A 60,359-nucleotide genomic window follows, 5' to 3' on the forward strand; every position below is an offset into this window, starting at 1 on the left:
TAGCGACCCCATGGACTGCAGCCCACCAGCCTCCTCCGTCCATGGGATTTTCCAGGCAAGAGTACTGGAGTGGGGTGCCATCGCCTTCTCCTCCTTGAAACTACCACAGTATTAGATGCTTGTTTTGTGTGTTTGTTCACTCCTTCATGTTCATGTTTATATGATCACAGTGTACTGGATGCTCTTCCAGCCTGAGGGTAAAACAGGGAACAGAGTATTCTCCTGCCCTGCGCTTTGTGGGACTGATGCTCCCTTGGGTCACAGATGCTGCTTTGCCCAAAATAAATATACAACGGCAAACAAAATGAGCTAATGAAAAGACACATGTTGATGAGGGCTTGTACCAGAACCACATAATCTGAGCTTTCACAAAAGAGAAAAGTTGGGGATACTGGATGGAGAGGGATCCAGCCTAAGTGGAGTCCAGGCTCCTGAGCCAGACATGCAAGTTGGTTGCTGCTATAGATTGGGCTGTATTCTCCCTCAAAAGATATGATGGAGTCCTAAATCCTAGGACTTCAGAATATGACCTTTTGGAATTAGACATTTTACGGAGGTAAAGTGAAGCCATTAGAGTGGGTCCTTATACAGCATAACTGGTGTTGTGATGAAAAGGGGGACCTTTGGATACAGAGACATGCACACAGGCCATGTAAACAGAAATGGAGAGATCTGGGTGATGCTCTATAGGAAACAGTGAGGATGGCCAGCAACCACCACAAGGAGAGAGACACAGACAGGGTCTCCACAGGGTCTCCTTCACAGATGCCTGAAGGACCCAGCCCTGTAATGCCTTGGCCCTGGACTTTCCAGCCTCCAGAATTGTGAGATCATAATTTTCTGCTGTTTGTGCTGTGCTTAGCCGCTCAGTCGTGTCCAACTCTTTGCAATCCCGTGGACTATAGCCCGCCAGACTCCTCTGTCCATGGGATTCTCCGGGCAAGAATACTGGAGTTGGTTGCCATGCCCTCCTCCAGATCTTCCCAACCCAGGGATTTAACCCAGATCTCCTGCTTTGCGAGCGGATTCTTTACCATCTGAGCCACCAGGAAAGCTCGCCTGCAGTTTAAGCCACCTCACCTGTGGGCCTTTGTTGTGGCAGCTCTGCTTGTGTGGAAGGACGCACAGTCCTGAAGATGAACCTGTCCTTCTCTTCTGAGCTTTTGCACCCGTGGGTCCCCATGCCAGGGATGTCAGCTGTATCTACCCACTGAGGAACCTCTGACCCCTGTCCCCACCCCAAGGCTCATTCCTCCCCTATCCACCCTTCTCCTCCCTGGCCACATCTGTGCCTTCATTTCTGGTCTTAGAGCTGACTCTCTGCTCTCACAGCCTGTGACACTGGGCGTATCTTCCACATTCTCAGTCCCAGACTATATTCGCCAAGGTTACTCAGACCTGAGTAAAGACAGGGACACCATCCTCACAAAAAATTCTCATAGCACCCCCACTCCCCTGGTCCTGGGATGTTCCCCTTAGCTTTCATTTTATTTATTCATCTGTCTACTTATTTACATATTTATTTATTCCTGCTGCGCCACTCAGCAGGTCAGACCTTAGGTCCCTGGTCCAGGTTTGAAACTTTGTCCCCTGCAATGGGAGTGCGGAGTCTTAACCACTGGACTGCCAAGAAAGTTCCCCATTGGCCTTATTTTATAGTGCAATTTAGGAAACAAAACTCTCACTCCAAATTACCACAACAAAGAGAAAACTTTATAACTGGCTAAAAAAAAAAAAAGATTATCATCAAAATGAAAACACAATAAATTCCCAGATAAGAGCGCACCTGGACCTTGGATGAGAAGACTCACATTTAGAGGAGTCGGGAAACACTGAATCCTGGGACAGCGTCACCCAGCTGCACAGGAGAAGCACCTGAGGGGCTTATAAAGAGGCCTCCGTTACCTGGGCTTGTTCTTGAATTGGTCAGGGTGGGGCTTGGGATCCTCCCTCCCACCCCAGTTTTTTCAAGCTCCCAGATGATCTGGTTTGTGGGCTGCATGGGGCCCTCCTGGAGCTTCCTCAACCAGTCCTGGGCCCTCAGATGCCCAGTTTCCCACAACTTGGGGTGAGCACACAAGGCCTGAGTTGGGTGAGCTAGAAGCCCCCTAACAGGCACTGCTCTGTGTCTGTGGTGGTTGGTGGTTTAGCTCAGTCGTGTCCTACTCTTTGCAGCCCCAGGAACTGCAGCCTGCCAGGCTCCTCTGTCCACGGGATTTTCCAGGCAAGACTACCAGAGTGGATTGCCATTTCTCCAGGGGATCTTCCAGACCCAGGGATCAAACCTCTGTTTCCTGCGTTGCAGGCAGATTCTTTACCCCTGAGCCATTAAGGAAGCCCATTCCTGCTCCCTTCTGGTAGCTTTGAATCTGGGGTCAGACTGTGGCCACACTCCATAGGGTACCTCCCTCATCTTACAGCTCGCTGACTTAAGGATGGAGTCTTCTGTTCCATTTTATAGTTGAGAAAGCTGAGACCCAGAGAGGTGGAAAGTCCTGGCCTAGGGTCACCAAGTTGGACTAGAACCCTGACTGCTGACTCAGTGTCTTTTCTTGCTGCTTCCAACCAGACTGACTGTCCCTCTGAGCACACTGTATTAACACACTGACTATGAATGTGACGCATTTCCATTGTTCCAAAGGCCATGTTCATATGCATTCTGAAAACGCACCACCTCTGTTAGTTAAAAAACAAAAGGGAACGAAGTCTAATCAAGCTGGTCCCATGCTGCCCCCGAAATCTGGATTTCACGTCTGCTAGGGACACATGGGAGGCTTCCCTTGTGGCTCAGACAGTAAAGAATCTGCCTGCAATGCAGGAGACCCGGGTTCCATCCCTAAGTAGGAAGATCCCCTGGAGAAGGAAATGGCAACCCACTCCAGTATTCTTGCCTGGAGAATTCCATGGACAGAGAAGCCTGGAGGGCTACAATCCATGGGGTAGCAAAGAGTCAAACATGACTGAAGTGACTTACACACACAGGGCCACATAGACACTGCAAGTGTCTCCCAGAATAACCATGGAGAGCCCTAAACACCCTTCTCCCAGACTGTGTTAGGATCAAGGATGTGTGATGCAGAACTTGGACTCCTCAGAGATGACGGGAAATGGGGTCTCATAGCTACACTAGTGAGTAGCCAAGGTGTTATAATGTGGCTTTTCTTCTGGGCTATAATTCCTACTTACTTTAGGTGAAACTTTACAGGATTTAAGCCATGTTAAACAGTTCAAAATGGAGTCACAGTGGCCAACGAGAACTTCTGTATTAGATGTCTTGAAGCATTCGCTGCGGGATTGTGAGTGTCTTAGAGTGATAAAGTGAGCAGTACTTTAGATAAGAAATTTGATGGAGATAAGAAATGTGATGGGCAACATATGTTGGAACAGAAGGAGCAATCAATACAGAAAAGATATCTTGCGTGCAACAGTTACACCTACTGACACACTCCTTGAAGAGAAACGCTGAGCCCAGCAACTAGAAAAACAAACACCGTATATTGATGCATATATGTGGAATCTGAAAAAATTGGTATAGATGATCTTCTTTACAAAGCAGAAATAGAGACACAGATGTAGAGAACAAAGGTATGAATACCAAGCGGGGAAAGGCGGGAATGGCATGAATTGAGAGACGGGGCTTGACATATATACACTATTTGGAAGGAACGATGCTAAAGCTGAACTCCAGTACTTTGGCCACCTCATGCGAAGAGTTGACTCATTGGAAAAGACTCTGATGCTGGGAGGGATTGGGGGCAGGAGGAGAAGGGGACGACCGAGGATGAGATGGCTGGATGGCATCTCTGACTCGATGGACGCGAGTCTGAGTGAACTCCGGGAGTTGGTGATGGACAGGGAGGCCTGGCGTGCTGCGATTCATGGGGTCGCAGAGAGTCGGACACAACTGAGTGACTGAACTGAACTGAACTGATGCTCTGTATAAAACAGATACTAAATGAGAACCTACTATATAGCACAGGGAACTCTACTCAGTGCTCTGTGGTGACCTGAATTGGAAGGAAATTTAAAAAAGAAGATATATGTATATAACTCATGTACTTTGCTGTACAGTAGAAACTAATACAACATTTTAAAGCAACTATGCTCCAATAGAAGTTAATTTAAAAAAAGAAGGCTCTTTGCTGGAAGACTTGATCCCACAGTGCTGACCTGTTGCAGATAAGACACTGTCTGAGGCCCTGTCAGAGCAGGGGGCGACTTCCGGTTCATGGTTGTCTCAAGACCCGTGGCCAGCCCAAGACCTCTGCTCTCACTGGCGTGCTTCCTTCCCGCCTTCTTCTTAGAGTGTTTCATTTACTCCCTGGCCTCATTTCCTGCTCTGACTAAGCTGTGCTGTGTGCTGTTTGTGTTCAGTTAACGAAGGCCCTCCAGGTTTCGTGTGTCTCCAGGTCTGTGATTCTTACCAGGCCTTATCACTGGGCTCTGTGACGCACACGGCATCCAAGGCATTAATTGTGGGGCCTTCTGTTCTCTGCCTTCCTGGGAGTTTTCTCAGGAAGTATCTCTGATAACAGGACCTACGCTTAGTCTAGGAGAGGAACTTGGGTGGAGAGACCTGGAGGCCCCACTCCAGCTTGGGGCCCCAAGAGCTGCCCTCCATGTCCCTGGGGTGTATGGCTATCACTGCACCTGTTGTCAAATCCAAGGTCGCTCAGGTCACCTGAGGCTCAGGGCAGAGCCTCCACTGTGTGCTTATGGTGCAGCCAACAACCTAAGGGATCCTCAGCAGCTTGCTTTCCCTGTCCTCAGTCTCTTCTTAGCTTTCCTGCTGTTTTAAAATCACTTCCTCCAAGTTATTGCCTGTATCTGTTAGTCTGGGGAGCAGGTGAGGCAGGCTGTCCTTGAGCAGGGGGGCCCTCTCACCATCCCCTCCATCATACCTACTTCCATGCACCACCCTCCAAGTGTCTCATTGTTGTTGTTGTTCAGTTGCTAACTTGTGTCTGACTCTTTGCGACCCCATGGACTACAGCATGCCAGGCTTCTCTGTCCTTCAATATTTCTTGGAGTTTACTTAAACTCATGTCCATTGAGTCGATGATGCCATCCAACTATCTCATCCTCTGTCCCCAATCCTTCTCCTCCTGCCTTCAATCTTTCCCAGCATCAGGGTCTTTCCCATCAAGGAGGGTCTCCTTACTGCTCCCCTGGAAGTCTGCAGGGGCCTCCTCCTCCTTGCTGGCCTCCCAGCCTGCAGTCTTAGTAGGCCGTCTTCCTGCAAGCCTGGGCCTAGAACTCCCGGCTCTATGGAGCCTTCCCCGTCTTGCTCCTGCCTCTTCTGGGTCCTATCCTGGGATGCGCCTTGCTTTTGGCAGGCAGAGGGCAGCAGGGCTGTGTTTGTTTGCATGCTGGCACGCCGAGAGCACTGCCTCATGGTAGGCCGCTTCCCCTCAGTCCAATGCCTGGCACAGAGCTGGCACTGGGAGTGTCTGCAGAGTCTATATCCTGTTGACTGAATTTGCCACCTCGTCCAGAGTGGGTTCCTGGCCAGGGCCAGGTCTCTCCTGCTCGGTGCTCCCTCCTCCTCATTACACTGTTTATTGAGCACCACCCCCCACCTCCTACCCTTTACTATGAAGCCTCTCCTACAGTTGCTCGGTAAATCCTCATCATACTCTCTGCTTGTAAGGACTGTTCTGGAGCCCACTCGACCTCAAGTTTTCTGTTTCTTTAAAAATAATTTTATTTCTTTATTTTTGGCTGTGTTGGGTCTTTGTTGCTGAGCGGGCTTTCCTCTAGTTGCAACGAGCTGGGGCTGCTTTCTAGTTGCAGTCCGTGGGCTTCTCGTTGCGGTGGCTCCTCTTGTTGTGGGGCGTGGGCTGTAGGGTGTGGGGGCTGCAGTAGCTGCGGCACCTGGGCTCAGTAGCTGTGGTTCCCAGGCTCTAGAGCATAGGATCAATCGTGGTGGTGCACGAGCTTAGTTGCTCTGTGGCACGTGGGATCCTCCCAGACCAGCGATGGAACTCACGTCTCATGCCTTGGCAGGTGGATTCTTTACCACTAAGCCATTCAGGGAAGCCCTGCCCTCAAGTTTGAAGCTCAGTAATACCTGACGTGCCACCAGGGTTAGAAACTGCTGTGGTGGTTGGGTGACCAAGAGGGGAGATACTCAGCGGAGGCAATGACCTTCCTGGTCCCTCAGAGCCCCCCCAGGATTGATCATGGAACAGGCTGGACCACCTTGAAGACCCCTCCCTGCACCAGGTACAGAATACATTTGTGGGTTAGGACTCATGGTGAGGTCTGGTTGGCTGAGTCATACCCACCCTCCCATGTCAGAAAAGTCCCTCTCTACAGAGTCTGCATTGGACACTCCCCTCAGAAGCCGTTCCCTGGACCCCTTCTCAGCACTTGATCCTGCCTAGGATGGCGCCACCCTGCAGGCAGAGAGAAGGCTCTGAGGCAACTTCGGTCCAGGGACCGCAGCGGGCAGGGTGGGGTGGGGTGGGGGCTGGGAGACTGTCTATGCTCAGCAAACGTTCCCACCACAGCCTCTGGAAGCTGGAGCCCTTTTAACCTCACCAAGAGCCAAAGCTTCTGGGTGGGCCCATCACCACCCAATTTACCACCACAAAGAGGCCACGTCCTAGCATGGCCTTCCAGAATCTCAAGGCAGCCAAGGTCTGAGGCCTGACCCTCAGTCCCAATGACAGGACAGTGACCCACTCTGTATGCTCGAACAGCGAACACCCCCCTGCCACCCTCCCCAAACCCGCTCTGGGACTCTTGCCTCACTTGTAGATGAAGGGGCAGGGCTAAAGCTCTGCTGAGGCCCCTCAACGCCCACCCTCTAGTTCCGCTGCTTGTTGCCTCCCTCTCAGGTGAGGAGAAGACAGTGGGCACAAGGACCAAGGAAACTGGGCGGTTGGGGCGGGGAGAAGGTGTGGTAACTGCAGGTCAAGGGCAGGAAATCCAAATATATAGAAAATGCGCAGGACATTTAAAAATATTCAGTTTCCAAATGTCCCAGAGGGGGTAGCTGACATCAGCAACAGAGGTGAGCAGATAGATGCATGAACAGATTGGTGTCACAGCCAGCGGCACCAGCCTGGCATTTAACAGGGCATGAGAGTGAGCAGGACATCTTCTCTCACGGTGTCATGACATGGGACAGTTTCGCTGCAGAAACTGTGTCTGGAGAGAAAAGGAACGCTTTTTCTAAGTGCCGGGGCATCCTTACGTGGCAACCGGCCTCATTCAATGGAGGTAATTGCTGATTTACAATTCAAAAGGCTGCCCTAGGCTGGTAGCTTCGAACAGTTACTGGAGGGCTGATTGCCTGGGGGCTTCCAGTGGGAATGGCTGGCTGGTCTCAGGACGCGATGCGGGTGGATGGTCTCTGGACACTCTGACAGCCAGTACTGTGAGCTCCTCGGAGCAGGGACTGGGCCTCTCACAGCTCTCCTTCTCCACAACCCAGGCAAACACCCCCAAAACCCTGGCATATGGATTTACAGATGGACTGAGTCTTGCCTAGTCACTCGGAGGACCCGATTCAACCTTACAGTAGCTCCAGAAAATACAGTTGCTACAGTAGACCGAGGTCCTACTAGCTGCAAAGGCACTAGCTGTTCACTGTGCATGTGATGTGAACTTCCTTCTCACAGCACATGTATGCGGAGGTGTTGTCACGAGTCCTACATCACAGGAGAGGAAACTGAGGCACAGAAGGCTCTCAGTTAATACGTGGAAGAACCAAGATGCAAATACAGGTCTAGCTGACGTCATGGCCCACATTTTCTACAGTTACCGTGACCTTGCCTTTCAAGCCTGGAGTTGGGGGCCTGGCTCTCTGCTGGGGCTCCCCGCTCCTGCCTTCCCAACATGACAGGGAGCTGGTTACTTGAGTCTCATCACTGGTGTCATTTGTAGAAGAGGGCATAGCTCTCTCCTGTGACTAGTGAGAATTCCATGTTGATAATACATCTCATGACAATACATGTAAACAAGCTTTATAATTAATTAAAAAACATGGCAGATGTAAGCAGTGATGGTTAGAGCTCTTCTAAGAAACACGGGCTTCTCTCAGGTCTCACCACCTATGAGCTCTGAAGCTTCATCCTCTTTCCTCACCTTCACTGGCCCCTCCCCATTTTCCCTCTGTATTTCATTTGTCTTTCCGGGAAGCCCTAACCCTAACCTAATCATCTTCTGGTCCTCTGCACAGGAGGCCCACCCTCAGCAGCCTGGCCTCCCCCTGCCCCTCCTCTCCTCCAGGACCCTCTGCCTGCCTTCCCAGCCACTCTCTTTGGGCCCCTCATGTGGAGTTCTTATTGTGCTTTTGACCTTTTGCATGAATTATAAGTCTAATTTTCCAACAGCTACATTGTTAAGCCCTCCAGAGCATCCTCCCCTCGGTCTTTGCATTCCCCTCCTGTACTCCTGGCAGACCTGGCACTTAACCAAGTCAGAGAAGAAGGAAGGGAGGAGGCCAGTGTTGGGGGGAGAGAGAAATAAAGGGGAGAAAGCTACATTTTTTTCTTTTGACACCATGTCACTGGAGGGAATTCCTGTCAGCAGATTCTTTGGTAGGACTTGAAACCACAATAACTTCCACATATTAACTAAAAAAACCTGAGGGATATCTGAGAGGAAGTTGGACCAAAGTCTTACTTTTCTTTGGTCTCCCAATTATTATTATTTTTTAAAATGTTACTTATTGGCTGTTTTCCCAACAGCAAAATATTTGAATAAGTTAATGAATTCAGCATTTTTATTCCCTAGACTAGTTGGTGAGGTTCGATCTTCCTATATTTAAAATATCTGATGTCCACCATCCAGCTTTTTTTGGATAGATCCCCTCTGGAGCTGGCGGGTGGGGAACCTGCACATAGGCCTCTGGAGAGCTGAGGTGGCAGCTGAAGGACTCAGGGCCTCAGGCACAGCCTCAACCACATTCTGTTCCGTTTCTAGAAAGTGCAGAAAGACACTGCAGGGTGCATCGCCCTGGTTGGTTCGGTCTTGTTTTTTTTTCCTTTCTCAGATCTACCTGTGAGCAAGTCATCTCCTGGGAACGCCTCACCCTCGTGTTGTAAAGATTCCCATGAGACCACATTCTTCTGACCTGATTTTAATCACATGGTCCCAGGATGCAGGCAATGGTTCTGCTTCCTCACAGGGCCTGGGGAACTGGCCTTCAAGCCCCAGTGTTCCCTGGTGGGGCCAGCAAGGGAGGCTTCGGCTGCACCCCTGGCCTGCGAGCGCTCCCCACCCACCTCCTCGGTGCTGTGGTCTCTCTGAGAGGACCTTCTCGTTCTGCTGACCACCTGCCTGGGCCAGCCTCTCCATCCTCCCTTCAGAGAGACAAGGAGAACCTCACAGAGGTCATCCAGCCTCTGGACGGCTGTGAGTTCTGCCAACCCTGCTGTCCCTCTGCCCAGGGGAGGGACATTCTCTGGGGCCTGAGGTTAGTGACCCCACCAGACCTCCAAAACCTCAGTCAGTGACCAAGAGTCCAGGAACCCCTTTCCACCAAGCCACAAAGAGGTGTCCTCCTGGCTGGACTTGGGGTCCGAGCTTTGCTCATTACCCCCATATCCCCCACAGCTGGGACAGTTGGGGACATCATGGGTCAGGATGAATATTCTGCAAATATGGACACCTCAGCTCTCTCTTGTCTCATCTCAAATTTTATATCTTTTGCTAAAACTGATTTCTTCCTCTATTGCTCTGAGCCTTCATGGATCGTCCCCTCTTTAGCACGTAGCCATCTCCCAACCCATATTTATAACCTTATATCCCTCAGAAACTATTTATTTCTCTGTCTTATTTTTCCTCCTCGGGTTTTCACTGAAAGTGGAGCTGTATCATCTGTGCTTCCCAAAGAGAGTGCTGAGGACACTGGCTGAACCTTAACTGGCCTTCTGGGGTGAGTTTCCATGACAAATGCAACTTTCTACGAACATCCTCAGGAACAAGCCAGCAAAGACGCTTCCTCTGTCTTCTCCTCTCCCTTCTGCACGGCGATCTTGGCTGCACCCACTTTCGGGAGGGTTGGGTTTGCCACGTTGTTATTCCAAAGAAACTTGACTTTCTCAATTGTTCCAACATCAATATCTCCATCAAGTTCACTGGAAAGGGTGGAGCCTGGTTTGATAATCCCACTTGAAATAGAGAAATAAAAACATTCCCATTCACTGTTCATTCCCATTCACTGAAATATTCCCATTCATAAGTTCTAATGAACATATAAGTTCCTGCCACTTTTCTCTGCTCAAGATTAACTAAATAATTTTTCCAAGTTAATTCTCAGATAAAGGTCTAACCTTTATCTGAATGAAATGAAATGAAAAACTCAGTTACAATGCCATCAGTCTCAAGCTACTATTTATTTTACTTTTGGCCATGCCACATGGCATGTGGGATCTTAGTTTCCCAACTGGGGATTGAACCTTTGCCCCCTGCAGTGGAGGCTAGGCATCTTCCCACTGGGCCATTAGGGAAGTTCCTCAAACTACTATTGAAATATTATTTCTTCAAATGTAAGTTCATTTATCTTCAAAACTTTGTTATAGAAAATCATGTAATTCTTTCATATTTTTCTGGTTGAATTATTTGTATAATAACAAGTTATCCACTTATTTTAACACAAAACACATGTGTGACTAGGCTAGTCAGAAAACATGATATCTGGGATAACATTAGATTTAATCTTAAAAAATCTTATCTATTGAAAGAGAAAGAATTAAATGCCTGGATTTATAATAAAGAATAGAACACTTGTTAGCAGAAATCTGAAATTAGCTTCTGTATATAAAGTAAATAACTTAAGAGCCATTCAGAAAAATATGCCAAGCATGTCAATGCATGCCTATGAACGGCCTGTGTATCACCAAGTGAGAGATGGTGTCAAAAAAGGAAATTTACTTGAAGACATTGTATTGACAAGTGTTTCCCTTATTTCCAAACAAAGCAACTTTGATTTGACCAGTGGCTGTTCTTCCAGACAGCGTTATAGAAAGGCCATATCTCCAGCCTGCACGGGGCATAGAAATGAGATTAGTCTATTCATGCTCAAGATAGTGAACCCACATCTCAGATCCCTGTTCCCCATTCCTTACACTGAGGCATTGAGATAGAAAGTTCTACATGTTAACCTACAACTGGAACTAGGCCCTAAGGAGAAGCACGCATCTGGCAGTGGCCCCACCCCAGTAAAGGGACCAGTAGTCACATGTGGCTGCTTAAATTTAAATCCAAATAATAAAAAAAAAAAAACCCTCACTTTGCTTAGCCACATGGAAAGCGCTGAATTGGTACACATGGTTGATGGCTGCTGTGCTGGGCCGCACAGAGCATCGCCACTGCGAGCTAGAGTTCTGTCGGGCAGCTCCCCTCTAGAAGGACAGCAGTGTGAGTGAAGGTGAGAAGAGAAGAAGCGAGCGCTTGTCCCCGCATTCGAAAGGCAACTCCGGGTGCCGTCCTCAGAGTCTCAAGGGCCAGGTCTGTCTTTCCTTTGCTTCTCTGTGGCTTGAGTAGTCTCCAGCACAGAGGTCATCAAGATTTATACCTGAAGAGTTGTCTTGGCCCCTAGGAGCACACACATGTGCACACAAACCTGCACACATATGACCACACACTCACACACATACCTAAGCACACACGTGCGTGCATGCTAAGTCGCTTCAGTCGTGTCCTAGTCTCTGAGACTCTATGGACTATAGCCTACCAGGCTCCTCTGTCCAAGGGATCCTCCAGGCAAGAACACTGGAGTGGGTTGCCTTGCCCTCCTCCAGGGCCTCTTCCTGACCCAGGGATTGAATCCACTTCTCTTATACCTCGTGCACTGGCAGGCAGGTTCTTTACCACTAGCACCATCTGGAAAATCCCATAAACACACACGGACACACATATTCACATGTACACATACACCCACATACTCATACACACTCACATTCCCACGCATGCACACGTAGGAATGTAAACACACCCCCCCCCACATACCCTTTGCCTAACTTCCACGTGTCCTTCAGATCTGGAGAGGTGTTTTCTCTCCTCCTTCCCCTGGTCAAGGCTGTGTGCTCTGTCCCCCCAATATCCCAGCAGCAATCTGCCAAGCCCAATGCACTTGGAGCTGCTTGCTCAGTTTCCATCTTCTCTGCTGTATTATAAATTTCATACCAGAGTATTTACATCCTCCCTGCACCCCCTATGTCTAGCACAGTCTGTGGTCCATAAATAAATGTTAGTTGAGGAATGAATATATGGCTTTTGAATGTTTAATTTGTTGTTTTAAAATATGGGCATGTATTTCATGCATCACCACATCAGAAGAAGGATTGATTCATCAACGTCTTTTTAAATAAATATGTATACAGTGATGGAAATATTCCCTATCTTGACTGTGGAGATGGCTACATGACTATTCATTTATCAAAACCCATAGAATCAGCTATACACCACAAAGACTGACTTTTGCTGTACATAAATTATATCTCAATAAACCTGACTTAAAGTACTATATAAGACTTGTATTATATTTATGTATTTGTATATACACAGTCTCTCTGTTTTTTTTTTTTTTTTTACAGTGCAACGTCTTAAGGAACTTTCATGGGCAGGTTGGCACAAAGTGGCTGAAACATGTTCATCTCTACCCTTTGTCTGAGCTCATTCAGCTGAATTTGGAGAGAAATTACCCCTTTCTGATTCCTATTCACCCTCCACTAGACAGTCACCCCTCCCCCACACCCATGATCAAGAGGGACACATGTACAGAAGGCTGGAAATGGAGAGACTGGAGTTGGGCTTCTAAGTGGGTTGGACAGGCAAAGAGTTAGTATCAAATAAATTTTGAATGAATAGAAAAACAGATGTGGATGAGACAATGTTTGAGAACAAAAGACTGTGGGGTGGCAAAAATTCAGAGAAGATGGCCACAGAAACATGTAAATCGCTGTTAGCCCATTAGCCATGCTATTTGCGTGAGCTCATTTTATGTCATAGAAATAAACTGGAAGTAAAGCAGACCCTTTCTAAATTCTCAGTTGAGTCTTAAATGGGGTAGTTTGAGTGGATGTGTCCTTTTACTAAGATAAAATGTACCCACAAATATTTCAGGTTATATATGTTTACGTAAAACAGAAACCAAACCTTCTTTACCAGGGCAGGAAAGTCACAGCACAACTAACGGCAAATTTGCTGGAATCTCCTGTGTTCAGGAAGAACTGCTGCTGCTCCTCACGTGTCTTGCCAGCAAATCTCAGCATAGCATCCCATCTGCGGGACACCCTTCACCAGGTCAGGGGAAGCACTTGTTCTAATGAGAAAGATGGACCTGGCTGTAAGGCATGTTTGTCTCTCTATGATATCTTGGGCAATTTTCTTACATTCTGAGTTTCCTCTTTTATAACTGGAAGGAGACTGGAATAGATGGTCTCTAAACTACCTTCATCTAGGGCGTGGTACCCAAGCACGAGGCACATCACGTTAGGACTTCTTCAGGAGGTTCACAAAACACTGATGCCTTTTCCCCAGGTTAGATCCAATGTGGGTTCCATCAAGTGGTATGCTGGTGAATGATTTATAGGCAACACTGGAACAAAAAGTCCTTTGTAATGCCTACCAATTTCCATGCTATAAATACTCTCTGACTGTGGCCAGTTTCAGGCTACCAACATGATGTCGCTGAATGGGGAGCTGGGGGGAGATGGTCACACCAGGCTCGAGTGTATCATATACTCTGTCTCTCTCGTTGCTGCACAAGACACAACCCCCCACCCCCAGCCCCCAGCCTGGCGCCCAGCCTTCCGTCCCTCTGGTGTGTGTATTCTTCTCTCGCACATTCTATTTTTGCTCTGCTTTAGTCAGAAATCTGCACTCCTTCTCCTCCTTCTAAAATCTATGATTTTCCAAGCAAGATTCAAACTTTGCCTCCAGCAGGAAGCCTTCCTAGATCACTGAACTGATTGCTCTACTCTCTGATTTCCCAGAATCATCCTCTGCCATGTGACTCTTCTAGAATTGTAGCTACCTCCTGCTTAAAGGTTTTTTCCCCTTCACTCCACAGAGGGGTTCACTCCACGTGAACTCTGACACGCAGTGCCAAAAAGAAAAAGGGATGATCAGAAACTGGTGATGGAGAAGGCCATGGCACCCCACTCCAGTACTCTTGCCTGGAAAATCCCATGGATGGAGGAGCCTGGTGGGCTGCAGTCCATGGGGTTGCTAAGAGTCAGACATGACTGAGCGACTTCACTTTCACTTTTCACCTTCATGCGTTAAGGAAATGGCAGCCCACTCCAGTGTTCTTGCCTGGAAAATCCCATGGACGGAGGAGCCTGGTGGGCTGCCATCTAAGGGGTCGCACAGAGTCGGACACGACTGAAGTGACTTAGCAGCAGCAGCAGACACTGGTGAAGAGTACTGCAGACCCCAACACAGCAGGACAACAGCACCACCGTGGGACTCAAGGTGGGATAACATCTTGCAGACTCAAAGTCCTGTAGCAAGCACAGGAGTATGCGGTGAATCCACTGGGATTGAGGATGCTCTCTGAGTAGTACTTATAGATAGCTTCTCAAGTGATTGCAAACCACGAAGTCCCGGGTTCCTGGGGAAGTAAAGGAGGAAGTCTGCATAGGTGGCCGGGGTCCTGTGACAACTTCTCAGCCTTTCCCTCCAAGCGGGATGGGACTACATATTCAGAAATTTAAGATAAGTCCAAAATCCAGACACAAAATGATAGGTAACATAGAAAGTCTGCTTTCTGATTGCTGGGAAATGTTTTGAACTCTTTACTTGTATTGTCCCTATAACCCTTGCCTTTCTTCAGGGGTTTCCCTAGTGGCCCAGATAGTAAAGAATCTGCCTGCAGTGCAGGAGACCCAGGTTCGATCCCAGGATGAGGAATATCCCCTAGAGAAGGGAATGGCAACCCACTCCAGTCTTCTTGCCTGTCCATGGGATTTCCATGGACTAGAGTGGTGACTCTCATGCAAACAGGATTTCCCATGGATAGAGGGGCCTGGTGGTCTACAGTCCATGGGGTTGCAAAGAGTCAGACATGACTGAGCAATTAACACTTTCACTTTTCTTCAAAGATGGGTAACACACCATACTTAATTACAGAAAGCCATATAGACTCCAGCCTCAGGTTTCAGATTTCAGCTAGGAGTGGCGGAGCTGGGATTTAAACCCAAGCCTCCCTGGGGCTGGAGCCCAGGCCTCTAACCTCTGTGCTGTCCTGTGTCCCAGGCACCAGGCTGGAGGTTCTTGAGGACACAATCAGATGCGACATGACCTCCCAGACATGACAAAAGCAAAGGCAAGGACATTCTCATGACAGACTTAGGCAAATAAAAAGGAATCCTGAATAGCCTTAGGTGGCTTTATGTGAGCACCCCTTTCACTCTCATGATGTCTTGCTCCTTCTTAGAACCTTCCTTGGCCCCTAAAAACTCTTGCCAAGTGGTCGCTATCATAGCACACCTTCCAGACCTGGCCTGAACTTGCTTGGCTGTTACTGATGGAGAGTCTAGGCTACTCTATTCTCTCAAAGCCTCATAAAGTCATGAAAGACGAGCACATTGGTCCTCAGCCTTAACATTTGCTTTGCTGTTGTTCATCCCTACAAAGTCATTATGCTCACATTCAATAAAAATATTGCATCATTTGTGGGGCCAAATGATGAGTCTGGCTGAAAATTTCAACTATTCATTGTCATTCTGACTTCATCTGATACAGAGAGCTATATCTGAATGATGCCCTTAATCCCAGTTGCTGACCATTGATAAAGAACAGCCACATTAAGTAGCAGGTCTCTGCTCTGACCTTCATTACCTGTGATTGCTTCTTATTGCTGTCCCACATAGAAGACTCTCGTGCAAACGGGTTTGCCATGGACACAATTGGGAATTGTGTGCCATGGACACAATTGGGAATTCCCTTCCCAAGTTTGAAGGGAAAAGGGGAGAAGTAGTAAGGTATCCTGATTCAAAACACAGATTCTGGGACTAGGATGCATACATGTGTGCGTATATGCTAAGTTGCTTCAGTCATGTCCAACTCTTAATGACCCTATGGACCATAGCCTGTCGGGCTCCTCTGTCCATGGGATCCTCCAGGCAAGAATAGTGGAGTGGGTTGCCATGCCCTCCTCCAGTGGAATCTTCCCGACGGGGGGATCGGACCCACGTATGTCTCCTGTATTGGCAGGTGAGTTCTTTACCACCAGCACCCTCTGAAAGGCCCTCTGGGACTAGGCTGCCTGGCTCCAAAGCTCTGCTTGGCTATGTCTTGAGTAAGTTGCATGACCTGGGGTGAATCACTTGGCTTTTTCTATGCCTCAGTTTCCCCATTTATAAAATAAGGGTAATAATTCAGCTATGATAAGACTAAATGAGATAGGATATGTAGCATTTAGCAAAGTGCCTGGCACATTGTTATGGGTGTGTAAGTAAATATTTAGTATTATTTTTCCCTGACTGTATGGTGACGCTTGTGGCAAAGCCTTCCAGGCTCTTTAGGGTCTCAAAGAGTTGGACACTACTGACTATATCTCCTTCTTGACAGGACTCCTGGATTTAACAGTTGTCTTTGAAGATTTTGTCAGAGAAGCTGTAAAGGCACGAACATAACTGTCTCTTGACGATAAATGGTAGAGTTCTTATAAAGGTAGAGGCTTGCTTAAGCCATAAGATAGGAGAAACAGTATTGAGTGTCAGTTCTATCACTGATTAGATGTGTGACCTTGGGCGAGTCATTTGCTTCCCTCAGCCTTTTTCTTTAGTTCTGAGGATTAAATGAGAAAAATGTAAAACACTTTGCAAAGTATTTGGGATAAGTGGGCACTTGATCTATGCTTACTGTAATAGTTATATTAGCTTTATAATGATTATATTACATTGATGTAATTTGTTGTCATAATTTAAAGGCTTTGCTTGGGTTAAAAGGATGCTTTTGGTGTGATGGTGACGGTATTTCTTCTGCCAATGAAGGCAGTGGGATTTCTGTGTTCTCTTCTGCCCTTGATTTCAGAGAAGGGGAAAAAGAATGACGACACGGATCCTTTTTAATTGTGTTTGCTCATGTTCATCTCAGTCTTGCTCTGCGTCTTCCTGGGAGCCCAGTCCTGCTAAGAGAACCACACAACAGAAAAAGATCTAGAAAGGATGAATGCGGACAGAGCGGAGGAAGCAAAGGGAATAAAGCCACTGCCTCCCCTGCCACAAAGACAGGCTTCTGAGGAGCTTCCCTGTGCAGACTAGCCAGCTCTGCCACAGCCAAGGGGACGGCATGTCCTGGGGCTACTGGGGACAAAACCTGGGGCCCTGGCCCTCGAGTCTCGCCTGTAATCCTGCCCAGGCCTGGAGTTTTTCTCCCTGCCTCTCCCGCCGCATGGGCCCCCAGGCTGTGGCCAATGAGGTGGACTTGGGAAGGTGAGTAGCTGTGGTTTGACTGGAAAGGGAAGATTGTACTGTCAGGATATTTCTCTGCTGTGGTTTTCACAAACCTAAAGCCATCACTTCTCTACTGAAAACCTTCCACTGCCATTAGGATGAAACCCAACTCATTACAAAAGCCTCAGAGCTTTCCTGACTCAACACCTATTTTTCTAGACTCTTTTTCTACCCAAACTTTTTGTGGAACTTTCAGTTCCTCAAATATGTTGTATTTGGGTCTGTATAAGTTGTCTGTTGCAAACAGACAACTTCCTGTTGTTATCTACAATTTAGCCATCAGCTCTCAACTTAGATGGCTCTTTTTGGGAGACATCCTTAATTACGGGCCCCCCCTCTCTAGACTAGATTCACTGACCCCCATGTGCTCCTATAAGGCCTTGTAGCTACCCCCTCCCCATCCCCACATCAGAACCCTGATCACACCCTATTGTCCCTGTAAACTCCCCCAGGGCCTGGGACCTCAGTTGTCCTCTTTACATCCTGGCAGAGCTCCTGACACTGTGCTCCTAAATACTGGATGGACAAACAGCACAAAGCTCAAAGTGTTCACACCCGCTGGTCTCAGAGATGTTCACCCAAATGTACTTGTTTACTACAGGTCTACAGATCACAGCGCCTCGATTCAAAGTGAGTTTTAGGGGTAAGACTCTGAGAGAGCTATCAATTATATTTCCTCTTTAAACATAGAGCCCTCAGTTGCATCTTTGCACAGAGACCAGTGGTGTCACGTACCTCCTCTGCAGCCCGGCCATCACTCACCTTGAGCATGGCCAGCATCTGGGCCGTCTGGGCGCCCACCATGCGCACATTGTTGGCGGCCTGAGTGTAAGTGTCTGGGAGCCTTTCTTCCAGTCCACGCAGATGCAGGTCACCTCCTCCACCTCAAACATGTTCTGGTGTTGGAGAGACTCCAGGGGGTTATCATGGGGCTTATGAATCCACATCCAACCAGGGCTCAGAAATAGTCCCTGAGAGTTATCACTGGCCATTTTTCTGTCCCTTCCTAGCAGGGGCACTGGGTGAATTTGACTTTGTTAGGAATCCTGTTGCCAACAGGAATTATCCCTCAGCGGGTATGTTATGAGAAAGGCAAATTAGTTTCCTCTCTAGCTTGTAGATTAATTAAAAGCTGACCACTCTGGTTTTCTTTGACCAGATTCAGTAAGGTGGATTCAGTAAGGTGGATAAAACCAGGGCATCATTTAAAGAGCCCTGTTGAGCAAAGAAAAGGTCTCAAGCGCATTCATTCTCTGGAAGCTGGGGTCTAACTGACTTTGCGGATTTGACCACTAGGGGTCCTTTTAGCCTCTTGACAAAGCCTGGGCTTGCTTCACCCCAGGCTACAGGGCACTAAGTAAGTTCTAAGGTGGGAGAGAAGGGTCACTATTTTTAGAGTTAGGGTAGCATAGTATTTCACAGAAGAAAGACACACTGCAGATATTTGAAAAATAGAACTGTACTGATTTAAAATATATTGGAGAATTCTGAAAGGGAAACTTCTTTCTGGATGTCACAGGAACTGATATATGCTTAGAAGTTCTGCCAGGGAAGACACAGGACCAGATTGAGTCTAAAATGGTGCTATAAATTAAAAATCCATCAAGAATCTTTTCACATATATGATACTAGCATGTGTGATCACACACACGAATACCAACAGTTGTTTTCTCAGGACCTTTATTTTTAAAGCAGCCCTGAGGAATCTCTTACAAACTTGGAGAATTTAGAGTATAAACTATATCTTACAGTCTACACATTAAGGTACTTATTAATGATGGGACAGAAGCGATAGTAAGAGTTAAATATATGGTTAAAACCGAGGTCAAATGCAGAATGATTTCGCTTTTCAGGGTTTGTAAGTTTTCCTGTTGACATTTTAGGTTGGAGTTATTAATGTGTGTGTGGCAGGCGGGCTGTTAGGATAACTTCTTAGGTGTCAGAGAAACATTGAATCAGTGAACACAAGAAAAGAAGGGGTGGATGGTATATTATGTGTGTGTTTGTGTGCCTTTGCACATGTACGCTTGTGTGTATGTGTACACATGTGTGTATGTGCACGTGTACACATGTGTGTTATTCCATTGTCTATCCTTCTGTCTATCCTAAAGACGCTCCATTACAGTGGGTTTTGGCACTTTCTATTCTGCAGTTTAGTGCAAAGGCTTCCCAGGTGATGAAGCAAGAGAGATGGGTTCAATCCCTGAGTAGGGAAGATCCCCTGGAGGAGGAAATGATAACCCACTGCAGTATTCTTGCTTGGGAAATCCCATGGACAGAGGAGCCTGGCCGGCTACAGTCCATAGGGTCAAAAAGAGTTGGACACGAGAATCTGTGAGCAACTAAGCATGCGCACGTTCTGCCATTTGGGGCACCTGGTCAGCCTTAGCTCCTCGTATCTCAAATAAACAGTCATAGCACATATCTCTGACTCTTAGGGAAGTGGGAAATAATTGAACAAAAAGAACATAATCCCTCATCTATGGAAATACAAAGCAGCCTCACTGAAATGAAGCAGACAACATTTAGGCATAATCTAATCAGAAATGAGCAAGTGGAAGTGATCACTCACATAGCAAATGGCATTGCTTCAGGCTGCTGATGCAGTCCAGAGACGTGGAAAGGGCTTTTTATTTCTGTGAAGAGGCATTTTAATTGCATAGTAAAACCTCAATATGTCAGGGTTTTCTGTTTCCAAGTTCACTAATTGAGATTGCATAAAGGGAGGTGGAGGCATTCATGGGAAAGAAGGGCAGATGCCTGGGGCACAGGCCACAGGGGTTGGAGCCGGGCCCTACCTTGCACATGTGCACCAGCCAGCTCTCATCTCCCTTGTCAATGAAGCCATGGATGATGAACCGGGTCTTCTTGGCTATTTGGAAACTGGACGCCTCAATCGTTGATGGATCAGAGGAAAGGAGAATCCGTGACACACACAGAAGGGTTCCATGTTTCTGTAGCCCAGCCACTTTGGCCTGTCTCCTTCTGCCCCATTTCTGCCCGTTCCAATGCCACAGCTTTTCAAAGTTTAGCAAAAAGCTACCTCTTCCAGGAAGCCCACCCTGACCTTTCCCTGCCCTACCTTCACAAGTCAGGAATCATTACCTCTACTAGGTCTGGACTGTGATTCATGGTCTTACCTTCCGTAGGTTTTTATGGTAAGCTCTTTGCCACAGGCCAGAATCACACAACCAGCTAGAGGTTCTGACAAAAGTGAACCGTTCATTCAAGCCTTTTTTTTTTTTTTAACCAGAGACCTACTCTGTCCAGGTTTGGCTAGGCCTGGGGGAGCAACTGGTAGGATAGGGTGGAGGAGGAGGACAGGAGGTACAGGAATAAGGAACTTCTGGTCCCCGGGTAGACACAGCCGCTCACTACTTTACAACAATGTAGAATAGCAGAGGTCTCACTTGAACGTTGTTTGGGTTTTTGTTGGTGTAGAGCAGGAAGTGGGTGCCAATCTTCTCCGGGCTCCAGGGGAGAATTTTCAAGGGCCTGATTGCAGTCCCAGCCCAGGGCTCAGAGTCAGAGACATACCTGATAGAATCATGGCAAACTTCATTTCCTGGAGAGAAAGGATGACTCTGCTCAGAGATTAGCTCGCAAGGCTGGGCTGGTCACTCCCCTGCTTGGGGACAGGCTGAAGACCAGGCAGAGTCTTGCCTCAGCTCCATCTACTGTCTCCTTGCCTGGCCTCCACGCCCATCTTCTGATTAGGGACCTGTCCCACTGAATCCCACAGAGACCTGTCTGCCTCAAACCACCAGCAGACTTAAAAGTTCTGTGTTCCTAGAGCCTCTTGTATAGAGTGATGTGAGTCAGAAAGAAAAAAAAAACTGGTATTGTACATTAACACATATACATGGAATTTAGAAAAATGGTACTGATGAACCTATTTGCAGGGCAGAAATAGAGAGGCAGATGTGGAGAACAGATGTGTGGGCACAGAGGGGAAGGAGAGGGGATGAATTTCGAGAGTAGCATTGAGATATGCACACTACCGTGTGTAAACTACATAGCTAGTGGAAGCAGCTATACCACACGGGGAGCTCAGCTTGGCGCTCTGTGATGACCCAGAGGCAAGAGAGAGGGGATATATGTATACTTAAAGCTAATTCACATTGTTGTACAATGGACACCAACACAACAGGGTAAAGCAATTCCCTTGAATTAAAAAAAAAATTATATCCCCAGAGTTTCAGATGTGTTTATTTGATTACTAATATGATAACAGACACTGGTCAGTCAATATGTTAACCCAGACAAGGATTTAACGCTTTATCTGGAAAAGTCTGGCCTCAGGCACCCAGGGCATAAAGGTGGGCTGATGAGAAATACTCTGAGGTGGGTCCCCCACAAACTGCCTCCTCTCCAAGGCGCTGGGGCAGCCCCATCCGCTTCTCTGTGGAAACTTGGAGCTGTCTGGAGCTGCTGGAAGCCCAGCCATGGCTGAGGTTTCTCTGGCCAGTGCTGAGATGATGAGTTTACGTCCTTCCCAAAAAGCAGGTGGGATGTTTCTTACCTTTGGCTGCTCCCAGCAGCAAAAGAGCAACTGTCCAGATGCTCACCATCTACAAGAAATTCAGACACTCATCTTCACCAAGCACAACCAGAGTAATGAGCAAAGACTCAGCAATTCAAGGCTCTATGCCCTGCCTCCCCGCTTCACAGCTATGGGAAGACTTACCCTGTTGGATGTTCCAGGTCTTTCTTCTCCCTGGATCAAGTGCCTGGGCCATTTTCTTATACTCGAGCCTTATCACTGGTACACTTCTTCAAAGAAAGAGCAGGTGATAATAGAGCATGCTGTGTGCACTTAATATTTCAGTCTGCACAAATACATAAAACAAGATTAATAACAGAGGTCAAATCTTCCCACAGGTCGAGGGAGATGAAGGATGCTTGATTAAAAGGAGATGAAAGGTCTAACTTTGCACCTATGTACCTGTGCATGTAATTATGAGCCAAGTGGACCCCACTTTCCAATTTTTTTTATCTGATCATCTAGTACTTTACGAGTCTCAAGATGGACACCGTAGCAAACTCTAACCGTGAATGAACCCATTCTCACTTAGAATGGATGGAAATGCCCTTGCAAGTAGCTGATAGCAAAGGGAAGGGTCTAAGGAAAACTTCTGTTCATCTCTCTCTGGCAGTCTAGTAATACTTGAGCATATGAGCGGTGAAGACAGAGTCAACAGCCCCATAATATCCTCTGGCTACAATTCCCCACTAACTAGTGTTCTAATTACCTATTGCTATGGGAGAGCCAACCCAAAACATAAGGGTTTAAAACAAGAGCAATCATATTCTCCTGCTATAATTTGGAATAGCTGGGTTCAGGGGCCCATAAAAGCCCATGTCACCAGACCACATAATGTCTGTTGAATGTCCTCGGACCCTCTGACGTTTGTACACCTGTTCTATGAGACTACCTTGTGAAGCTGTCATGAATTACCCACTTACCCAAGTGTCTGTGAGCAGCTTGGTTGGTTCACACAGCCGAGCCTTTGGTGTCCTAACCACCTCCAAGTTAAATGTATCTCATTGTCAAAGCCCACACTGCTCCTGAATAAACACGACACTAGGGCACAGGCTAGAGGGCCCCCTTCCTGTGAAGGGGACAGAGAGGACTTCCCTTAGACTAATAAGGAATAGCAGCCAGCAGTTACTGAGGCTTAGTACGTGTGGTCAGAGTACTTTTCATGTACTTTGAAAAGTACATGTATGGAGACTTTAAGTCTCACAACAACCTCATTAGGTAGGTAAACAGATGTGGAAACTGAGGCACCAGCCTTTAATATCATGCTTATAATATCATGCAGACAATGAGTGATAAATGGGCTTTGAATCCAGAACTATCCGGAATGAAATATGGAGTTGTTGAATATCAGTTATTTTGAGCAAGTTATCAACAAGATTTGTTGAGTGTCAGCTGCCAAGAATAGGGGAAATACTTACATAGAATAAACTGAAACAGAAAATAAATTTCTCCCTACTCCAGACTTGAACCATCTGGTTGACCTGACTGATGAGGTATTCAAGCTTTGGAAATCTGTTTATGTGATGTCGGAAGGTACTGGGGCACTTGATGAAGACTGTGGAGAAGACAAATGCTTTTCTTTGATGTTGCAGTGCTTTTTTTTTTTTTAATTTTTATTTTTACTTTATTTTACTTTACAATACTGTGTTGGTTTCACCATACATTGACATGAATCCACCACGGGTGTACATGCGATCCCAAACATGAACCCCCCTCCCACCTCCCTCCCCACAACATCCCTCTGTGTCATCCCCATGCACCAGCCCCAAGCATGCTGTATCCTGCATCAGACATAGACTGGTGATTCGATTCTTACATGATAGTATACATGTTACAATGCCATTCTCCCAAATCATCCCACCCTCTCCCTCTCCCTCTGAGTCCCAAAGTCCGCTATACACATCTGTGTCTTTTTTGCTGTCTTTCATACAGGGTCATCATTGCCATCTTTCTAAATTCCATATATATGTGTTAGTATACTGTATTGATGTTTTTCTTTCTGGCTTACTTCACTCTGTATAATCGGCTCCAGTTTCATCCATCTCAACAGAACTGATTCAAATGTATTCTTTTTAACAGCTGAGTAATATTCCATTGTGTATATGTACCACAGCTTTCTTATCCATTCATCTGCTGATGGACATCTAGGTTGTTTCCATGTCCTGGCTATTATAAACAGTGCTACGATGAACATTGGGGTACATGTGATGTTGCAGTACTAACGTGGGATGAGATTTATGATAAAACCTGGGTAAAACAGGTAAATTGGGTGGTTGTTGTTTTAGTTGTTCAGTCCCCAAGTTACGTCCAACTCTTTGTGACCCCATCGACTGCAGCATGCAAGGCTTCTTTGTCCTCCGCTATCTCCCAGAGTTTGCTCAAATTCATGTTCACTGAGTCGCTGATACTATCTAACTATATCATCCTCTGCTGACCCCTTCTCCTTTTGCCTTCAATCTTTCCCAGCATCAGGATCTTTTCCAATGAGTTGGCTCTTTGCATCAGGTAGGCAAAGTATTGAAGTTTCACCTTCAGCATCAGTCCTTCCAATGAATATTCAGGGTTGATTTCCTTGCGGATTGATTGGTTTGATCTCCCTGCAGTCCAAGGGACTCTCAAGAGTCTTCTCCAGCATGACAATTCAAACGCATCAATTCTTTTTGTGCTCAGCCTTCTCTATGGTCCAACTCTCATATCCGTACATGACTATTGGAAAAACCACATCTTTGGTTTTTGGAACTTTGTAGGCAAAATGATGTCTTGGCTTTTTTATATAGGAGATGTTGGATAACTCTATCTGTTCCCTGGACCTCTTCTCTTCCTACCATTCACTTGACTTTCCCCACATACCACAGTGGCCCCCATCATACATGACAAGTTCTTTCCCACCTCAAGGCCTTTGCATTGGCCTGAAACTTCCTCCCTTAGACCTCTGTGGGGTTGGCTCCTTCTTGTCATTCAACAATTAGTTTAAATGTCACCTCTTCAGTGAGGCCAACCCTGGCCACCTTTGGAACTCCTCCACTGCTCGCCTCTCACCCAGACCCTTGCTCCCTGGCACCGTATTTGCTTCCTTCTCATTATTCATCACAAGTTATAATTATCTTTCTTGTTTTTCTGTTTAGTTGTTTGCATTCTTGCTTTTCCCATCTAGAATGCAGTTCCACGGGGACACAGGCCTCTTTTGCTTTGGCCACTGCTGTGCTCCCAGCTTGTAGAACCATGACCAACACAGGTATTTATGAAATAATGAAAGAAGGAATGCACATATGAATAGAGTTCATAGACATTTTATCCTTATTCTGAGTGGATTTCATGGCTAGGAATGGTGAGAGGGCACAGTTTTAAAGTGGGGAAAAAAGATATTTTCTTCAGAAAAGCAAGAAGAATACAAACATCTGACTAGATTCAGGAGAAACAATCATTGCATGATCTGGCAGAGTTTGCCCAGAGGTTAGTTTCCCTTGCCTGCTTCTCTTTCAGCTCACCTCACTGTCAAGTTCATCTGTGGGTTCCATGCGCATCCCTGAGTCAGGGCTTCAGCGGTTGAAACCACCTTAAGGTGATCAGAGCTGATGTGATATCCTCTGGGCAGGAAAGGAAGGTTTAATCTCTAGCAGCCACTCAATTGAGCAGTGAGAGCATGTGTGGACTCCAGACACTCACATGTAGAACTATGGGCATTTAGGGCTTAATTTTTCTTTCCCGAAAATTTTTTCTCTTTCATGTTTGTAGATAGGTAATATATGCCTTTCTACATTTGATACAATACAGAGTTTAAAAAACGATGCCTCACCAGATCCTTGTGTGTCCTGCCAAAGGTAGTCTATGCATTATAAGTATATATATATATATATATATATATATATATATATATATATATATATAGTATTTTATTTAAAAATATAAATGATTAACACATTCTGTACATTATTTTGCAAACTGATTTTTAAAATTAACTGTATGTTTGAAAACAATTCCTTATCAGTGCATAAAAAGTCCAATATTTTTACCAGCTGCATAGCCTTCTGACATTTGAGTTTTTACTATTAGTTCTCTATTGATGCACATTTGGTTGTTTCCAATCTTATACTGTTAGAAATAGTGCCTTATGAATATGATACATTTGTTTTCTGGATGGATGGTGTATCTGTGGGGTAAATTCCTTTAAAAAATGGAATTTAAGGGACAAAAGACAGTACGTTTTACATTTGGTAGTGGTTATCACTCCACTTCTATGTTCTGATAACTCTACTAGAAATCTTTGTTGTGTATGTTGGCTATTCTCTCCACCCCAATCCTGAAACAAGAGTGAAGGAGAGACCATTCACTATTTAAATAGGTAACATTTTAGAGGTATGTGAGTTGTGAGACTTTGAGTTGTAGGCAACAGAAATCAATTCTGAGTAGCTATTTTTTTTAAAAAAAGAAGATATTTGTTGGAAGAATATTGGGGCATCTCATGGAATCCATGAAGCTGTTGAACGGTGACACTCAGGGACCAAAACCAAGAAATGGGACCACCCTGGAGACCTCTGCAAATCGTCCTCAGAGCCCCTCTGCCTTAAGCCTGATTCTGCTGCAAGGGCTCCCTGGCTTTGAACATCTCAGCCCAGAATTTTTAGTCTATCAGGTGATTGGTCTGGTGAGGTCAGGAGCTGTTCCTGAATTAATTAGTAATAGGATATGGGTCCTGTTGGGCAGGTCTGGTTTCATGCCCAAAGATGGAGGTGAATTTGTGAGCTGGGCAGCCACTGCAAGAGGTATGTGGTTCTGCAGATTCATATAACAATCCTATATCAACTGATCTACTCACTTTGTACCAAAGTGAACAGGTGGTGGGGCAGTGCCCGTGGGTAGGGGATTTCTTTAAGAGTATTGCTTGTGTTTATCAGAATTTGAAATAATAAAGGGATGATCTCTTCCTTTTGAGTTGTCAAGTCCTTGTCTTTGCATGCATGCTCAGTCATGTCTGACTCTTTGTAGTCCTAGCCCACCAGCCTCCTCTGTCTATGGGATTTTTTTTAGGCAAGAATATTGGAGTGAGTTGCCATTTCCTCCTCCAGGGGTTCTTCCTGACCCAGAGATTGAACCTGCATCTCCTATGTCTCCTGCATTGCAGACGGATCCTTTACCTACTGAGCCATCAAGAGTGACTGGCAACTCTGGCGATTGGACTTACTGATCAGGAAAGTTGATCAGTACTGTTGCATTGTGTTAAGAAGAAGCCATCAGTACTTATGGGCATTAGCTGTCTAAGAAGAAGTGTGCTATACTGGAGCATTTAGTATTCTACAAAAGACAAAAGCAAATGAACCTAAAAGGCACCCTCACTTCCAATAATCACATGAGGTAAAGAAGACCAGAGTCTGGAGCCTGGGTTGACCCATTGCTGGGAAAACTTTTCTGACACTTGCCCTGTTCCTTTCCTAGCCCCAGGCTTCCCTGGAGTGAGAAAATAGGTTAGAGATGATGATGGATGGGTTGTGAAAATGGTCATCGTTCTTTACTCCCTCCTCTTCCTGAAGCTGCCCTTTGTCAAGTGATCTTGCAGCTCCTTCCATCAATTACTGGAGTGTGTTTCTCCACCACTTGAATCTGGCTGGTTGTGTGACTTGGTTTGGTTTTTAAATGTGAAGGCAGCAACATCTTGGACCAGCTCAAAGCCAGCTGACTCCTAAGTATGTGAGAGACCCAGATAAGATTAGAGTCAGACACGACTTAGTGTCTGAACAACAAGATGGAAAGATTCCTGGTTGGGGCTTTTAACTGAGAAGAACAACTGAAATACGTTGAATGAACTTGTATCCTGGTCAGATTCAGAGATTTGAGGCATGTGAATCTGTGGATCTCTTTTGAAAATGTAAGTTCAGTTCCACCAGACAACTCTCCAGTCTTCAAGATATATGACTCCTAAGAAGTCACAAAGGTAGAAATTAAGGTTGTTAGCCATCATTTGTCATGTCCACATGTCCAGATGGAGCCAAATAGCTGCTTTCCTCCAGCCAATCAGCTCTATTTTTTTTCCTCCTTTAATTTCAAGTTCACTACGTATAGATATCTTGTCATCTCATAAGACAATGATCTTGCAAGTTCTAGGGGAAGAGACGGTTGGTTCAAGCTGGGTTCTAGGAGGCCTTTAATTTCAAAGAAGTTTTTGTCCTGAAAAATCTGTTTTCTAAGTCTTTTTCACAGCCTGGACCCTCACCTACATTTGTTTGAATTACAGTTTGAAACATCCCTTGATCTGGTTTAATTTTTCCCTGTGTTTGTTGTAAAGGAAAGTGGGGTGCAAGACTTTGCCTTATCATCTGTCAACTATTGTCCTCTTTCTATTTCTTTTATTAGAGATGTCCTGTCTATGGGAAGTGAATTCAGGTTCTGAGTGTATCTTAGACTTCCCAAAGCCCTTGATGGCCATTGGTAGATTTCCACCGGTTCTTGTGGACTGACTACTAAGTAAAAGTCTCAGATCGGTAGACCTGGTGCCAGTTGGGGAAAATCAGGCCCCAAAGTCTATAACTTTTATAGGGGGTGAGAGAATTTCCAAAACAGCCCCAACTTTCAGAATCCCAGAGTAGGAAAGATCTGGGCCAGGTGGAGCAGGATTTAGATTAGAAAATGATCAGAATTTGTACTCCATGCAAGTACCAAAGGGACTGACATAAACCCCATACGTGGGTCAAGTTATTGCCCTTCTCAAAGCCCTTTGGGGTCTCTGCTCATCATTACAGAAGTCTTCCATCATCTGATGGCTATGGACCAGGCACTGGGTCCATGCTTTGCTCATTGTGTATATTTAGTACGTAGCAGAGTGCCTTACACACAGCAAGTGCTCAACAAGTGCTCGCTGAGGGGGAATAAACGGTCAATCAAGACCCATATAGTCCCATCTCCTACAACTCCCTCTGTGTAAACATGGTCCACAAAACATAACATATCGTTTGATTAAGGATGATGGAAAAATTGGCAAAGGTGGGTACTGATCACATATGCCCACAACCAACAGAAGGCTCATTTGGGACCTGGAAGTCTCCCTTAAGTGATCAGAATGACATTGGCAACATCAATAAAGAGCATGATGCCAGTACCAAGTAAACAATATTCCCAAGTTCAAATGCCAAGTAACATGCAGTAAAATTTAACAGTTATTTGTAGTTCTTCAGACCAACTCCAAATTTTGGACCTTTAACCCTATTATCCAAAAATTTCACCGGAAATAATGGACACGATGGCAAAAAAAGGAATGTATTGCTTTACCACCAGATTTTATTAGCAGTAAGATTCAGTATTCGCATGGCGCCAGTTCCTAACACGGGTTGAGGGTGAGAAGAACCTCTTCCCTCACAGTGTCTTGGCTACAGAAGTCAAACCTGGGGAGAGAAAACAAGACGTCAGCTCTTCCTGGCACACAGCTGGTGTGTCACCTGTGATGACAGCCTCTTCTCTGCCGTCAGTCTGAGTGAGTGTGACACCTTGTGCCTGAGACTAGATACTGGCTGAGGGAATACCTCTTGGGTATAAAGGACTGCATTTTCCTTTCCAATTTTATGCCATGACTATGCAATAGCAGACAGAAAAGGTATTATTGGACTCTCAAAGGACAGGGAAGATCCACCAGTCACATCCCTGGAGCACCTACTAAACATGGCATGTTGTCAGTGAATGCAGTGACGGATAAGAGGGTTGGCAGCATGACAAGGAATCAGCCAGAGTTTTTAAGAAAAGGAAAAAGAAAGAAGCCATAGTAAAAATCCTGAGGTCCTGGTGTTACATTGGCCAGGTGTTCTTATTTTAATTCAATATTCAACTGAAATGATAATTTTACTCATAAGACTGAATGATACTTAGGAGGCACATTTTCTTACTGGGGTGGGTTGCCATGCCCTCCTCCAGAGGATTTTCCCATCCCAGGGATCGAACCCAGGTCTCCTGCATTGCAGGCAGATTCTTTACCATCTGAACCACCAGGGGAAGTCCAACAAAATACATAAGCATATGTAAATGCCTGAGGCATAAAAAATGCTCAGAAAAGACTCTTTTCTCTTCATCTTCATTCTCTTCCCTGTAATTTAATGGCTAGCAGATGTGCAAATAGCAAATTAAAGGTTAAAAACTAATCTCAAAAGGGTCACAAGAAACGAAGAGCGCACAATAAACATCAATAAAGTTGAATTGAATTTGTTTTGAGGTAGTGAAGAATTTGCTGAGGTCAGATTTCCTGCCCCTGAATTGTGGCTTTGAGACTTCACTGAAGTATCTGTAAAATGGGGATGTTAGTAGCACTTAGCTCCCATTACCACCATCAAGAGCGTAAACATAACCATTGTTTGGAAGTGTTTCTCCTGTCCTTTGCAGTCTCTCCTTCCCATCCTAGTCCACTCAAGGCTTTGGGTAGTTTGCTCACACATGTGAGCTGATCAGCAGTCTGCTGAGTATTTAAGGAGATTTTCCAGCTCTCTGAGATTCCCTCTCGGTAGCTTTCTCCTTGCTGGCCCTCAGGCCTATGAAATCTACTTGTCTTGGATTTTCTGGTTTCTCAGATCTGTTTCTTCAGGCCAGGTAGTGGGCTCTGCCTGAATTTTCCCTCTTTGTGGGACATCCTGGTTACTCTCTTAAGGCTGTAAGCCAGGACAATTTCAAGACTACATTATTTGTTTATCGTCTCTCAATATTCACTTTCCTTTGTTGCCTAATGTTCAGTATCTTAAAAACTGTGGTTTGATATATTTTGTCTGAATTTCTGTCTGTTTCAGTGGGAAGGTAAATCTGGTCTCTTGTGTCTCCACTTTGCCAGAAGCAAAAGCTCCTCATTGGACTTACAGGAGGACTGAAGGATGTGATGGAAGAAGCCGCATAGCTCTGTACCTTGGAATCGGGCTTTATACTCAATACACTGGGCTGATATTAGTACTTTTGTGAGTATCGTCATCCTCCACTCACTGTTTCTGGTGATTCACCATGGTAAATGTCCTTTGATTCACTCACACTTCAGCCTTGATTAGAACCAAGGGTTGATCTTTGTCTTCACTAAAAGGGCCAATGATACAGGACAACCTATTTGTGTCCTTTGATAAATTGCATGTTTTCCTGGTAATTGAAGTGGCGATTTGGTGAATCCAGGAAGTTTGGGGAAGATACACATATTAAGCACACCCATAGCACAAAGCACAACTGCCAGATGAAACCAATCTTTTCACATTAGGATCATGAAACAAGATTCTCAATCTAACGCTTAATTTGTATCGGATCACACAATGAAAGTGAAAGCCGCTCAGTAGCGTCTGACTCTTTGTGATCTGTATAGTCTATGGGATTCTCCCAGCCAGAATACTGGAGTTGGCAGCTGTTTCCTTCTCCACCAGGGATCAAACCCAGGTCTCCCGCACTGCAGGCAGATTCTTCTGAGCTACCAGAGAAGCCCAGACGGTCATCCACAAATCTATTAAAGTTGTTTTCCTAAAGTTCTACAGTTTCTCCCAAAGAAATAAAAGGGGTTGGGAAGCAGCTATTGCTGAGACAGAGGAGAACCACTGCAGATTATTTACCTTAAAGTTGTTTTTCAGTGGGAGTAGAATTACAAATGTGGCAATGCTTCCAATCTCTTTGGATTTATATTACTTACACTTGTCCGTCATATGCTTCCACAGTGATCTTGGATGCTCCCACTTTGGGTAGAGTTGGGTTGATCACATTGTTGTACCAAAGAAACTTAACCTTTTGCAAAACTCCAACATCCACATCTGAGTCAAATTCGTTGGATTCAGTACTGTCTGGTTTGAGAGTACCGCTTGGGAGTGAAGGTAAACACATAGATGAACATACGTAAATATACATATACATATATGTTTCTGAAACCAGCTTACAATGTATCTCTAGTAAGATGATTGATAGTACATTTGTCAGTCTAATGGTTAAATAAACACAGACATGCATGCTCAGTCAGTGGTAGTTCATTTGCCATCAATAACTCATGTTACTTTAAAGTCAGCCTTACTTTGATAAAACTTCAAACACAATCCTCCCACAATTTAATAAATGATGACATCATGATGTCATTCTTTTCCAGTTGTTTCATGGAATAGAATAATTATTTAGTGATTATAAATCAGATGCCATACATCAAAATAAATAACTGTGGTTTTCTCAGGAAATAGCAGGGAAAAAATTTAGGAACAGAATTCTAAAACATATTAAGGTACAAGGGTGAAATAATATCTTCCTTTTAATGACACATGGCAGTTCTATAATTCTGAAGGGATTCAGAGCAAGTCTCTCCAGAATGTGCCACTTTGGCAGCTGGACTATTTTGAGCTGAAGAAAACCAAGATTCGTCAGATTCAAGCATAACTTCTACTTTTCCCTTACCTGCCTAAAAGAATTTAGGTAGAAGGCGTGGCTCAGGAAGAGAAATATCGCCTGAGACAAGTACAAGGAATATGACCTGGGTGTGACAAGCTGGCACGGAGCTCCGTGGGCCTGGAGATCCAAATTCCTCTCCATGTCCCGTTGTCTCTGCCTGGCACAGCAAACCTTTGTTCCCCAAATATTTGGTCTTCCTGTCTTCCCCTTTCAAGCCCCAGACCCCTGCTCCCTTCTCCTTAGCTCAGAGTGGCATATAAGCCTCAATTGTTTGATTGTAGGTCTCATATTATAGGAGCCCCATATGTACATTATTAAATTAGCTTTTCTCCTGTTATCTGTCCTATATTAATTTTATTACGAGACTAGCCAAACAGCCAAGAAAGGTAAAGCAAAAAACTTTCTTGCCCTGCATTCCCATTTGGTAATGAATAAGCTCTTATGTCCATGACATACATTATATGTGTGAAGGATTCCAACATTTAAGGAGCTTAGAGTTTACTTACTTGAAAATTTCATACTGCTTAGAGTTTCCTTTATCTCCAAACAAAGAAACTAGTATGTGTCCTGTAACTCTCTTTCCAGACAGTGTGACGGTCACCTCATACCTCCAACCTACAAGGGGGAAATGTTTGCAAAATATCAACTTATAGAAAAATTACTCCGAAAACAGGATTCCATTACTGCTGAATTTTGAATAATTTTTGTCTGGTTTTGGTAGTTCTAATCACATAGAGATGGATGTTCCTTTAACTAAATGTTCAGAGGGCTGACAATAGGGGGTGGGGGAGGAACACAGACTCTTCCCAAGGTCAAAAGATTTCAAGCCAAGGGACTAAGTAATATATTTTGCTTTCAACTTTTTTAACCTAACAATGTATTCTGGATCTTATAAGAGCTTTATATTAAAAGATAATGTGATATTTTCATCAGTTTATTTCATTTTTATAGATCATAGAAGTTTAGAGTACTATCATCTTTTGGTCAAAATAACCTACATTTATCTCAAATATTCTATAAGTCAACTTTCCATCATCACTGGAATTGTATTGAATCACTGCAGATGGTGACTGCAGCCATGAAATTAAAAGACGCTTACTCCTTGGAAGAAAAGTTATGACCAACCTAGACAGCATATTCAAAAGCAGAGACATTACTTTGCTGACTAAGGTCCATCTAGTCAAGGCTATGGTTTTTCCAGTAGTCATGTATAGATGTGAGAGTTGGACTGTGAAGAAGGCTGAGTGCCGAAGAACTGATGCTTTGGAGAAGGCAATGGCACCCCACTCCAGTACTCTTGCCTGGAAAATCCCATGGGTGGAGGAACCTGGTAGGCTGCAGTCCATGGGGTAGTGAAGAGACGAACATGACTGAGTGACTTCACTTTCACTTTTCACTTTCCTGCATTGGAGAAGGAAATGGCAAGCCACTCCAGTGTTCTTGCCTGGAGAATCCCAGGGACAGGGGCGCCTGGTGGGCAGCCGTCTATGGGGTCGCACAGAGTTGGACACGACTGAAGCAACTTAGTAGTAGTAGTAGTAACTGTGGTGTTGGAGAAGACTCTTGCGAGTCCCTTGGACTGCAAGGAGATCCAACCAGTCCATTCTGAAGGAGATCAACCCTGGGATTTCTTTGGAAGGAATGATGCTAAAGCTGAAACTGCAGCACTTTGGTAATCATTTTATCAGTTCAGTTTAGTTCATTTCAGTCACTCAGTTGTGTCCGACTCTTTGCGACCCCATGAATCGCAGCATGCCAGGCCTCCCTGTCTATCACCAACTCCCAGAGTTCACTCAAACTCACATCCATCGAATCAGTGATGCCATCCAGCCATCTCATCCTCTGTCGTCCCCTTCTCCTCCTGCCCTCACTCCCTCCCAGCATCAGAGTCTTTTCCAATAAGTCAACTCTTCGCATGAGGTGGTCAAAGTACTGGAGTTTCAGCTTTAGCATCATTCCTTTCAAAGAACATCCAGGACCGATCTCCTTTAGAATGGACTGGTTGGATCTCCTTGCAGTCCAAGGGACTCGCAAGAGTCTTCTCCAACACCACAGTTCAAAAGTATCAATTCTTCGGTGCTCAGCTTTCTTCACAGTCCAACTCTCACATCCATACATGACCACTGGAAAAACCATAGCCTTGACTAGACGGACCTTGGTTGGCAAAGTAATGTCTCTGCTTTTGAATAAGCCATCTAGGTTGGTCATAACTTTCCTTCATAGTGAATTGCTGTTTTTGGCCATTTAGAGCTAGCCTGGGCCAAATTGGGAAGGCGATAAAATTTAGGTTTAGTTTTTATTATGCAGTTAACCCTATTAACTCCCACACAAATAGTTTTTTTCTTCTGCTACCCCAGAAAAGAAATCCAGGGTCTGTCCCCAAGCCTCACCATTCCTACATCCTCTGATTTCCATCACCCATGGAGTCTACAGTCCTGATATCTCTTGAGTCTGTCACCTCCTTTCCATTTCCATAACCTCTGCTATCTCTCTCATGGGTTACTTTTCTGTTTGTAAAAAAACCGCATAATTTTGCACAGTTAAACTTCTAACAGAGTATGAAGAGGCTGGAGCAGAAGAAGCCTCCTGAATTCAGCACCAGTATCAATTGTGGAGAAAATTATTTTCGTATCAGTTGATATTGTGCATGCATGCCTGCTCAGCTGCTCAGTAGTGTCTGACTCTTTGCCACGCCATGGACTGTAGCCCACCAGGCTCCTCCGTCCATGGCATTTCCCAGGCAAGAATACTGGAGTGGGGTGCCATTTCCTCCTGCAGGAGACCTTCCCAACCCAGGGGTTGAACCCACGTCTCTTATGTCTCTTGCGTTGGCAGGTGGATTCTTTGCCATTGTGCCACCTAGGATCAGGCTCTAAATTCTGTTCTGCCCCTCAAATTTAGCCATGTTTACAGCAAGCGTGGCATTGAAGTGTTTTTCCCTTTTGGAGAGGAGTGTTTAAAATGTTTGTACAGAAAAGCAACTTCACACATTTCCACTGGACATGATAAAATACATAGTATTGAGAATTTGAGACAAATAAAATAGGAACTTACGGGCAAAATTGCTGGCATCACCAGTGTTTAGATAAAATATCTGGCCCTCTGATTTTGTTTTCCCAGGAAATCTGTCAGCATAATGACCCATCTGGGGGCAGCCTTCACTTGGACAGGGGAAGCACTTGTTCTAGGGAATATAAGCAAATGGTGAACAAGGATGCTCTTTTTAAAAATAGTGTACGATCTTATTATATGTATTGTTGAATTCTCAGATACTCTAATCCCAATCCTGTTCTGATAGTAACGGAAGATTTTAACAGTGTCTCACCAAAGGTTAAAAATGAGTCTCATTATTTACAACAATAAATCAGCTATTTCACTGTTAACACGATATTAAGAAAAAAATTATAGAAGTCACTTAAGATAATATATATATATATACATATATATATGTGTATGTGTATATATATACATTTAACCTTTTCTCTTTTGCCTCTCTTAAGTTGTTCCAGTTGCCCCAAGACACCCCTCTTGTTTCAGCTGGTCAGAATTTATTTTAGAAAAGTTGAAAAAGAAAGAGCAAGGTGATAATCAGCTTCTGATATACAAAATATAATCCACTGGGAGGACAATAGACTTAAAAGTCATTTTTCTCAGTTTCTTTAGTTCCCACTTTTAGCATACCAATGTCTGAAAGATTCAAATCTCAGAATCTTCCCAGTGTGAAGGGAACTTGTTCTAGTTGGTTATTAAGACTTAGGCATGAGGTGAGGGTCTGAAGAAGATTATATCATATAGGAAAATGTCCTTTCTTTTTGGATCAAGAAATGATGGGAAGAAAAGAGGGACAAAAATGAACAGAGGGGAGGTAGACAGGTAGAGAGATACAGAAATTCCTACTATGAAAGGGCAAGGCTGCCCCACAGAAGAGGCAAGTGGTGAACTCTTGTATCAGTGGACCGGATGAGGACTGGGCCAAATCTCAAGGTCTGCTTAGATATCCAGAGGTTACCAAAAAAGATGATTAAAAAAAATCAGGGCAATTATGTGATTGCACAGAAATGTCCACATGCCCACAATCCTATTCCTTTGTGAGGTTAACATTTAAGACAACTTTTCCACGGTCATCAGTGTCCTGCGGCCATAGCTCAGGTTTCCAGAGACAATTTTTGCGCTTCAAATTATTTCCAAAGCAGGTTTTCACATTTACCCAGCACACACAGAAGTGATAAAGAACAAGGTGGACACAGGCATTTCAGTTTACAAGTCCATTTCTCTAAAGTTTCCCCTTGCCTTATCACTATTAGAATAAACATGTATGATTGAAAGCATAAATAAGATATCAGTCATATAGTAACATTCGTTGAGTGCATACTGTGTGCGGTGAACCACACCAGTCATGAGAAGCGATGGTCACAAAATCCTTCAGGTGCGAGAAACAATGTACTTACTGCACTGAAATCACTGTAAGAGGCACAAGGAAATCCGGCAAAGCCATCAGGGTTGAGGATGCTGTCAGCATAATACTTGTAGCTTCTTAAGTGATTACAGGCCACAAAGTCACGCGTTCCTTTGAAATCAGACGTGATTACACATCAGAGACAGATGTTATTTTTCCAAGTTAATGTCATGTTTGGAACGTAGTTGTTGAATAGGTTTCTCTAATTAGTGCAAACTCCTGGCAGCCGCAGAACAAAATCATTTATGAAGGGTTGCTATTATTTGAGATGTAATCAGAAGTTCAGATTATAATAGTGATGCCACAGATGAATGAAATGGAAAAATAACTCTAGGAAGAAAAGATCCGTCCATATAGATACAAGTATAATTTAGTAATGTATTCCCTGAGTTAGATTCTTGGAAAGTTGAATACAAGTACATTTTCTTTCCTGTAGTCTGCTCATGTCCACTTCCCTCGGTGAAAATGTGTATCATGGGGATATGATAAAAAGTCCTTGGTTATAGACAATGTGACACCTGTACCATATCAAAATATGTAGCATGTTTACCAAAAGAAAATGCAGATTCTGCCCCAAGGAAATCTCCTTATGTGCATAATAAATAGGTTTACCTTCCCAGATCCCATCGATGTCAACAATCTGAGACAGAGCATTCTTCTGACATCCAGGCATTTCTTTTCCTCCATTTGGGAAGAAATCTAGGTGGCCCACAACTTGGCTCATTCCAAACCCTGAGAAATTTTAAAATATGGGAAAGTTGATGTCAACCTACAGACTCAAAACACTCTAAAACGCTTATGTGTAAATTCAAAAAGCACTCCAGGAGGATGAATTGAGGGACTCACCCAGGTTGGGGATCATTGGGGCAGCGTCTGTGTGAATTACATCCACAAACTGGGCATCGCTGGGGTCCAATCGGACCAATTCAGGTGTGCCCTGAAAGTAAGGCTCCGCTGGATCCAACCCTAAAACAGACAGGATGCGTCATATCAGTGTCTTATCAGTGGACAGACATGTTTACCTCTCTCACTAGTAACACACCCGAGTACAAGCGCAGGTGGTAATCACGAGCAGGGCGTGCAAAGAAATAAGTCAGTTCTTCCGTAAGGTACTCTTTTCTGAAAGGAAATCTATGTCTAATTTACTATTTGCTTTAAAGTGAATTTTCCTTGAGCCATAGAATATTCGTGGATACTTAGTCACTGGGTCAATTCTGTCTAGTGCAGTTACAACGAAAGAGGTCAGACTCCGGGAGGTAGCACTGGACTCCTATGAGATTTTCAGGCTAAAAGAGTTCCACCTACACTAACTCCCCTGAGGGCGAGGATCTTGGCATTCACAGTCACTGGGACCACAGTTTTACACAATGCCTGACTGAGCAGGTTCCACTGGTCATTAATGGACTGTGAAAAGGAAAATTCTCTCCAGCAAATTAAAGAGAAATATTCCAGGTGCCCTCACCAATCCAAATATAACCAACTTATCTGAAGTATTAAAAAAAAGAGAATCAGGAGTTTGGGGACAGAGTCAGAAGATGCAAGAATAAGTAATCATTCCCTGAAATAGTCACCTCTCAGATCCAGGAAAGCAAAGTCTTTCTTAGAAAGTTACAAGGTTTTTGCAGGACCTGGGTATCCAATACACGACTCCACTGGCTAAATGCAACCAGTCTGAGATTGGTAAAATAATGGTCTTGATCTAACTAGCAGCTTGAGCTCTGGCAGCCCAGGCTCCCAGACTATCTGCCCCCACCACTTGGGTTGTGATTGATGAGGATTGGAATAATTACCAATTGCTGTGAAGCAGAATATAACTAATTAATACATTTTTGATCTCTTTGGGTTTAATTCTATTTATTCTATTATTTATGCTATTTATTTTATTCACTAAACTCATCCTTTGTGAATATCTGACAAAGAGAAAATAGATATGAATAAGACCGCCAGATGTTTTTAAGTCACGTTTTAGTCACATGTGAATATTTATATGCTAAACAGGTCTCTGTAGACCAAAGATCAGTATTAATAAACAATTAATAAGGTCTCAGAACACATTCAGAGAAGGAAATGGCACCCCACTCCAGTACTCTTGCCTGGAAAATCCCATGGATGGAGGAGCCCGGTGGGCTGCAGTCAATGGGGTCGCTAGGAGTCGGACATGACTGGGCAACTTCACTTTCACTTTTCACTTTCATGCATTGGAGAAGGAAATGACAACCCACTCCAGTGTTCTTGCCTGGAGAATCCCAGGGACAGGGGAGCCTGGTGGGCTGCCGTCTATGGGGTCGCACAGAGTCGGACACGACTGAAGCGACTTAGCAGCAGCAGCAGCAGCAGAACACACTGATTTCTCTGATCCTGTGACCTAATTCGGAAAATGTAAAAACTTTTCTCCTCAGGTGAAAAAGCAGGTCTCTCTGTCAAATTTCTATCCTTGTAGACCCCATATAGGCTTCACTTAATCCAATTTTGCAGCTTTTTACTGTTTTGACCTACCTGTGATACGGCCAATAGTCCCACTGGTCCTCCTTCCTGCCTCCCCAGCAGCGTGGGCACCCAGACTGTGGCCAATGACGTGGACGTCAGAAAGTGAGTATTCAAATGATGACTGTTGAAAAGAAAACTCCTTCAGAATGTTTTCAAATTGGCAAAATTCAAGATGGGCAGAAAAGAGAGAGAGCTCTGAAAACTCAACTTTTAAGAAGACAGGCTGCCCCTTCAAAGCAATCAATTTTCAGGGATTCTTTTCATTTATAATAGAAAACGGCGATAGTTTAGTGCTTAAACTGGTGGAAGTGGCACTCTTTTTTATTGTTTCACTTCATAGAGGAAATCTTTGATGGTATGAGGACGTGTTGTCCTGAGGTGATGAAGCAAGTATTTGGATTAGAAAATAATAATGATTCTTCAACATACGATGTTGGGAAAACTGGACAGTTACATGCAAAAGAATAAAACTGGACCACTTTCTTAAACCATACACAAAAGTAAACTCAAAATGGATTAAAACTTAAACATAAGACCTGAAACCATAAAACACCTGGAAGAAGCATAGGAAATATATTCTTTGACATCCATCTTAGCAGTATTTTTTTAGATGTGTCAAAAGCAGACAAAAGAAACAAAAGCAAAAATAAACAAACAGAACTAGTCAAACTGAAACACTTTTTCATGGTGAAGGAAACCAACACAAACCAAGAAGGCAACTTACTAGACAGGAGAAGATATTTGCAAATTATATATTCCATAAGAGGTTGACATTCAAAACAGACAAAGAGCTCACATAACTCAATATAAAAAAACCAAATAATCTGATTAAAAAATGAAGGGAGGATCTGAATAGACATGCTAAGTCGGACATACAGATGGCCAACAGACAGATGAAAAGACATTCATCATTACTAATCATTTAGTTCAGTTCAGTTGCTCAGTTGTGTCTGACTCTTTGCAACCCCATGGACTGCATCATGCCAGGCCTTCCTGTCCCTCACCAACTCCAGGAGCTTACTCAAACTCCTGTCCATCAAGTCAGTGATGCCATCCAACCATCTCATCCTCTGTCATCCCCTTCTCCTTCTGCCTTCAATCTTTCCCAGCGTCAGGGTCTTTTCAAATGAGTTGGTTCTTCACATCAGGTGGCCAAAATATTGGAGTTTCAGCTTCAGCATCAGTACTTCCAGTGAATATTCAGGACTGATTTCCTTTAGGATTGACTGGTTGGATCTCCTTGCAGTCCAAGAGACTCTCAAGAGTCTTCTTCAACACATCAGTTCAAAAGCATCAATTCTTTGCTGCTCAGCTTTCTTTATAGTCCAACTCTCACATCCATACACAACTACTGGAAAAACCATAGCTTTGACTAGATGTACCTTTGTCAGCAAAGTAATGTCTCTGCTTTTTAATATGCAGTCTAGGTTGGTCATAGCTTCTCTTCCAAGGAGCAAGCATCTTTTAATTTCATGGCTGCAGTCACCATCTGCAGTGATTTTGGAGCAGCCAAAAATAAAGTCTGTTTCCATTGTTCCCCATCTATTTGCCACGAAGTGATGGGACCAGATGCCATGATATTAGTTTTCTGAATGCTGAGTTTTAAGTCAACTTTTTCATTCTCCTCTTTCACTTTCATCAAGAGGCTCTTTAGTTCTTTACTTTCTGCCATAAGGGTGGTGTCATCTGCATGTCTGAGGTTATTGATATTTCTCCCAGCAATCTTGATTCCAGCTTGTGCTTCCTCCAGCCCAGTGTTTCTCATGATGTACTCTGCATAAAAGTTAAATAAGCAGGGTGACGATATACAGCCTTGACCTACTCCTTCCCCAATTTGAAACCAGTCTGTTGTTCATGTTCAGTTCTAACTGTTGCTTCTTGGCCTGCATACAGATTTCTAAGGAGGCAGGTCAGGTGGTCTAGTATTCCCATCTCTTTCAGAATTTTCCACAGTTTATTGTGATCCACACAGTCAAAGGTTTTGGCATAGTCAATAAGCAGAAATAGATGTTTCTCTGGAACTCTCTTGCTTTTTTGAGATCCAACGGGTGTTGACAATTTGATCTCTGGTTCCTCTGCTGCTGCTGCTAAGTCACTTCAGTCATATCTGACTCTGTGTGACCCCATAGACGGCAGCCCACAGGCTCCCCCATCCTTGGGATTCTCCAGGCAAGAACACTGGAGTGGGTTGCCATTTCCTTCTTCAATGCATGAAAGTGAGAAGTGAAAGGGAAGTCGCTCAGTCGTGTCTGACTCTTTGTGACCCCATGGACTGCAGCCTACCAAGCTCCTCTGTCCATGGAATTTTCCAGGCAAGAGTACTGGAGTGGGGTGCCATCACCTTCTCCGCTGGTTCCTCTGTCTTTTCTAAATCCAGCTTGAACATTTGGAAGTTCATGGTTCATGTACTATTGAAGCCTGGCTTGGAGAATTTTGAGCATTACTTTGCTAGTGTGTGAGATGAGTTCAATTGTTTGGTACTGTGGCCACTTCTGACTGAAAAAGGTTACTAATCATTAGGGAAGTGCAAATCAAAACCACAGTGAGAAAACACCTCATACTTGTCAGAATGGCTATTATCAAAAAGACAACAGATACTGAGTGTTGGCAAGGATATGGAGAAAAGGGAATCCTCAAGTATGTCAGTGGCAATGTAAATTGATACAGCCACTATGGAAAATAGTCTGGAGGTTCTTCAAAAAATTAAATACAGAACTATCATACGGTCCAGCAATTCCACTTCTGGGTATTATTTCTAAGAAAATGAAAACATGAATTCCAAAAGATATATGCGTTCCTATGTTCATTGCAGAATTATTTACAATAGTCAAGCTATGGAAACAACCTAAGAATCTATCAATAGGTGCCTAAAGAAGATGTAGTACAGACATACTGTGTTTCACTGAGCTTTGCCTTATTGTGCTTCACAGACACTGTGGTTGTTTTTTGTTTGTTTGTTTTTTACAAGCTAAAGGATTTTGGCAGCTCTGCTTTGAACAAGTTTAACAGCGCCATTTTTCCAACAGCATTAGTTCACTTTGTGTTTCTGTGTCACTTTTTGGTAATTGTCAGAATATTTCAAGATTTTCATTATTATAGCATTTCTTATGGTGATCAGCGCAGAGATGGCAACAGCACCCCTCTCCAGTACTCTTGCCTGGAAAATGCCATGGACGGCTGAGCCTGGTAGGCTGCAGTCCATGGGGTCGCTAGGAGATGGACACGACTGAGCGACTTCACTTTCACTTTTCACTTTCATGCATTGGAGAAGGAAATGGCAACCTACTCCAGTGTTCTTGCCTGGAGAATCCCAAGGATGGGGGAGCCTGGTGGGCTGCCGTCTCTGGGGTCGCACAGAATCGGACACGACTGAGGTGACTTAGCAGCATGGTGACCAGTGACCTTTGATATTACTACTGTTATTGTTTTGGGGTGCCACAAACCACACTCATGTGGATGGTGAATTTAATCAATAAATGTTCTGCTAGCTCCACGAACCAGACATTGCAATTATATATATTGGTACATGAAACTAATGAAATATTGTTTGTCAACTTTACTTCAATTTTTTTAAAAAGTAAAAGAAAAAAATTAAAGAAAGAAAAGAAAAGAATAATGAAAGCAATTACTTAAGCATTTTCAAGTTTCATATTTTCTAAGTTTTTAGTTAGCAAATCAGGTTAACTTGTTATCACTGTGCTTCTCTTCAAACAAACAAACAAACCCCTAGTTTAATTATCATGTCAACTTGGCTTAATAACTGGTTATGTTAAAAGAACTAACAGTGGAATTCAGTAGATAGACCTTACCTGGTTGCTTGAATAATAGCACTTAAAATTAGTTTAATTTTAACTTAATGGGCGATGAATTGATGAAGTTCAAATTGATTTAACTGATGAAGCTTAAATCAAAATTATTTTTTTGCATTTTTCTCTTCAATCAAGGAGAAGGCAACTCTCAGTAGAAAACATATTTTATCAATTCTCATACATGCAGCAATTTTGAGGGGAAGAGAATCCAGAGAGCCATGTGCATGGGCTTTTATATAACCCAGAGTTAGTTACCTTAAGAACATCCACTAAATACGCCACCTCTGCACCCACAATCCGGATGTTCTGTGTGGCTTGCGTGTACCCTGTGCGGGAGCCGCCTTTCCAGTCCACACAGATGCAGTTCACACTTTCCACGCTAAACAGGTTCTGGTGGGAGGGACACAATAAATAGGTAAACAATTCAGGATCTTAACTAACTACTAACTAACACTCTTGAAGACTAGGATCAATTTTCTTCTTGACCTACACAACATCATGCTCGCTTTTTAACCCGAAGTCAGTAAACGAAACTTCCGTTACAGTTATGGAATACTTTTTAAAGCTTAACACTGGCTCTAAACTAGAGGTTTGGCCATAATGGGAAATGGCTTCTTGGGATTTCTACACAACAGATGCATGGATGTTTGTTTTGGGGAAAAGTGCACAAAATGTGGTACAGTGGTTTGTCTCACTAGCACATCATCAACTTCACAAGACTATGTTGTCTCTTACTAGAATGCACCCCAGGACATCACCTGTCTTGTTCACTGATGTATGTTCAGTGCCTTAGATAGTTCCTGGCCTATAGTAGGTATTCAATAAATATTTACTAAATAATGGAATAAGTGAAAGACTGTGTCAGGACTCTTTAAATAAAGATATTGAAGGCAAATGAATAGGCTCTTCCATGATAGAAAGATAAATCTAAGTTTTTGTATGACTGTGTTTTATTGTACATCACTGAAGTTATTTCACATAAAAATATAACCTTCCAGATATCTACTTGAAGTGAGGATCAGTGATAGTTTCATGAATGCTAGACCTGGCAGAAATTTTGTTTATTTGAGCATGTATTTATGCATATCCCCACCTTTTTGCCAAGAAGAATTTGAGAATGAAACAACCTTAGAATCCATCTCCAACTCTTTCATTTTACAGAGAGTAAAATCCAAAGAGGGGAACCAGTTTGCGAGTGTCCTGGTTAGCTAAGGATAGAGGCAGACTGGAATTTAGGGCATTTGTTCTTCTGATTTAACCTACTCACTCCTCCTTCTTGATGCCCAAAGCCAACCAAATGCAAGAAAAACACAGCTGCCCTTGGTATCTCAAAAATAAACTATACATATATCTGAAAATCTACATACCTTTGGAGCTGAGAATTGTAGACTTATCTTTTCTTCACTGCAATATATAAATCTATTATTTACCCTCCCTCCTCCCCCAGCTCAATAATCAACTATAAAGTATTTTAGAAGACAAGTTGTGGCCTTACTGATTATTTCTAATCTTAACTGTCTTCAGAATCAGTCAAAACTCTCTTGGAGTTAATTCAGCCTGTAACTTGAGTCATAGGCAGGCCTGAAATAAGACCTTTAAAGAAAAGACTGCATCTTGGTGCCACAGTTGGCCACGAAATCTTGATGAAGAAATGAATCAACAATAATGTTCCTCCAGCACTAGCAGTTACTCAGAAAATGTACTCTGTTTGATTTTCTGTCGTTTAATTCTTCATTATCACAGGGCACATAGCCAAAGGCAAATTCAAGAAAATAGGATCACTACTGTTGAAACAACTGGAGCCAGAAATGAAAATCTACACAGTTTTCCAAGCTATCGCTACCATAGGAGATCAACAAGTAGCAAGCGAAAATCACAGGGAAATAATTAGTTTGGGCAAAATGAGTTATCTTAGTTCTTCACACAGAAATCAAAGCCTATTGAAGAAATGAAATAGGAAATGAAATGAAATGAAATGCAACAAACGCTGCATCAGTATGGCAGCATCTATTGTGAAAATTTTGAAATATCTCTGTATTAGTTACTAAATAATCATTACTTAGAGCCGCCGCATGCCTGCCAGCTTTGCTGCTCTGACCTCCACCCTGTGTCACCTCCTGGACCTCCTCTGGGAACCCCATGCCCAGTGAGGTCAGAGGATACTCCAACCTCCTGCTGACAGGAATCTGTCCTGACTGGGTGGGGCCTTGCCTTCTATGTTGTTAATTATCACTCTGGAAACAAACTTCATTAAGAGAGTTACAGTCCCACCTTGCAAATACTCTGCAGCCAGTTTTCATCTCCCTTGTCTGTGAATCCATGAATAACAAAGCGGGTTTTTCTACTTGTTTTGAAATTGGAGTTTGCGATGATTGATGCATCTGCAACAATTTCCTGTTTGGGGGAGAAAAATGTTTTAACGTCAAGTTTCTGAGAGTATCCAGTAGGACTGCCTGTACGAGGAGGGAAGTGGCAGGTGGGAGAAGACTACTAAGTCTCAGGGTCCTTGGGAGTAAGGAGTCTCTCATTACAGCCAAGCTATTTCCAAACATTTCCAAGTCGCTAGTTTTCAGATGTCGTAAAATGTTTGCATTTGCTCTACTTGGGTAATGTGTCTGCTATAATATTGGAGGCAGAGGATGAGATGATTAGATAGCATCACGGACTCAATGGACATGAATTTGAGTAAACTCCGGGAGGAGGTGAAGGACAGGGAGCCTGGCGTGCTGCAGTCCATGGGGTTACAAAGAGTTGGACATGACTTAGAGACTGAACAGCAACACAATACTGGTGGTGGGGTCTTGTCTTTGACCGATGGAAAATACATATGTATGTATTTTATAGATACAAAATATGTTGGGAGATTACACACAACATCTGGAGATTACATATAATAACCATTTTTAGAATATTGTATTAAATGCACCATAGAGGAATGGATACTTTAAAAAGTTATCAAACCAGACTTTAATAAACAAGTTAGAAGAAATAACACTTAGCTCTCTGCCCTAAAAATCTCCACTGTGTGACCTGTTCTTTTTAGAAGACAAAATTCCGTATCCTTATTACATAAAACAGATGAAACTTAGTTCTGAAAACAATGAGCACTCTTACTTGAAAGTTGTTTGGGTTCTCATTAGTGTACAGGAGGAAGCGAGTGTTGACTTCTTCTGGAGACCAAGGCAATACTTTGAGGGGTCTTTCTATAGTTCCTGCCCAAGGGGAATCATCACTGAAGCAGCCAAGTCTATCGTAGCAGACTTCTTTTCCTGCAATCACACAGCAGTGTTAGTTTCACCAGAATGCTCTTTTTAGTGGTCTCCCTGCCAATGTTTGAGTTAAATTACTTTTTGTGACATGTTTTCTTCCTCCACATCCTCAGATACCTTCTTATCCACACACTCACAAAACTACTTCAATGCACAACATCCCAGCTAAGGACATGTTGCTGCTTCTCATTTCTACCACGTAGGACTGCCTCACTCCCCTTCTGTCCCTGTCCGGTCCCATTCTATGGATTGATTAAGACTCTCAACTCAGATGTCTTCTTTGGGCCTCCAGTGTATGTCCCCAGGCCTTGGAGTAGCGGAAGAAATGCTTACCTTCTTTCAACCATCTTCTGACTTTGGGGTTTTTTTGACAGCTCAAGTTTCTTGCAAATGCCCAAGCTTTATATATCTACCTGGGTGAGTATTTAGGTCTCACCCTATTGCATATATTTAGAGACATCCTAAATTCTTGTGATGAAAAAGGCTGCTCACAAATAATCAAATATAAAGCCCATGGTGGGGCTTCCCTGGTGGCTCAGTGGTAAAGAATTCGCCTGCCAATGCAGGAGACATGGGTTCAACCCCTGATCCAGGAAGATCCCACAGGCCACAGAGCAACCAAGCCCACACGACACAACTACTGAGCCTGTGCTCTAGAGCCCGGGGGCCCCAACTCCTGAGCCCATGTCCCACAACTACTGAAGCCCCCACACTCTAGAATCCGTGCTCCAGAAGAGAAGCCACGTCAATGAGAAGCCCACAGGCCACAACTAGAGAGTAGCCCCCACTAGCCACAACTAGAGAAAAGCCAGCGCAGCAACAAAGACCCGACACAGCCAAAAACTAATTAATTAATTAAATTAAAATAAAAAGAAAGTCCATGGTTTGACACAACTCTGCACTTGAATGTTAACCCATAAAAGAACAACACAAAGGAAGAGTTATCCAGGAGGTCCACCATTAACAGTAGGAGTAGCAGTTGTTGTGGGGCCTGCATTCTTGAAAACTTACTATGTGCCAGGTACTAGGCAAGATGATTTACATACATTATCATACCTACATCTCACAATTATCTTACAGTAGGGGTGGTATTATATGCCTAGTTGACAGACGAAGATAGTGAAGCACAGAGAGGTTAAGAATTTTGCTCAGGGAAATACAGTTGTGGCTGGTGGAACCTGGGTTCAAAGTCTACACATGACTCCAAGCGAGGACTGCTAAATTTAGAAAGGAAAATGCAAGTTAAATTGGAGTTTCAGATAAACAATACATTTTTATTGTAAAAATAATAATAATTTCAATTCTACTTTTTATAATGATAAATTTTATTATTTATATGACTGTGGCATATATTCTTGGTTTTATCTGAAATTCAATTTTAACAGGGTGTCTTAGCTTTTACCTAGCAGCCTTACTCCCAATACCTATTTTCCTAATCATGGATTTCTCCTACTTACTTATTCCTCATCCTCATAGTGGCTTGAATTCAGCTGTTATAGCCTTTCTTCCAAGTATTGAGCAGTAAGTCTCTTCCAGCATGACATAAATATTTTTTCTTACCTGCGACTGCTCCCAGCAACAGTGAAAGTGTCCAGATTAGCAGCATCTAAATAAAATTTTAAAATATAATTGAGTCCAGGTAAGTAAGTTTTTAAAAGATTGGCATAATACAAGTCTGAATGGGTAAATTCGAATAAATTAGACAACAAGCTTCAGACTCACCGTGGCAGTTCTGTCGAGTTCTGCGCACAACCAGATAGCACCTAGAGGTCCTTTTATAGGCAAATCTTATCTTTTTGAGCAGTGCCATGGAAAAGTGGCATGAGAAAAGAGGAGATTCCAAGGATGTATTTCTAATTTTAGTCATAAATAAACCACGACTGATAGAGTAAGTAAAGTTTTCCACCGTAGTTTTCGAAAGATGAGAAAATGATAGATATGAATAGTTCTGTTTTAATGAGATTATAATGTTTAGAATCATCGTAAGTTTATTGTAGTGAAGTCTCTGGTCTGTCCTTTTCTTAGTTTATAGTTTTCTGGGCTGGTCTGTGGGTATGTGTGAAACTAAATTGTTTTCACGGATTTGACAGCCATAGTCTTGACAACAAATACTAAGAGCTTACCAGCTCATGCAATTTCGTACAATCTTGCCTTACCCTCCAAAACAATGAAATAGAGGCAATTCTTCAAGAGATTTCATTTCTTTGGGGAAAGCTGTTGATATTTTAATTTGATAGTCCATAGGACTAGTTTATTTCTCAACAATAACATGGAAGACAGAATAAATGAACTGATGAGAGGAACTGGGGGCACTTCTAAGAACATAGAGGTGAAATCAGTGACCCTATCACCAAATGAAATTATCTATAGGAGAAAAACCAAATTCAACTTGGAAGAAAATGGTCTGGGAAATATAATATGAAAACAAGTAGAATCTATCACCTAATCTATCAATGGGTGATAGATCGCTTAAAATTAATTTTAGAAAGACTGTGATAGGATACCATAATTTTAAGAGACCATAGCATATGGCCTGACAGCATCACAGATATTGGTTGAATGATTTGAAATAGCCACGTTTGTAGGTCAAAAATGGTCAAATAGTCCAGTTCCCTGACAGAGTTTACAGATACAGGGAAAAAAAAAAACAAACCACACGCACAAAATGATTTGTGCATGAAGAAAATTCAGGAAAGTTGAACAAGGGAAATATGAACACCAGGACAGAAGCTGCAAGGAAAGGATTCCATGGATGGGAGCCGTGGCAAAGTCCCACTGGATCCTTCCGGTCTCAGCATTTAATCCCATCCTTAGGAACTTTTTCCAATCCTGATGAGGTTGGTTTCCCTCTCCCCTCTAGAAACACTTCCCTTCAGAACTAGCCTCACCTGACACCCATCGCAAGCAGCTGTGGATCAGAAACTGACCAGGCTGGGATTCTCTAGGCCATGTCACATCTCAGTATCTAGCCAGGTTGGCACCAGACAGTCCCTGAACACATCCCCCTTGCAAGAATGAGCAAACAAATGAGGGAATGAATACAAAAACAATACAGCTTGAATCATTGCTATAGTAACAACTGCCTACACAAACTCACGTTAAAAACTGTGATTTTTAACTTAAAACAAGCAAACAAATTAAAAAAAAAAAAGAGGTGGGGGAAACAAGGTTCACACTGGGGTTTCAGTTCAGTCAGCCACTGAGTCGTGTCCGACTTTTTACAACCCCATGGGCTGCAGCACGCCAGGCCTCCCTGTCCATTACCAACTCCTGGAGTTTACTCAAACTCATGTCCATTGAGTCAATGATGCCGTCTGACCATCTCATCCTCTGTCGTCCCCTTCTCCTCCCACCTTCAACCTTTCCCAGTATCAGGGTCTTTTCAAAGGAATCAGCTCTTCACATCAGGTGGCCAAAGTATTGAAGTTTCGGCTTCATCATCAGTCCTTCCAGTGAATATTCAGGACTGATTTCCTTTAAGATGGACTGGTTGGCTCTCCTTGCAGTCCAAGGGACCCTCAAGAGTCTTCACCAACACCACAGTTCAAAAGCATCAATTCTTCGGTGCTCAGCTTTCTTTACATTGGAGTTTACTATAAAATACAATACATTCCGTGTGAGTTACCAAGTAATTCATACAGTATTTCTAAGTAGGCATTTTAGATAGTACAAATTTAATCCATAGTTTAGGTGATCTTTGTTCAGTATAGATTGTAGATTTAGGACTAAAAGTCACTAAGTTCTGAAACAGAGACTAGAGTCCATGGAGAATTTTTTTATGAACTGAGATAGGCTCAAATTTTAGAGTGCTTTGGGAAGAGTCAGTTTCCAAAACTGTTATAAAAGCTAAGAAAGGAATTGTACATAATCAGCAGTCTATCATGTCTCTTGCAGATGAATAACTTCCCTTAAATTCAATCTTGTAAAATTTTATGAACCATATTGTTTCATTCATATCACAAACGTGCTATCTAGGAATGGCTGTTTATAGAGTTCGTAGCAGAGATTGCTCGCCTCTTCCCACAGAGAATAGAATTAAACTCGATTGCTCAGTCTGTCTTGTAGCAAGATGTGCCACAAGATCAACAGGCCAATAAGATGTGAGTACACAGATGTGTATCAGTTCTAGACTTGTTCATAAAGAACCTACGCATGACCCTCCATGCTCCTTCTTTTCTATGGCTTGATGCAGATGAGAACAGTGACCTTGAAGCCTATGTGTTGAAGCTGGTGGAGCCACAATCTGGAAGGAGCCTGGGTTCCCTGCTTAGAGGAAAGCTGCTCATCAATCACAAACATCCATTTTGAACTTTATATAAGCATGAAATAAATTCCTATTATGTTAAGCCACTGGTATTTCAGGTTATGTCAATTAGCATTAACTTAACTAATGGAGATTATTTTATTGTACAATTTCTCCTCCTTCCAAGAAGAGCTTTGGTACCGAACATTGAACATGTGTGTGTTCAGTCACTTCAGTCATGTCCGACTCTTTGTGACCCCATGGATTGTAGCCTACCAGGCTCCTCTGTCCATGGGATTTTTCATTCTGGGCTGCAAACTTTACCATCAGATTTAGATGCAAATATTAAGCAAAACATTAATAATTTGACAGATTATTTTCCAATTCTTGGTTTTAAAAAACTCCTTTCTAAAAAACAAAAACAAAACCAAAACTTCTTTCTTCCTAAATTATAAAAATTAATTACTCTTCACTCCTTTTTTTCATAGAATTTTAATTTTAATGGACATTTTTCAGTTCAGACTCTGAGGGTGACCATTGTTTTAAAAAGCAATCTGAAGCCAAATGATACCTCGAGTTTTAGTAAAAATTCAACCATTGTTGCCTGGGTCCCCAGATGCAATTTATGTATAGTTAGAGCAATTTGGTGTGCTGGATACAGAAGAAATTCTCAAACATCATAGGTAGGTGGCTTGGAGCTACCACTGGAACTCTGCTCTCCATCAGCTTTTATTACTCCTGACATCTCAGGATTGCAAGCTACAGGGTAGGCCCTAGGAAGGGCTGACAGAGCCATAGTAGTCCTTCCCCAGGTATTGTATGGCACTGAAAGTGGCCTTTAATTGAAAAATAATTCAAAACACTCCTTTCTCCTAGATTCAGCAGAGCACTACATAACATTGATTCAGTTTTGACCCTCAAACCTTGGACATTTAAATGTAAAAAATCTAAACTTAGAAGTTTCTAAGCCAGTAGCTACATTTGCAGAGGAGTTAAATATTGACATATTAATACGTTTAGGCTCTGATTCTGGCAACCTCGTGATACCAAATTCCAGGTGAGGGAAAGAAAGACCCTGGGACACCTGTGTGGCCAGATAACCAGCATGTTAGCCAAACAGAGTCTCATTTACTTAACCTTCAGAGAGCCTGTCTGTCTTCCCTTATCTGGCTCCGCCCACCACCAAGACCTTCAGCGGGATGGAGAACACACCAGCCTGGGGAAGCCAGACGCCCCTTGAGCAGAAGGAGACGGCAGTCATCTGGGGGTTACTGTGTCTTAAACCTTCCGGAGCATCTGTCCCACCAAATGTGAGGGGTTTCAGGTCCCCCAGACTCAGGGACTGAAATAATAGCTAATCCCCCTCTGTTATGCATGAAGATAGTTTACGTTGTGAAAAAGAAGAACAAGGATACTTAAAATTTTAGAGCAGAAGTTATTCAGTTTTACGTGCTTCTAAAGTTTTTGTAGTTAATCTCCTGCAGGACACTTGACACTTCAGCTGTTTTGCTTATGAGGATGGTGAGACTCAGAGGCTTGAAGCAAGCTTTCCAGGCTCATGCCATTGGTAACCATCAGAGGTGTCTTGGGAACAATTTCTTTCCTCCAGCCCCAGATGACTTGTATAAATTCACAAAAGGCCATGTTCCCTCCGGGACTGTGTTAGACCAGAGTTGATATAAAAAATGGTCAGGAATGGGTATAGTAGGCAATGTTAAATGTGTATGTATATATCTGTGTATAAGACTGGGTATCTGTTTTCCAAAAGAAAATAACACATATTTTTTGATAACTTGCTTTATTTGTATTTTGCTCCCTTACTACTAATGCAGCAAATGACAATTTTTTTTTCCAATGGAAATAAAACCATTGTGATATTAAACATGATAATCATTTCTCTCCTGGACCATCACAGTAGTCTTCTAATTGCTTTCCTTGTTCCCAGAAGAACAGTGTATATCCTCTACACTGCCTGACAGTCAGGTTTAAAACACAGACTGGCCACACTATTGTCCTTAAAACTTTAGCCTCCTTCCCTGCCCTGTGCTTTCTAGGTCAGCATGGCCTGATAGGAATATTGTATTGTAAGCCACATTTTGAAAAGTAGAAAGAAATAGGTAAAGACATTTTAACAACTTAATCTAAAATATTCCAAATATTATCATTTCAACACGCATCACATTTCAAGTGGCCACATGTAGCTAGTGTCTGCTGTATTCCTCACTACAAGTAAGACTTTATAGATATGATTAGCTTCCCTGAGGTCTTCAACCTTGCTGCATACCCATTTGGACCGTTTTCCAGCCACTCTGAACTCCTTTCAAGACATGAGCTCTCAAGAGGTTTTAATAGGATGCAACTACAAGGTACTTAAAGAATGGAATAACAAGATTCAGCAGATGTCATTGAGCAGGAAGAAATAGCAAATAGGTAGAGACATACAAAATTCAACAGACTCAGAGGTCACAGTTTGGGTACTGAGAGCTATGATGAAAGAGGGACAAAAGAGAGATAACAAAGGAAAACAAAAATACTAAAATAATAATTTGTACAAAAATCTTTTTTTGTTCTATACCTGAGATGTTTTGGGGATCAAACAATTAGAAATGATCTGAGGAAACTGACAGAGGGCAGGCAAAGCCAGAGGCTGTCTCACCATGTGCATTTCATCACTAACCTTTTAAGGTTGGCAAAATCCACTTAAAAAATTAAAAGTGAGTGGATTTCTCTTTCAAGTCATGATGGAGCAGCTGGTATTAGGATTGTTCTTTTAACTATACATAATGAAAAGTTTGGGCAATATAACAATGATTTGCGAAGACTGAACAATGGGTGGTGCAAGATTGTAATAAATGGGGTAAAAAGAAAAACAAATGAGGTGAGACTTTTGATCACTCTAGCTATACGCCTGGAGGCATTTCCTGAACCTCAGCACAAGGAGGGAGGTTCCAGCTGGAGCAAGGCAGACTAATTGAGCTGAGGAGAAAAAGAGCTGAGTTCATCGAGCCTAAAGTAGTTAGAAGGTGCAGAGCAAAGTACAGGAGGGCAGGAAGCTATAAAGATGAAGAATTTTCAGAAAATGGCACGGGGGTCCACTTGAATCTTAGATAATCTGGAAAATTGAGCTGTGGTCACAGGACTGGAAAAGGTCAGTTTTCATTCCAACCCCAAAGAAAGGCAATGAAGCCAGGGCAAAGGCTAATAGAGTTTTGCCGAGAGAATGCACTGGTCATAGCAAACACCCTCTACCAACAACACAAGAGAAGACTCTACACATGGACATCACCAGATGGTCAACACTGAAATCAGATTGATTATATTCTTTGCAGCCATAGATGGAGAAGCTCTATACAGTCAGCAAAAACAAGACTGGGAACTGACTGTGGCTCAGATCATGAATTTCTTATTGCCAAATTCAGACTTAAATTGAAGAAAGTAGGGAAAACCACTCGACCATTCAGGTATGACCTAAATCAAATTCCTTATGATTATACAGTGGAAGTGACAAATAGATTTAAGGGACTAGATCTGATAGAGAGAGTGCCTGATGAACTATAGACGGAGGTTCGTGACATTGTACAGGAGACAGGGATCAAGACCATCCCCATGGAAAAAAGCAAAATGGCTGTCTGTGGAGGCCTTACAAATAGCTGTGAAGAGAAAAGAAGCAAAAAGCAAAGGAGAAAAGGAAAGATATAAGCATCTGAATGCAGAGTTCCAAAGAATAGCAAGAAGAGATAAGAAATCTCTTATCTTTCTCAGCAAACAATGCGAAGAAATAGAGGAAAACAACAGAATGGGAAAGACTAGAGATCTCTTCAAGAAAATCAGAGATACCAAGGGAACATTTCAGGCAAAGATGGGCTCAATAAAGGACAGACATGGTATGGACTTAACAGAAGCAGAAGATATTAAGAAGAGGAGGCAAGAATACACAGAAGAACTGTCCAAAAAAATCTTCACAACTCAGATAATCACGATGGTGTGATCACTCATCTAGAGCCAGACATCCTGGAATGTGAGGTCAAGTGGGCCTTAGGAAGCATCACTACGAACAAAGCTAGTGGGGGTGATATAATTCTAGTTGAACTATTTCAAATCCTGAAAGATGATGCTGTGAAAGTGCTGCACTCAACATGCCAGCAAATTTGGAAAACTCAGCAGTGGCCACAGGACTGGAAAAGGTCAGTTTTCATTCCAATCCCAAAGAAAGGCAACACCAAAGAATGCTCAAACTACCGCACAATTGCACTCATCTCACATGCTAGTAAAGTAATCTTCAAAATTCTCCAAGCCAGGCTTCAGCAATACATGAACCGTGAACTTCCTGATGTTCAAGCTGGTTTTAGAAAAGGCATAGGAACCAGAGATCAAATTGCCAACATCCACTGGATCATTGAAAAAGCAAGAGAGTTCCAGGAAAACATCTATTTCTGCTTTATTGACTATGCCAAAGCCTTTGACTGTGTGGATCACAATAAACAGTGGAAAATTCTTTAAGAGATGGGAATACCAGACACCTGACCTGCCTCTTGAGAAACCTATATGAGGTCAGGAAGCAACAGTTAGAACTGGACATGGAACAACAGACTGGTTCCAAATAGGAAAAGGAGCACGTCAAGGCTGTATATTGTCACCCTGCTTATCTAACTTATATGCAGAGTATATCATGAGAAACTGGGCTGCAAGGAGCACAAGCTGGAATCAAGATTGCCGGGAGAAATATCAATAACCTCAGATATGCAGATGACACTACCCTCATGGCAGAAAGTGAAGAGAAACAAAAAAGCCTCTTGATGAAAGTGAAAGAGGAGAGTGAAAAAGTTGGCCTAAAGCTCAACATTCAGAAAACGAAGATCATGGCATCCGGTCCCATCATTTCATGGCGAATAGATGGGGAAACAGTGGAAACAGTGTCAGACTTTATTTTTCTGGGCTCCAAAATCACTGCAGATGGTGATTGCAGCCACGAAATTAAAAGACGCTTACTCCTTGAAAGGAAAGTTATGATCAACCTAGATAGCATATTGAAAAGCAGAGACATTACTTTGCCAACAAAGGTTCATCTAGTCAAGGCTATGGTTTTTCCAGTGGTCATGTATGGATGTGAGAGTTGGACTGTGAAGAAAGCTGAGTGCTGAAGAATTGATGCTTTTGAAGTGTGGTGTTGGAGAAGACTGTTGAGAGTCCCTTGGACTGCAAGGAGATCCAACCAGTCCATTCTGAAGGAGATCAGTCCTGGGTGTTCTTTGGCAGGAATGATGCTAAAGCTGAAGCTCCAGTACTTTGGCCACCTCATGCACAGAGTTGACTCATTGGAAAAGACTCTGATGCTGGAAGGGATTGAGGGCAGGAGAAGAAGGGGACGACAGAGGATGAGATGGCTGGATGGCATCACCGACCCAATGGACAAGAGTTTAGGTGAACTCTGGGAGTTGGTGATGGACAGGGAGGCCTGGTGTGCTGCAATTCATGGGGTCGCAAAGAGTCAGACACAACTGAGTGACTGAACTGAACTGAACTGAGTTGAAAGAATGTTCAAACTGCCGCATAATTGTACTCATCTCACACGCTAGCAAAGTAATGCTCAAAATTCCCCAAGCCAGGCTTCAACAGCATGTGAACTGTGAACTTCCTGATGTTCAAGCTGGATTTAGAAAAGGCAGAGGAACCAGATATCAAATTGCCAACGGATCAGCAAAAAAGCAAGAGAGTTCCAGAAAAACATCTACTTCTGCTTTATGGACTACTCCAAAGCCTTTGACTGTGTAGGTCACAACAAACTGTGGAGATGGGAATACCAAACCATCTGACCTGCCTCCTGAGAAATCTGTATTCAGGTCAAGAAGCAACAGTTAGAACTGGACATGGAACAACAGATTGGTTCCAAATCGGGAAAGGAGTTGGTCAAGGTTGTATATCATCACCTTGCTTGTTTAGCGTATATGCAGAGTACACCACGTGAAATGCTGGGCTGGATGAAGCACAAGCTGGAATCAAAATTGCTGGGAGAAATATCAATAACTTCAGATAGGCAGATAACACCACCCTTATGGAAGAAAGTGAAGAAGATATAAAGAGCCTCTTGATGAAAGTTAAAGAGGAAATTGAAAAGGTTGGCTTAAAACTCACCATTCAGAAAACTAAAATTATGGCATTTGGTCCCATCAGTTCAGTTCAGTTCAGTCGCTCAGTCGTGTCCGACTCTTTGCAACCCCACGAATCACAGCACACTAGGCCTCGCTGTCCATCACCAACTCCCAGAGTTCACTCAGACTCACGTCCATCGAGTCCGTGATGCCATCCAGCCATCTCATCCTCTGTCGTCCCCTTCTTCTCCTGCCCTCAATCCCTTCCAGCATCAGAGTCTTTTCCAATGAGTCAACTCTTTGCATGAGGTGGCCAAAGTACTGGAGCTTCAGCTTTAGCATCATTCCTGCCAAAGAACACCCAGGACTGATCTCCTTCAGAATGGACTGGTTGGATCTCCTTGCAGTCCAAGGGACTCTCAAGAGTCTTCTCCAACATCACAGTTCAAAAGCATCAATTCTTCGGCCTTCAGCTTTCTTCACAGTCCAACTCTCACATCCATACATGACCACTGGAAAAACCATAGCCTTGACTAGACGGAACTTTGTTGGCAAAGTAATGTCTCTGCTTTTGAATATGCTATCTAGGTTGATCATAACTTTCCTCCCAAGGAGTAAGCGTCTTTTAATTTCGTGGTTGCAATCACCATCTGCGGTGATTTTGGAGCCCCCCAAAATAAAGTCTGACAGTGTTTCCATTGTTTCCCCACCTATTTGCCCTGAAGTGATGGGACCAGATGCCATGATCTTTGCTTTCTGAATGTTGAGCTTTAGGCCAACTTTTTCACTCTCCTCTTTCACTTTCATCAAAAGGCTTTTTAGTTTCTCTTCACTTTCTGCCATGAGGGTGGTGTCATCTGCATATCTGAGGTTATTGATATTTCTCCGGCAATCTTGATTTCAGCTTGCGCTTCTTGCAGCCCAGAGTTTCTCATGATGTACTCTGCATATAAGTTAGATAAGCAGGGTGACAATATACAGCCTTGACGTACTCCTTTTCCTATTTGGAACCAGTCTGTTGTTCTGGTCCCATTTCTTCATGGCAAATAGATGGGGAAAGAATGGAAATAGAGACTTTATCTTTGGGTCTCCAAAATCACTGTAGATGGTGACTGCAGCCATGAAATTAAAAGACGCTTGCTCCTTGGAAGAAAAGCTATGACCAATCTAGGCAGTGCCCGGGGCCAGAGTGAGGAACTCTGCCCATGGCAAAGGTCATGAGGAAGGAGGTTTGGCATAAGCAAAGGCGTGATCAAGCCTCAGGAAACCCCCTGTTCCCAAGCATCTACCCCAAAACCAGAGTCTGTTTTATGCTCTCACCTACACCTCTGAATTTACTGGGGGCTCTCCCCCATAACCCTTTCTCTCGGAGAAGGAGTTAACTTGCAGCTCCAAGTCAATAAAAATTCCTGGGCGTGACAAGAGTGTTTCAGCTTACGGACTCCTCTGAAGGTTATCTAGCCCGCCTGTATAGGTTCGTCCGGCCACATGTGATTGTTTACAGCCTCCCAATCTGAGAGGTATGAGATGTTTTAGACTTACTAAAGGCAAATTCTTTTGGGGGAGTTGGAAATTATTAGTATAGTGGGTTGGTTAGGAATTATATTGGTGAAGGGTTTTTCATTTGTTGTGCCAATAATTACTGTTAATTCCCTGCCCTGGGTGTGACAACTGTGTCTTAGGTCAAACCTCTCTGCTGACAGACTAGTTTGTGTGACAGGATTATCCATACTCCTGCCACTACGCACATGATTGTTTACTACCTCTCAACCATAAACAGCACAGAGAGTTTGAAGTATTTTGAAAGTCTTAATTAGCATAGGGATTTTCTCATTGTTGAGTCAATGATTGCCGCCAGGCCTCCATATCCTTAGGCACCTGGGAATATATTAATCAACGTATTTGGAATATAGAAAAGGAAACATAGTAGTTTTTAAGGTTAGCAATACTAGATTTTTTGAGTTAATGAATTTTCTCTTTTGTAATAGATCACTGTACTTTGTTATAAATCACTGTGTCCTTGCTATGTAAAATGTAACTTTATCACTATCTTAAGACTAAATAGAGCTTAAGGGGAGCATTGGTGAAAGGATTTTCATTTGTTGGGCTGATGTTTGCTGCTAAATCTCCATATTCCCTGCCCTTATAATGAATATAACTAACATATAGGAGAAATAAGTATTAACCTTTAAGCATATAGGAGATATAAGTATTAACCTTGAAGATTAATCATGTTAACCTTGGGTTAAATAAATTCCTTTCTTGATTGTAACTCACTACACCCTCACCCTATAGGAATGTAACTTTATTTGGAGTGTGGTGCCTGGTTTAAGAAAAAACACCCTTGGAAGAAATAAGTTTTTTGGTTATCAGAAAGAAAGGATCATAAAATGTCAGCAGATCTCACTCATGGCCAGAAGATGATGTAAAATCCCTAAGACCTTTTTATGTGAAGCACCTGATTTTGATAAAGGTCAGGACTGCTGACCCCCATGTGACTCTGTATTCATCCCTATATGTAACAAAAGGTATATAAGCAAACCCCAAAATAAAGAAATTGGATCAGTTTCCGGAAAGACTGATACCCCCATGTTGATCTTTCTTGCTCCCCGTTTTTCTGGCTGAATTCCCATCTGGAGCATGGATGCTATTCCACGTAAACCAAGTTATTCAGCCTCTTTTTCTCCACTAATTTTCCTACTACACTATCCGTTTCTAATCTCTCTATATATCTGTAATTAAATATGTATTTTTCCAAGGACGTTGACTCTGTCCCCACCTTCGAATCACCCTGGATCCACCGGGGCTAGACCCCGGCAAGACAGCATATTAAAAAGCAGAGACATTACTTTGCCAACAATGGTCCATCTAGTCAAAGCTATGGTTTTTCCAGTAGTCATGTATGGATGTGAGAGTTGGACTATAGAGAAAGCTGAGCACCAAAGAATTGATGCTTTTGAACTGATGTGTTGAAGAAGACTCTTGAAAGTCCCTTGGACTGCAAGGAGATCCAACCAGTCCATCCTAAAGGAAATCAGTCCTGAATATTCACTGGAAGAACTGATGCTGAAGCTGAAACTCCAATACTTTGGCCACCTGATGTGAAGAACCGACTTATTGGAAAAGAGCCTGATGTTGGGAAAGTTTGAAGGCGGAGGAGAAGGGGATGACAGAAGATAAGATGGCTGGATGGCATCACTGACTCGATGGACATGAGTTTTAGTAGGCTCTGGGAGTTAGTGATGGACTGGGAAGCCTGGTGTGCTGCAGTCTATGGGGTCTCAAAGAGTGACTGAACCGAAGTGATTAGAAAATGATCAACTGTTTGGGGAAAAATTTATAATCTGAAAAACTCCTGCAGCTCACACACAATTGGGAAACATCTGGCCTAAGAAAGTAATAGATTTAATTGAATAATCAAGGCATTCAATAGATACCTTCCAAAAGGCCATGCCATAGGAGGAGAGCTAACATAACCCAAGAATAAAGGTTAATCCTAATCTAGCTTAACAGAACATAAGAACAAATTTTAAAAAGATTAGACTGATCTGCAAGTAAATTAACTGAGTCCTCCACTCAACTAAAAAAGAAAAATTAAACTTAAAATTCTCTTTGGTAGAAGACAATAATATACTCAATAATGTCAAGTTATAAATGACCAGCAATGATAAATTACTAGAC

General features: G+C 43.3%; 2 protein-coding genes across 2 annotated transcripts; both read right to left on the minus strand.

Annotated features, from left to right (window-relative positions):
• On the minus strand, nucleotides 7,077-21,991 carry LOC102189732 (inactive pancreatic lipase-related protein 1). Its single transcript, XM_018041106.1, is given in 13 exon segments — nucleotides 7,077-7,155; nucleotides 9,951-10,124; nucleotides 10,888-10,996; nucleotides 13,148-13,225; nucleotides 13,228-13,279; nucleotides 14,444-14,530; nucleotides 14,532-14,572; nucleotides 17,310-17,418; nucleotides 18,183-18,253; nucleotides 18,256-18,316; nucleotides 20,219-20,343; nucleotides 20,830-20,985; nucleotides 21,943-21,991. Coding segments are annotated over 13 exon segments (1,191 nt in total).
• Nucleotides 29,211-48,097, minus strand: PNLIP (pancreatic lipase). Its single transcript, XM_005698514.3, has 13 exons — nucleotides 48,069-48,097; nucleotides 47,907-47,952; nucleotides 46,192-46,346; nucleotides 45,349-45,471; nucleotides 43,333-43,467; nucleotides 39,278-39,389; nucleotides 37,628-37,747; nucleotides 37,394-37,513; nucleotides 36,774-36,892; nucleotides 35,380-35,509; nucleotides 32,832-32,940; nucleotides 31,589-31,753; nucleotides 29,211-29,336 (listed from the first exon to the last, which is right to left on the minus strand). The coding sequence occupies exons 2-13, from the start codon at nucleotides 47,950-47,952 to the stop codon at nucleotides 29,273-29,275; spliced, it is 1,398 nt and encodes a 465-aa protein (XP_005698571.1). The 5' UTR covers nucleotides 48,069-48,097; the 3' UTR covers nucleotides 29,211-29,272.

The sequence above is a fragment of the Capra hircus genome, chromosome 26, assembly GCF_001704415.2.
Source record: "Capra hircus breed San Clemente chromosome 26, ASM170441v1, whole genome shotgun sequence".
Classification (NCBI taxonomy): Eukaryota; Metazoa; Chordata; class Mammalia; order Artiodactyla; family Bovidae; genus Capra; species Capra hircus.

Excerpts from the sequence above, each read along its gene's own strand:
- PNLIP (XM_005698514.3), bottom strand. The coding sequence starts at position 47,952 with ATGCTGCTAATCTGGACACTTTCACTGTTGCTGGGAGCAGTCGCAG. Across the intron at positions 37,514-37,627 it reads CCCAATGATCCCCAACCTGG|GGTTTGGAATGAGCCAAGTT; the intron begins GTGAGTCCCTCA and ends AAAATTTCTCAG. Across the intron at positions 31,754-32,831 it reads AAGCAGTATGAAATTTTCAA|CGGTACTCTCAAACCAGACA; the intron begins GTAAGTAAACTC and ends TTCACTCCCAAG.